The sequence below is a fragment of the Oncorhynchus gorbuscha genome, unplaced genomic scaffold, assembly GCF_021184085.1.
Source record: "Oncorhynchus gorbuscha isolate QuinsamMale2020 ecotype Even-year unplaced genomic scaffold, OgorEven_v1.0 Un_scaffold_1152, whole genome shotgun sequence".
Classification (NCBI taxonomy): domain Eukaryota; kingdom Metazoa; phylum Chordata; class Actinopteri; order Salmoniformes; family Salmonidae; genus Oncorhynchus; species Oncorhynchus gorbuscha.
In genome coordinates this window covers 1-65,000 of record NW_025746018.1, presented here as the reverse complement: position 1 = coordinate 65,000, position 65,000 = coordinate 1, and the positions used below count along the sequence as shown (strand labels likewise).

The window sequence follows — 65,000 nt, the reverse complement described above, 5'->3', positions numbered from 1 at the left end:
AGAGACAGAAGACAGTAACAGTTAGAGACAGTAACAGTTAGAGACAGAAGACAGTAACAGTTAGAGACAGTTAGAGACAGTAACAGTTAGAGACAGAAGACAGTAACAGTTAGAGACAGAAGACAGTAACAGTTAGAGACAGAAGACAGTAACAGTTAGAGACAGTAACAGTTAGAGACAGTAACAGTTAGAGACAGAAGACAGTAACAGTTAGAGACAGTAACAGTTAGAGACAGAAGACAGTAACAGTTAGAGACAGTAACAGTTAGAGACAGAAGACAGTAACAGTTAGAGACAGAAGACACAGTAACAGTTAGAGACAGTAACAGTTAGAGACAGAAGACAGTAACAGTTAGAGACAGTAACAGTTAGAGACAGAAGACAGTAACAGTTAGACAGTAACAGTTAGAGACAGACAGTAACAGTTAGAGACAGTAACAGTTAGAGACAGAAGACAGTAACAGTTAGAGAACAGTTAGAGACAGAAGACAGTAACAGTTAGAGACAGTAACAGAGACAGAAGACAGTAACAGTTAGAGACAGTAACAGTTAGAGACAGTAACAGTTAGAGACAGTTAGAAGTTAGAGACAGAAGACAGTAACAGTTAGAGACAGTAACAGTTAGAGACAGTAACAGTTAGAGACAGTAAGACAGTAACAGTTAGAGACAGTAACAGTTAGTAACAGTTAGAGACAGAAGACAGTAACAGTTAGAGACAGAAGACAGTAACAGTTAGAGACAGTAACAGTTAGAGACAGTAACAGTTAGAGACAGTAAGACAGTAACAGTTAGAGACAGAAGACAGTAACAGTTAGAGACAGAAGACAGTAACAGTTAGAGACAGAAGACAGTAACAGTTAGAGACAGTAACAGTTAGAGACAGAAGACAGTAACAGTTAGAGACAGAAGACAGTAACAGTTAGAGACAGAAGACAGTAACAGTTAGAGACAGTAACAGTTAGAGACAGAAGACAGTAACAGTTAGAGACAGTAACAGTTAGAGACAGTAACAGTTAGAGACAGAAGACAGTAACAGTTAGAGACAGAAGACAGTAACAGTTAGAGACAGTAACAGTATGTTCAACTAGACTACCTTGATCTGAACAAAGTTCTCAGGACAATACTTCTCCACCTCAGCATCAAACAGCAGGACAGGATTACAGCTGTGCCTGGGGACACACACACACACACAGTTACACACAGAGAGAGAGAGCACTATAGGAGGTGTCGTACGATGACAGAAGTCGTAAATCTCACCATTTCTGGAACTGAGCCTTGAACTCCAGACCCAACAGATGACCTGACACTGAGGTCATACACACCGTGACATTCTGTAGACACACACACACACACACACACACACACACACACACACACACACACACACACACACACACACACACACACACACACACACACACACACACACACACACACACACACACACACACACAAACACAACACACACAAAATGAGCCACCACCAAATCCCAAACACACCTGGGATAGAGCAGGAGTAGTGTTGAATGCTGCTACTTACCCTTCCAAACAGGTTGTATTCATACTCATAGAGTTTATTATAGACGGACAGCCCCTCACTCTGAAACACAGACAGTTTATTATAGACGGACAGCTCCTCCCTCTGGAACACAGACAGTTTATTATAGACAGACAGCCCCTCCCTCTGAAACACAGACAGTTTATTATAGACAGACAGCCAGAGACAATAAACAGAGACAATCACACCTGTTGATGTGAGACATTATGTCATGGGAAGACAGCTGGAAGCTGAGATAAACAGACAATCGTCCCATGTACTGATAAAAAAAAAACATTTCTCTCACACACCTAAGACCCAGACACACACACAGACCCACCCTCCAACACACACACACAGACCCAAACACACACACACACAGACCCACCCTCCAACACACACACAGACCCACACACACACACAGACCCAGACACACACACAGACCCAGACACACACACAGACCCAGACACACACACAGACCCAAACACACACACAGACCCAGACACACACACAGACCCACCCTCCAACACACACACAGACCCAGACACACACACAGACCCACCCTCCAACACACACACACAGACCCAGACACACACACAGACCCAGACCACACAACCCACACACACACACAGACCCAGACACACACACAGACCCAGACACACACACAGACCCAGACACACACACAGACCCACCCTCCAACACACACAGACCCAGACACACACACAGACCCAAACACACACACAGACCCAAACACACACACACAGACCCAAACACACACACACAGACCCACCCTCCTCGCTCTGCCGCCAGACATGATCTCCGCGATGCCTTTGGCCGCGTCATTCTTCTCCGCCACACAGAGAACCCGTTTGATCTGAGTCCTCCGGATCATGTCTCCCGGGGAGTCTGTCCTCTTCTGTCCGGTGACGCTCAACCCCCTGTGGACCTGGAGCCGTAACGTTAACGGTCGTCCGGTTGTGAACAGAGCCCGAGTCAGATGATGTATCAGCATAGCTAGCCTAGCCAGGGCGCGTTGGGAGCTACACTTGTCATAACGTTACACACACGTCGTGCCCAGCTAATATTAGTCAATATAACTCCTGAAGCGTTGTTACAAACTGTTATTTTGACTGATTGACACAACATAAAACTGTCCAGATCTCACAGGGTCAGTTAGCTTGATGGGAGTAGAAATCATGTCAAACTTCAACCCTGAAACTAAGTTTCCATGTCAACCTTTAACCTTAACAATTTTCCTGATCACTTAAACACAATTTACAATGTAACGTGCATTAGCGTGGACCCAATCTGCTAATAAATAAATCGTTTTAAAACTATTTTGCCAACTGAAAGGGTTGGTAAAAAAGGGCAGATAAATGTGATGTTATTGATTTTACAAATTCCGCGCTTGTTAACGACAGCAGTCGTAAATCGATGATGTCGTAAAAACAACTGTCGTAAAAACCCCTTCCTGTTCGTATGAATAATACTTTTTTATGCCGATGTCCTTTAATTTTACGCCAAAAATACTACGTGAAGAGTATCTATTTTCAAGATTGAAATTGTGATTCACAATCTTAAATCATGTTGAATGTGTCATATTAGGTTTGTAATTTTAGGACAGACAGCTACTTCCTTATGTGAGCTGGTCACGTGGTAACTACCAGCGGATTTTAATATGGCGACGGTCAGGATGTACACTTAACATTAAATAGTTTCACCGTATTTACTACTGGGACTTTATTATACCAGTGCATGACGGGCCACTGCCGATATTACCCGGTAACGGTGCACGATTCCCCGGACGAGCAATGTGTCATTGGTGGTGTGTCGGGATACGGTCGTGTTCCGTTACGCGTCGTCTGTTTGCCAGATAACTGTCTTGACGTCGGTACTGTACCGGGGACGGAGCCAGAGAGATAGTCCCGGTGTTAAGTGCTATTGTTTATATGCAGCGGTGACAGACAGACAGACAGACAGACAGACAGACAGACAGACAGACAGACAGACAGACAGACAGACAGACAGACAGACAGACAGACAGACAGACAGACAGACAGCCTTTGGTCAAATGTCATGTTGATGTGTGGCCTTCCTGCATCGTGTGATATCATCATGGACAGACAGGTGAAGACCACTCCCAGCTGGTAGAGGTAACGGGACGCAGACGACAGACCGACATTACAACCGTCAGTGTCGTGGACTGTTACTCCCAGCGAGTAGAGGGATACAGACAGACCGACAGTCAGACTGGCTATCAGGCAGACATCTAGCCTAGTGGATGGACTTCCTCTGACGTCAAAGCTGACCCAAGCCCGGTCCAGAGAAAGATGATCGGTGCCCCAGACGTGGTGGCGTTTACTAAGGAGGATGATTTTGGGGAGGTAGGGTACCCCAACCCCTGGGTGGTGCCAGAAGAGTTCTCTGTCCCTCTGTTCCCATCGGATAACAACGCCAACCCCTGGGCCAAGACGGCATACGCCAAGTTCACTAAGGACTTCATCCTCATATCAGAGTTCTCTGAGCAGGTCGGTACCAGGGGAAACCGGGGGAGGGGTGTGTGTGTGTAATGAGCTGACCTTGTGTTGCCCCCCCTCCAGGTGGGCCCCCAGCCTCTTCTCACCATTCCTGACGACCCAAAGGTGTTTGGGACCTTTGACCTCAACTACTTCAGTCTGAGGATCATGTCTGTTGACTACCAGGCCTCGTTCGTAGGACACCCCACCGGCAGCGGATACCCACGACTCAGGTAGCTGTCCTATTTCATTGTTTATTGTACTCTACTCTGATATCCTATTGTATTTGTACTCTACTCTAATGATGTCCTATTGTATTTGTATTGTACTCTAATGATATCCTATTGTATTTGTACTCTGCTCTAATGATATCCTATTGTATTTGTACTCTACTCTGATGTCCTATTGTATTTGTACTCTACTCTAATGATGTCCTATTGTATTTGTATTGTACTCTAATGAGATCCTATTGTATTTGTACTCTACTCTAATGATATCCTATTGTATTTGTACTCTAATGATATCCTATTGTATTTGTATTGTACTCTAATGATGTCCTATTGTATTTGTACTCTAATGATATCCTATTGTATTTGTACTCTAATGATATCCTATTGTATTTGTACTCTAATGATATCCTATTGTATTTGTACTCTACTCTAATGATATCCTATTGTATTTGTACTCTACTCTAATGATATCCTATTGTATTTGTACTCTACTCTAATGATATCCTATTGTATTTGTACTCTACTCTAATGATATCCTATTGTATTTGTATTGTACTCTAATGATATCCTATTGTATTTGTACTCTACTCTAATGATATCCTATTGTATTTGTACTCTACTCTAATGATATTGTATTTGTACTCTACTCTAATGATATTGTATTTTTACTCTACGCTAATGATATCCTATTGTATTTGTACTCTATTCTAATGATATCCTATTGTATTTGTACTCTACTCTAATGATGTCCTATTGTATTTGTACTCTAATGATATTGTATTTGTATTGTACTCTAATGATGTCCTATTGTATTTGTATTGTACTCTAATGATGTCCTATTGTATTTGTACTCTGCTCTAATGATATCCTATTTTACTGTTTTCTGTTACATTTACATTACATTACATTTACATTTAAGTAATTTAGCAGACGCTCTTATCCAGAGCGACTTACAAATTGGTGCATTCACCTTATGACATCCAGTGGAACAGCCACTTTACAATAGTGCATCTAAATCTTTTAAGGGGGGGGGGTGTGAGAAGGATTACTTTATCCTATCCTAGGTATTCCTTAGAGGTGGGGTTTCAGGTGTCTCCGGGAAGGTGGTGATTGACTCCGCTAGTTCTATTATGTTCTATTCTACTCTAGTTCTATTCTACTCTAGTTCTGTTCTATTCTACTCTAGTTCTATTCTGCTTTAGTTCTATTCTAGTTATATTCTGTTATTCTACTTATTTTCTGTTACATTATATTAATGTTCTACTCTAATTCTGTTCATTTCTGTAATTATTTTCTGTTCTATTCTTGATACATTCTATTATATTCTGTCCTCTTCTACTGTAATTATTTTCTGTTACATTCTATTACATTCTACTCTAATTCTGTTCTGTTACATTCTATTCTACTCTAATTCTGTTACATTCTACTCTAATTCTGTTACATTCTATTACATTCTACTCTAAATCTGTTCTGTTACGTTCTATTCTATTCTACTCTAATTCTGTTCTGTTACATTCTATTATATTCTACTCTAATTCTTTTCTATTATATTCTACTCTAATTCTGTTCTGTTACATTCTATTATATTCTACTCTAATTGTATTCTATTATATTCTACTCTAATTGTATCCTGTTCTCTCCTCCCCTGTAGTTTTGTGGAGGACTCTCGGGTGGTTCTGGGTAACTCTAAGGAGGGGGCGTTTGACTAGTCTGTTCTCTCCTCCCCTGTAGTTTTGTGGAGGACTCCCGGGTGGTGCTGGGTGACTCTAAGGAGGGGGCGTTTGACTAGTCTGTTCTCTCCTCCCCTGTAGTTTTGTGGAGGACTCCAGGGTGGTGCTGGGTGACTCTAAGGAGGGGGCGTTTGACTAGTCTGTTCTCTCCTCCCCTGTAGTTTTGTGGAGGACTCCCGGGTGGTGCTGGGTGACTCTAAGGAGGGGGCGTTTGACTAGTCTGTTCTCTCCTCCCCTGTAGTTTTGTGGAGGACTCCCGGGTGGTGCTGGGTGACTAAGGAGGGGGCGTTTGACTAGTCTGTTCTCTCCTCCCCTGTAGTTTTGTGGAGGACTCCCGGGTGGTGCTGGGTGACTCTAAGGAGGGTGCGTTTGACTAGTCTGTTCTCTCCCCTGTAGTTTTGTGGAGGACTCCCGGGTGGTTCTGGGTGACTCTAAGGAGGGGGCGTTTGACTAGTCTGTTCTCTCCTCCCCTGTAGTTTTGTGGAGGACTCCCGGGTGGTGCTGGGTGACTCTAAGGAGGGGGCGTTTGACTAGTCTGTTCTCTCCTCCCCTGTAGTTTTGTGGAGGACTCCAGGGTGGTGCTGGGTGACTCTAAGGAGGGGGCGTTTGACTAGTCTGTTCTCTCCTCCCCTGTAGTTTTGTGGAGGACTCCCGGGTGGTGCTGGGTGACTCTAAGGAGGGGGCGTTTGCCTACGTTCACCACCTGACGCTCTATGACCTGGAGGCCCGAGGCTTCGTCCGCCCGTTCTGTATGGCCTACGTCTCTGCCGACGAGAGGAAGATCATGCTGCAATTCCAGGAGCTGTCGCTCCTCTTCTCCCGCGCCTCCGAGTGCCTGAAGACCGGAAACCGACGGGCCTTCGCCCGCGAGCTGCAGAGGAAGCTACGGGACCTGGAGTATGAGGACACACACTGAGACACACACACACTGAGACACACACACACTGAGACACACACACACTCTGACACACACACACACTCTGACACACACACACACACTCTGACACACACACACACACTCTGACACACACACACACACTCTGACACACACACACACACTCTGACACACACACACACACTCTGACACACACACACACACACTGACACACACACACACACACTGACACACACACACACACTCTGAGACACACACCCACTCTGAGACACACACCCACTCTGAGACACACACACACTCTGACACACACACACACACACACTACACACACACACACACAGGAACACACACACACACAGGAACACACACACACACACACACACACACACACACACACTCTGACACACACACACACACTGACACACACACACACACACTCTGACACACACACACACACACACACTCTGACACACACACACACACACACACTCTGACACACACACACTCTGACACACACACACACACACACTCTGACACACACACACCCACTCTGAGACACACACCCACTCTGAGACACACACACACACACACACACACACACACACACACACACACACACACACACACACACACACACACTCTGACAGGTTCCTACCATCTGTTGTAACTTCCTGTTGTGCCCCTCCTGCCAGGTACACACGGTCTGTTCTGCAGAAAGAGGAGGGGCTTCAGCGGGAGGCAGGGCCTCAGGGGTGTTACTCCGCCCGCGCGGTGGACAAGGCCAATGAGCTTGCGGCGATGGAGAAGAGTATTTACGAGCACCGAGACCTGCTGAGGCAGATCACCTCGTACCCCCTCCGCCCCCGCCGAGACCCCCACGCCGCACACTGTCAACACTGTGTCACCGAGTCACAGAGACATAGAGACGCGCCGCCCGGCCCCGACCGTGACACGGAGGAGGAGGCGGGACAGAGGAGGCAGTCCTACACCCCGCAGCTGATCAAGGGGAAGTCGGCCAAGTGTTTCGCCAAGCGTCTGAAGAACCTGACGGAGTTGTGCGAGGAGAGGTTCTACGAGGCCACCGTGGAACTACTCAACCACACAGAGCGGTGTTTCCGGGGGGACTTGTGTTACCTGTACACCCGCCGCCTGGACCGAGCGCTACGCAGGAAGCAGAACGTCACCAACTTCCTGTTTGAGGAGGAGCTAGGGGAGGAGGAAGAGGAAGTAGCGGTGCTGGGAAGAATCTTCTGTTCTCTCAACCACACAGCGGGGACGGACTCACACATACTCACCCCTTCCATCGTGCTTTGCCCCGAGCCACCGGAGTCTGTGGAGGTGAACCCCCCCTGCCCTGATAACTCTGCCCAGCAGAGTGAGGCCCTGACCGGGGAGGAGAGGCTGGAGTCGTCACTCTCTGATCTGACCATGGAGACGCAGGACCAGGAAAGCTCTGAGGAGAATAAGGACAGCTTTAGTAGTGACAGGAGTGGAGGAGAGGAGGAGGAGGGACGTGAGGGAGGAGATCAGACCCCTGTTTTTCTGCTGGAGGCTGAGGAGGGGGGCGAGGGTGAGAGACACCGTGTGTGTGAGAGGGAGGGAGAGGCAGAAGGAGTGTCTAACAGAAAGAGGGAGACAGAGGAGGGAGGGGCTGAGACAGAGGAGGGAGGGGCTGAGACAGAGGAGGGAGGGGCTGAGACAGATGAGGGTGATGGACAGAGAGTTCCTGATCCTGAGTTACTGGTCCAGATGGACACAGCCTGCTGCATGTCTCAGGAGGGCTTCCTGTACAACTCCTCTCCCCCAGACGCGCTGCCTGCTTCTGGGCTGCAGCCCGGCTCTCTACCCCTTCCCCTGGTGGTCAACCAGGAGCCCCAGGCCCTGCTGCCGGTCCAGGGGGACTACGGGCTGGGTTCCCCCCACTGCCAGAGCCCTGGGGCTGGGCTGGACCTGCCCGTCTCCTCCTCGGGAGATACCACCTCCAGGGGTTCGGACCAGGACGGGTGGGACTGTACCATGTCAGCGTCTACGGGGTCCGAACGGGCCGGCTCACCTCTGGGGTACGGGGGGTTGGTAACGCTGAGGCAGAAGAAGAGGGCCGGGCAGGGAGCGCTCAGGTGAGTCACTCATTGGTTGATTAATACATTCTATAGTTTAGAGGACTCCTGATATCTCCAGTCTATGTGAGTGTTTTCTATACCTGCTAGAAACACAAGCATTAGATATTACTGACTGTTGGAGCTAGAAACACAAGCATTAGATATTACTGTACTGTTGGAGCTAGAAACACAAGCATTAGATACTACTGTACTGTTGGAGCTAGAAACACAAGCATTAGATATTACTGTACTGTTGGAGCTAGAAACACAAGCATTAGATACTACTGTACTGTTGGAGCTAGAAACACAAGCATTAGATATTACTGTACTGTTGGAGCTAGAAACACAAGCATTAGATACTACTGTACTGTTGGAGCTAGAAACACAAGCATTAGATATTACTGTACTGTTGGAGCTAGAAACACAAGCATTAGATATTACTGTACTGTTGGAGCTAGAAACACAATCATTAGATATTACTGTACTGTTGGAGCTAGAAACACAAGCATTAGGTATTACTGTACTGTTGGAGCTAGAAACACAAGCATTATATATTACTGTACTGTTGGAGCTAGAAACACAAGCATTTAGTTAGATACTACTGTACTGTTGGAGCTAGAAACACAAGCATTAGATATTACTGACTGTTGGAGCTAGAAACACAAGCATTATATATTACTGTACTGTTGGAGCTAGAAACACAAGCATTATATATTACTGACTGTTGGAGCTAGAAACACAAGCATTAGATATTACTGTACTGTTGGAGCTAGAAACACAAGCATTAGATATTACTGTACTGTTGGAGCTAGAAACACAAGCATTAGATATTACTGTACTGTTGGAGCTAGAAACACAAGCATTAGATATTACTGTACTGTTGGAGCTAGAAACACAAGCATTAGATATTACTGTACTGTTGGAGCTAGAAACACAAGCATTAGGTATTACTGTACTGTTGGAGCTAGAAACACAAGCATTATATATTACTGTACTGTTGGAGCTAGAAACACAAGCATTAGATATTACTGTACTGTTGGAGCTAGAAACACAAGCATTTAGTTAGATACTACTGTACTGTTGGAGCTAGAAACACAATCATTAGATATTACTGACTGTTGGAGCTAGAAACACAAGCATTTAGTTAGATACTACTGCACTGTTGGAGCTAGAAACACAAGCATTAGATACTACTGTACTGTTGGAGCTAGAAACACAAGCATTTAGTTAGATACTACTGTACTGTTGGAGCTAGAAACACAAGCATTAGATACTACTGTACTGTTGGAGCTAGAAACACAAGCATTTAGTTAGATACTACTGTACTGTTGGAGCTAGAAACACAAGCATTATATATTACTGTACTGTTGGAGCTAGAAACACAAGCATTAGGAATTACTGTACTGTTGGAGCTAGAAACACAATCATTAGATATTACTGTACTGTTGGAGCTAGAAACACAAGCATTTAGTTAGATACTACTGTACTGTTGGAGCTAGAAACACAAGCATTAGATACTACTGTACTGTTGGAGCTAGAAACACAATCATTATATATTACTGTACTGTTGGAGCTAGAAACACAAGCATTAGGAATTACTGTACTGTTGGAGCTAGAAACACAATCATTAGATATTACTGTACTGTTGGAGCTAGAAACACAAGCATTAGATATTACTGTACTGTTGGAGCTAGAAACACAAGCATTAGATACTACTGCACTGTTGGAGCTAGAAACACAAGCATTAGATACTACTGTACTGTTGGAGCTAGAAACACAAGCATTAGATATTGCTGTACTGTTGGAGCTAGAAACACAATCATTATATATTACTGTACTGTTGGAGCTAGAAACACAAGCATTAGGAATTACTGTACTGTTGGAGCTAGAAACACAAGCATTAGATATTACTGTACTGTTGGAGCTAGAAACACAAGCATTAGTTAGATATTACTGTGCTGTTGGAGCTACTGTAGAAACACAATCATTTAGTTAGATATTACTGTACTGTTGGAGCTAGAAACACAAGCATTTAGCTAGGTATTACTGTACTGTTGGAGCTAGAAACACAAGCATTAGATATTACTGTACTGTTAACTAGAAACACAAGCATTAGATATTACTGTACTGTTGGAGCTAGAAACACAAGCATTATATATTACTGTACTGTTGGAGCTAGAAACACAAGCATTTAGTTAGATATTACTGTACTGTTGGAGCTAGAAACACAAGCATTAGATATTACTGTACTGTTGGAGCTAGAAACACAAGCATTAGATATAACTGTACTGTTGGAGCTAGAAACACAAGCATTATATATTACTGACTGTTGGAGCTAGAAACACAAGCATTTAGTTAGATACTACTGCACTGTTGGAGCTAGAAACACAAGCATTAGATACTACTGTACTGTTGGAGCTAGAAACACAAGCATTAGATACTACTGTACTGTTGGAGCTAGAAACACAAGCATTTAGTTAGATATTACTGTACTGTTGGAGCTAGAAACACAAGCATTAGATACTACTGCACTGTTGGAGCTAGAAACACAAGCATTAGATACTACTGTACTGTTGGAGCTAGAAACACAAGCATTAGATACTACTGTACTGTTGGAGCTAGAAACACAAGCATTAGATACTACTGTACTGTTGGAGCTAGAAACACAAGCATTAGATACTACTGTACTGTTGGAAACACAAGCATTTAGCTAGAAACACAAGCATTTAGTTAGATATTACTGCACTGTTGGAGCTAGAAACACAAGCATTAGATACTACTGTACTGTTGGAGCTAGAAACACAAGCATTAGATACTACAGTACTGTTGGAGCTAGAAACACAAGCATTAGATATTACTGTACTGTTGGAGCTAGAAACACAAGCATTTAGTTAGATACTACTGTACTGTTGGAGCTAGAAACACAAGCATTTAGTTAGATATTACTGTACTGTTGGAGCTAGAAACACAAGCATTTAGTTAGATACTACTGTACTGTTGGAGCTAGAAACACAAGCATTATATATTACTGTACTGTTGGAGCTAGAAACACAAGCATTTAGTTAGATACTACTGTACTGTTGGAGCCAGAAACACAAGCATTTAGTTAGATACTACTGTACTGTTGGAGCTAGAAACACAAGCATTTAGTTAGATACTACTGTACTGTTGGATCTAGAAACACAAGCATTCGGTATTACTGCACTGTTGGAGCCAGAAACACCCTCAATAACATTGTTGAAAACGTGTATGTGACCAATAGCGTGATCATCTCGGTCTCGGTCTCTACCTCCAGGTTTGTTCGTCAGTATCCGTTTGCCCTGCATGCCCTGTGGTCCCTACTGAGTGGTCGAACCCTGGTTGTCCTGGGATCTGAGGAGGGGAGGGTCAGGAGGCTGGTGTCCGCTCTGGCCCTCTACGTGCCTGGACCCGGGCGCTGTGGGGAGAGGGTCCAGCCCTGGCTCTCCTGCCCCTTCAGCCTCACTGACCTACAGAGATGGAAACTCATAGGACTGCAGAGGTGAGGAGGAAGGGGCGGGGCTCTACAGCAGCAGGCTGTCACATGACATGATGCTGTTATCAGTCCTGGGGTCAGTCAGTGCATCTTTTGACCGAAACACTTCCTTTTATAACTAGCCCATATACGGTCAACTTCCTGTTATAACGAGCCCATATACGGTCAACTTCCTGTTATAGCGAGCCCATATACGGTCAACTTCCTGTTATAGCGAGCCCATATACATATACGGTGAACTTCCTGTTATAACTAGCCTATATACGGTGAACTTCCTGTTACAACTAGCCTATATACGGTGAACTTCCTGTTACAACTAGCCTATATACGGTGAACTTCCTGTTACAACTAGCCTATATACGGTGAACTTCCTGTTACAACTAGCCTATATACGGTGAACTTCCTGTTATAACTAGCCTATATACGGTGAACTTCCTGTTACAACTAGCCTATATACGGTGAACTTCCTGTTACAACTAGCCTATATACGGTGAACTTCCTGTTATAACTAGCCTATATACGGTGAACTTCCTGTTACAACTAGCCTATATACGGTGAACTTCCTGTTATAACTAGCCTATATACGGTGAACTTCCTGTTACAACTAGCCTATATACGGTGAACTTCCTTTTATAACTAGCCTATATACGGTGAACTTCCTGTTACAACTAGCCTATATACGGTGAACTTCCTGTTACAACTAGCCTATATACGGTGAACTTCCTGTTACAACTAGCCTATATACGGTGAACTTCCTGTTATAGCGAGCCCATATACGGTCAACTTCCTGTTATAGCGAGCCCATATACGGTGAACTTCCTGTTATAACTAGCCTATATACGGTGAACTTCCTGTTATAACTAGCCTATATACGGTGAACTTCCTGTTACAACTAGCCTATATACGGTGAACTTCCTGTTATAACTAGCCTATATACGGTGAACTTCCTGTTATAACTAGCCTATATACAGTAGACATTATCCTACCCTATATACAGTAGACATGCCTCCTACCCTATATACAGTAGACATGCCTCCTAGCTCCTACTCTATATACAGTAGACATGCCTCCTAGCTCCTACTCTATATACAGTAGACATGCCTCCTCCTACCCTATATACAGTAGACATGCCTCCTACCCTATAAACAGTAGACATGCCTCCTAGCTCCTACCCTATATACAGTAGACATGCCTCCTACCCTATATACAGTAGACATGCCTCATCCTACCCTATATACAGTAGACATTATCCTACCCTATATACAGTAGACATGCCTCATCCTACCCTATATACAGTAGACATGCCTCCCTACCCTATATACAGTAGACATGCCTCCTACCCTATATACAGTAGACATGCCTCCTACCCTATATACAGTAGACATGCCTCATCCTACCCTATATACAGTAGACATGCCTCCTCCTACCCTATATACAGTAGACATGCCTCCTACCCTATATACAGTAGACATGCCTCCTCCTACCCTATATACAGTAGACATGCCTCCTCCTACCCTATATATTATCCTACCCTATATACAGTAGACATGCCTCCTACCCTATATACAGTAGACATGCCTCCTCCTACCCTATATACAGTAAACATGCCTCCTACCCTATATACAGTAGACATGCCTCCTACCCTATATACAGTAGACATGCCTCCTACCCTATATACAGTAGACATGCCTCCTACCCTATATACAGTAGACATGCCTCCTACCCTATATACAGTAGACATGCCTCCTACCCTATATACAGTAGACATGCCTCCTACCCTATATACAGTAGACATGCCTCCTACCCTATATACAGTAGACATGCCTCCTAGTAGACATGCCTCCTACCCTATATACAGTAGACATGCCTCCTACCCTATATACAGTAGACATGCCTCCTACCCTATATACAGTAGACATGCCTCCTGCCCTATATACAGTAGACATGCCTCCTACCCTATATACAGTAGACATTTTCCTACCCTATATACAGTAGACATGCCTCCTCCCCTATATACAGTAGACATGCCTCCTACCCTATATACAGTAGACATGCCTCCTCCTACCCTATATACAGTAGACATGCCTCCTCCTACCCTATATACAGTAGAAATGCCTCCTACCCTAAATACAGTAGACGTGCCTCCTACCCTATATACAGTAGACATTATCCTACCCTATATACAGTAGACATTATCCTACCCTATATACAGTAGACATGCCTCCTACCCTATATACAGTAGACATTATCCTGCCCTATATACAGTAGACATGCCTCATCCTACCCTATATACAGTAGACATGCCTCCTACCCTATATACAGTAGACATGCCTCCTCCTACCCTATATACAGTAGACATGCCTCCTCCTACCCTATATACAGTAGACATGCCTCCTACCCTATATACAGTAGACATTATCCTGCCCTATATACAGTAGACATGCCTCCTACCCTATATACAGTAGACATTATCCTGCCCTATATACAGTAGACATGCCTCCTACCCTATATACAGTAAACATGCCTCCTACCCTATATACAGTAGACATGCCTCCTACCCTATATACAGTAGACATGCCTCCTGCCCTATATACAGTAGACATGCCTCCTACCCTATATACAGTAGACATTTTCCTACCCTATATACAGTAGACATGCCTCCTCCCCTATATACAGTAGACATGCCTCCTCCCCTATAAACAGTAGACATGCCTCCTACCCTATATACAGTAGACATTATCCTACCCTATATACAGTAGACATGCCTCATCCTACCCTATATACAGTAGACATGCCTCCTACCCTATATACAGTAGACATGCCTCCTCCTACCCTATATACAGTAGACATGCCTCCTCCTACCCTATATACAGTAGACATGCCTCCTACCCTATATACAGTAGACATGCCTCCTCCTACCCTATATACAGTAGACATGCCTCCTCCTACCCTATATACAGTAGACATGCCTCCTCCTACCCTATATACAGTAGACATGCCTCCTCCTACCCTATATACAGTAGACATGCCTCCTACCCTATATACAGTAGACATGCCTCCTCCTACCCTATATACAGTAGACATGCCTCCTACCCTATATACAGTAGACATGCCTCCTACCCTATATACAGTAGACATGCCTCCTACCCTATATACAGTAGACATGCCTCCTACCCTATATACAGTAAACATGCCTCCTACCCTATATACAGTAAACATGCCTCCTACCCTATATACAGTAGACATGCCTCCTACCCTATATACAGTAGACATTATCCTGCCCTATATACAGTAGACATGCCTCCTACCCTATATACAGTAGACATGCCTCCTACCCTATATACAGTAGACATGCCTCCTGCCCTATATACAGTAGACATGCCTCCTCCCTATATACAGTAGACATGCCTCCTCCTACCCTATATACAGTAGACATGCCTCCTCCTACCCTATATACAGTAGACATTATCCTACCCTATATACAGTTGACATGCCTCCTGCCCTATATACAGTAGAAATGCCTCCTACCCTATATACAGTATACATGCCTCCTACCCTATATACAGTATACATTATCCTACCCTATATACAGTATACATTATCCTACCCTATATACAGTAGACATGCCTCCTGCCCTATATACAGTAGACATGCCTCCTGCCCTATATACAGTAGACATGCCTCCTACCCTATATACAGTAGACATGCCTCCTTGCTCCTACTCATATAGACAGCCTAATTAACACCCCTTGCATAGTTCTCATTTTGCGGCCTTAAATTAAAGTATAGAAAGTGCATTTATTTGGGATCGTTTTCCCCCATTGATCAATATAAAATCTGTCTAGACTTTCAGACTGAAGTTCTCCTCCTTCTTTCCCTCCCAGGATGGCGTCTCCCGTGGGGACCAGCATGCTCTGCTCTCTGTCTCGCTACAGCCGTTACATCTCCGTCCTGGACGCCGACCGGAAGACCCTCCGTTGCCCCGGCTACCGCGGAACCCTCCTGGCCAACGTGGCGGACCACCGAACCCGTCTGCGTCGAGGTTCCACCTACTTCCTTCATCTCCAGAACGTGCTCAGTGGACTGGCTTCCCGGGCCTTCCTCCTTAGCTTTACGCATCACCTCCACCTTCCCATCAGCCACCTGGAGGAGAGACAGGAAGTGGAGGAGAGGACGAGAGGCTTCCTGAGGGATCAGCTCAGGCTTGGGGAAGACGACTGTTCCATCCTGATGTACCTGAGTCAGCTGATCACACAGCACTACCTGGACAGTACCACAGGAGGAGCTGTTACGACACAACCCCACCTGGAGAAGGAGAACACGCCTGGAACCACACAGCAGGACCTGGACAGTACCACAGGAGGAGCTGTTACGACACAACCCCACCTGGAGAAGGACAACAGGCCTGGAACCACACAGCAGGACCTGGACAGTACCTCAGGAGGAGCCGTTACGACACAACCCCACCTGGAGAAGGACAACAGGCCTGGAACCACACAGCAGGACCTGGAAGCTAACAACATACTAGACCCTACCACTGGGGGCACTATAACCCCAGCGCAGTACATAGACCCTACCACTGGGGGTGCTATAACCCCAGAGACGGGCCTAGACCCTACCACTGGGTGCACTATAACCCCAGAGCAGTACCTAGACCCTACCACTGGGGGCGCTATAACCCCAGAGACTGGCCTAGACTCTACCACTGGGGACGCTATAACCCCAGAGACTGGCCTAGACTCTACCACTGGGGGCGCTATAACGCCAGCGACGGGCCTAGACCCTACCACTGGGGGCGCTATAACCCCAGAGACTGGCATAGACCCTACCACTGGGGGCGCTATAACCCCAGCGCAGTACATAGACCCTACCACTGGGGGTGCTATAACCCCAGCGCAGTACATAGACCCTACCACTGGGGGCGCTATAACCCCAGCGCAGTACCTAGACCCTACCGTCCATCAGTCTGCTTCTAGGAGCAGAGCTCCACCCAGCTTCACCTTTAACTACACCACCAGTCTCCTATACAAGATCTGATCTGAAACACTGACTGGGGTCGAATCTCCTGAGAGCCTTCAAGTCCTCTCTACTCACCTCCTCAAAACAACACCGGAGGAGACAGATCTGCGGTAGATTCACTCTAGGTTGGAGATGGGAGGGCCTGTCTCTGTCTCCTAGGTAACCAGGAGAGACTGAGGGCCCGTCTCTGTCTCCTAGGTAATCAGGAGAGACTGAGGGCCTGTCTCTGTCTCCTAGGTAACCAGGAGAGACTGAGGGCCCGTCTCTGTCTCCTAGGTAATCAGGAGAGACTGAGGGCCTGTCTCTGTCTTCTAGGTAACCAGGAGAGACTGAGGGCCTGTCTCTGTCTCCTAGGTAACCAGGAGAGACTGAGGGCCTGTCTCTGTCTCCTAGGTAATCAGGAGAGACTGAGGGCCTGTCTCTGTCTCCTAGGTAACCAGGAGAGACTGAGGGCCTGTCTCTGTCTCCTAGGTAACCAGGAGAGACTGAGGGCCTGTCTCTGTCTCCTAGGTAACCAGGAGAGACTGAGGGCCTGTCTCTGTCTCCTAGGTAATCAGGAGAGACTGAGGGCCTGTCTCTGTCTTCTAGGTAACCAGGAGAGACTGAGGGCCTGTCTCTGTCTCCTAGGTAACCAGGAGAGACTGAGGGCCTGTCTCTGTCTCCTAGGTAATCAGGAGAGACTGAGGGCCTGTCTCTGTCTCCTAGGTAATCAGGAGAGACTGAGGGGGTTTAGTGAATGTAATGTAGCAGTGTTCACGTCAGTGACGTCACAATCATGCTGTCCATCAAGTCCTCCTTCCGATGAATGCCCTAACCTTGGGGGGCGGGGGAACCTGGACGCTGATTTTGATTGGTTGACAAGTCACTATGAACCGTCCTTCTGATCTGAGCGAGAAGTGTGTGTGTTGTATGAAACGTTAATATGTTCTGTGTGTTTGTGAAACGTTAGTGTGTGTGTGTGTGTGTGTATACACTGTGTGTGTGTGTGTGTGTGTGTGTGTGTGTGTGTGTGTGTGTGTGTGTGTGTGTGTGTGTGTGTGTGTGTGTGTGTGTGTGTGTGTGTGTGTGTGTGTGTGTGTGTGTGTGTGTGTGTGTGTGTGTGTGTGTGTGACGTTAATGAGGCATGTTCTGTGTGTGTGTGTGTGTGTGTGTGTGTGTGTGTAACGTTAATGAGGCATGTTCTGTGTGTGTGTGTGAAACGTTAATGAGGCATGTTCTGTGTGTGTGTGTGAAACGTTAATATGTTCTGTGTGTGTGTGTGAAACGTTAATATGTTCCATGTGTGTGTTCGTGCCGGTCTGTCTCCCGTGACGTTGCATGTTGTCCACGGAACCACAGTACTACTACAGTTGCTTAGGAACGTTGACGTTGTAAAAAGACCAGATTGGTGCCCATTCAACACATCTCATCTAACAACAGAGGATCAAAGACCAGATTGGTGCCCATTCAACACATCTCATCTAACAACAGAGGATCAAAGACCAGATTGGTGCCCATTCAACACATCTCATCTAACAACAGAGGATCAAAGACCAGATTGGTGCCCATTCAACACATCTCATCTAACAACAGAGGATCAAAGACCAGATTGGTGCCCATTCAACACATCTCATCTAACAACAGAGGATCAAAGACCAGATTGGTGCCCATTCAACACATCTCATCTAACAACAGAGGATCAAAGACCAGATTGGTGCCCATTCAACACATCTCATCTAACAACAGAGGATCAAAGACCAGATTGGTGCCCATTCAACACATCTCATCTAACAACAGAGGATCATTTGTCATATCTGTCACGATGTAGTTACTTAAGTCCCGATATATTGGACTGTTCTCCCTGCGTAACATGTAGAAGTTGTCCCCTTTTTCAGGTTTAGAAGAAGAGGTGACCGCTAAATGCTAACTCCCATCCGTATAAGCTGGTAGCATAGCTAGCATACAGAAATCGTTGATGGTAGTAGTCATGTCTTTAAAAAAAAAAAACGAATGCACTTGATTGGTTGTTAACGTCCACACAAGCATTATACCTCAACATCGTGTGAAATAGACAATAAATGTAGGCTAATTTAGCTTTGGGGTAGGGGGGGGACAATGAGGAAGCTTAGGGATCTTAACCCCCCCGACGCGTTTCCATGACAACGGCATAACCATTGTTTTGATTTAGCTTTGGAGTGGGGTGGGGTGGGGGACAATGAGGAAGCTTAGGAATCTTAACCCCCCGACGCGTTTCCATGGCAACGGCGTTCCCATTGTTTTTGTTCAGTTGGATTTAGCTCGTGACTGCATCTGTAACCAACGACAACGTGTATATAAACTCTGGACTGCTGATTGCTTTGTTTTGGCCAGTTAGAGGCTTTAAGCCACTGGTCGGCCATTTTGACAGTCCTCCATAGGATTGAATGGAATTCTACAGCATTTCAATTAAAGGTTTCGAGGACCAAATTACATGTATTTCAGTACTTGTTGTAGTTTGGGACAGTAACATTAGTATTTTTAAGGGGGGGGTGGGGACGTTTATTTATTTTTAGTGTAGCTCACATGTGTAAAATTATACATTTTAAGGTGTTTAATGGAATAAACGTGTCAGAAATGAATGTTGTGACATTAGTAAATGGATTTCTATATCTTCCAACATATTATTTACAATTGAGAGCCAAGATGGCTGCCGGTGGCTTCAATACAGCACCCCCCTGTCAGCCATCCAGGGTTTATACACATCATTAAGGAGAGCCAAGATGGCTGCCGGTGGGTTCAATACAGCACCCCCCTGTCAGCCATCCAGGGTTTATACACATCATTAAGGAGAGCCAAGATGGCTGCCTGGTGGCTTCAATACAGTGGCTTTTATACAATCACAGCACCCCCCCCCTGTCAGCCATCCAGGGTTTATACACATCATTAAGGAGAGCCAAGATGGCTGCCCAGTGGCTTCAATACAGCACCCCCCTGTCAGCTATCCAGGGTTTATACACATCAAGGAGAGCCAAAATGGCTGCCTGGTGGCTTCAATACAGCACCCCCCTGTCAGCCATCCAGGGTTTATACACATCATTAAGGAGAGCCAAGATGGCTGCAATACAGCACCCCCCTGTCAGCCATCCAGGGTTTATACACATTAAGGAGAGCCAAGATGGCTGCCGGTGGCTTCAATACAGCACCACCCTGTCAGCCATCCAGGGTTTATACACATTAAGGAGAGCCAAAATGGCTGCCTGGTGGCTTCAATACAGCACCCCCCTGTCAGCCATCCAGGGTTTATACACATCATTAAGGAGAGCCAAGATGGCTGCAATACAGCACCCCCCTGTCAGCCAACCAGGGTTTATACACATCATTAAGGAGAGCCAAGATGGCTGCCGGTGGGTTCAATACAGCACCCCCCTGTCAGCCATCCAGGGTTTATACACATCATTAAGGAGAGCCAAGATGGCTGCCGGTGGGTTCAATACAGCACCCCCGTCAGCCATCCAGGGTTTATACACATCATTAAGGAGAGCCAAGATGGCTGCCGGTGGCAGCCATCAGGGTTTATACAGCACCCCTTCAATACAGTCAGCCATCCAGGGTTTATAAACATCATTAAGGAGAGCCAAGATGGCTGCCGGTGGCTTCAATACAGCACCCCCTGTCAGCCATCCAGGGTTTATACACATCATTAAGGAGAGCCAAGATGGCTGCAATACAGGTGGGGTTTATACTTCAATGGCTGCCGGTGGCTTCACAGCACCCCCTGTCAGCCATCCAGGGTTTATACACATCATTAAGGAGAGCTGCAAAATGGCTGCCCATTAAGGTGGCTGCTTCAATACAGCACCCAACTGTCAGCCATCCAGGGTTTATACACATCATTAAGGAGAGCCAAGATGGCTGCCAGTGGCTTCAATACAGCGCCCCCCTGTCAGCCATCCAGGGTTTATACACATCATTAAGGAGAGCCAAGATGGCTGCCGGTGGCTTCAATACAGCACCCCCCTGTCAGCCATCCAGGGTTTATAAACATCATTAAGGAGAGCCAAGATGGCTGCCGGTGGCTTCAATACAGCGCCCCTTTGTCAGCCATCCAGGGTTTATACACATCATTGATTTATAGAGCCCCATAGTGGTGTCATAATTCCCATAAAACCTAGCGGTCAAATAGGGAAATGGTTCCAATCATTTTTCCACCATGTTAATCTCTCTCGGACAAGGTGACTTTTATCAATATATTCGGCTCCGTTTACTCTGATTTGAAAATGCTAATTAGCATCAAAGTAGACATGCACAACTACAAATCCCAGCATGCTCCTGCACGTCATCTCCAGCTGACACCTTTGCTAACAGGTATTGTGTCAATTAAAAACTTACACAAGACAGTTCGCAGAATTGTCAATTTAAATGAAATGTAGCCAATTTATTAATAACTACATTTAGCTAACATTAGATAGTTAATACAGAGATTCTTACCTTTGTCTCGATTCGTTAGTCTCTTGTCCAGATCATCATGGTATGTGTAGTTCTTTATGATAGCCACATTAGCAGCTAATTAGCATTTCTTTGTTTTTTGTGTGTGTGTGTGTGTGTGTGGGGGGGGGTAAATAACCCTAACCCTATATTTTATTTAAAGAATCACCTTGTCCAAGAGAGATTTACACAGCCCTTATTTTAAGATCCTGAACTGTATTCTGGGAAAAATTTGAACCATTTCATTGATTGGTGGAGACCCAACGCCCTATTAAAACACTATGTTGGCGTTTCCTGTACAAAGGTCAAGCTGATTAGATGTGTATTTTATTCTTCTGATTGTTACAGATTGGCTGAATGCAGACAGACAGCCACCTAACGGCAACCATTAGAGGGGTGATATATAACTGACCATAAGACTAATCTAGAATCAGCTTCCTCTCCTCCAGTCCTAACGGCCACCATTAGAAGGGTGATCTAGAATTAGCTTCCTCTCCTCCAGTCCTAACAGCCACCATTAGAGGGGTGATATATAACTGACCATAAGACTGATCTAGAATCAGCTTCCTCTCCTCCAGTCCTAACGGCCACCATTAGAGGGGTGATATATAACTGACAATAAGACTGATCTAGAATCAGCTTCCTCTCCTCCAGTCCTAACGGCCACCATTAGAGGGGTGATATAAGACTGATCTAGTATCAGCTTCCTCTCCTCCAGTCCTAACGGCCACCATTAGAGGGGTGATATAAGACTGATCTAGAATCAGCTTCCTCTCCTCCAGTCCTAACAGCCACCATTAGAGGGGTGATATATAACTGACCATAAGACTGATCTAGAATCAGCTTCCTCTCCTCCAGTCCTAACGGCCACCATTAGAGGGGTGATATAAGACTGATCTAGAATCAGCTTCCTCTCCTCCAGTCCTAACGGCCACCATTAGAGGGGTGATATAAGACTGATCTAGAATCAGCTTCCTCTCCTCCAGTCCTAACAGCCACCATTAGAGGGGTGATATATAACTGACAATAAGACTGATCTAGAATCAGCTTCCTCTCCTCCAGTCCTAAAGGCCACCATTAGAGGGGTGATATAAGACTGATCTAGAATCAGCTTCCTCTCCTCCAGTCCTAACGGCCACCATTAGAGGGGTGATATAAGACTGATCTAGAATCAGCTTCCTCTCCTCCAGTCCTAACAGCCACCATTAGAGGGGTGATATAAGACTGATCTAGAATCAGCTTCCTCTCCTCCAGTCCTAACGGCCACCATTAGAGGGGTGATATATAACTGACCATAAGACTGATCTAGAATCAGCTTCCTCTCCTCCAGTCCTAACGGCCACCATTAGAGGGGTGATATACAACTGACCATAAGACTGATCTAGAATCAGCTTCCTCTCCTCCAGTCCTAACGGCCACCATTAGAGGGGTGATATAAGACTGATCTAGAATCAGCTTCCTCTCCTCCAGTCCTAACGGCCACCATTAGAGGGGTGATATATAACTGACCATAAGACTGATCTAGAATCAGCTTCCTCTCCTCCAGTCCTAACGGCCACCATTAGAGGGGTGATATACAACTGACCATAAGACTGATCTAGGACCAGTGTTAAACAGAGCTGAATGTCTGGTTCACACCATTAGAGGGGTGATTGATATAAGACTGATCTAGGACCAGTGTTGTTATTATAATTACATTAAATTGTTGAATGTTTCTGTCAAAGTTCTTCTCCAGTCAGATAAAACACAGCCGGTTCCTCTACAGCCGGTTCCTCTCCAGCCGGTTCCTCTCCAGCCGGTTCCTCTCCAGCCGGTTCCTCTCCAGCCGGTTCCTCTCCAGTCAGATAAAACACAGCCGGTTCCTCTCCAGTCAGATAAAACACAGCCGGTTCCTCTACAGTCAGATAAAACACAGCCGGTTCCTCTCCAGCCGGTTCCTCTCCAGTCAGATAAAACACAGCCTGTTCCTCTCCAGCCGGTTCCTCTCCAGTCAGATAAAACACAGCCTGTTCCTCTACAGCCGGTTCCTCTCCAGTCAGATAAAACACAGCTGGTTCCTCTACAGCCGGTTCCTCTCCAGCCGGTTCCTCTCCAGCCAGATAAAACACAGCCGGTTCCTCTAGTCAGATAAAACACAGCCGGTTCCTCTACAGCCGGTTCCTCTCCAGTCGGTTCCTCTCCAGTCAGATAAAACACAGCCGGTTCCTCTAGTCAGATAAAACACAGCCGGTTCCTCTACAGCCGGTTCCTCTCCAGTCGGTTCCTCTCCAGTCGGTTCCTCTCCAGCCGGTTCCTCTCCAGTCAGATAAAACACAGCCGGTTCCTCTCCAGCCGGTTCCTCTCCAGTCAGATAAAACACAGCCTGTTCCTCTCCAGCCTGTTCCTCTCCAGCCGGTTCCTCTCCAGTCAGATAAAACACAGCCTGTTCCTCTCCAGCCGGTTCCTCTCCAGTCAGATAAAACACAGCCGGTTCCTCTCCAGCCGGTTCCTCTCCAGTCAGATAAAACACAGCTGGTTCCTCTCCAGCCGGTTCCTCTACAGCCGGTTCCTCTCCAGTCAGATAAAACACAGCCGGTTCCTCTACAGCCGGTTCCTCTCCAGTCGGTTCCTCTCCAGTCGGTTCCTCTCCAGCCGGTTCCTCTCCAGTCAAATAAAACACAGCCGGTTCCTCTCCAGCCGGTTCCTCTCCAGTCAGATAAAACACAGCCTGTTCCTCTCCAGCCTGTTCCTCTCCAGCCGGTTCCTCTCCAGTCAGATAAAACACAGCCTGTTCCTCTCCAGCCGGTTCCTCTCCAGTCAGATAAAACACAGCCGGTTCCTCTCCAGCCGGTTCCTCTCCAGTCAGATAAAACACAGCTGGTTCCTCTCCAGCCGGTTCCTCTACAGCCGGTTCCTCTCCAGTCAGATAAAACACAGCCTGTTCCTCTCCAGCTGGTTCCTCTACAGCCGGTTCCTCTCCAGTCGGTTCCTCTCCAGTCTGATAAAACACAGCCGGTTCCTCTACAGCCGGTTCCTCTCCAGTCGGTTCCTCTCCAGTCGGTTCCTCTCCAGTCAGATAAAACACAGCCGGTTCCTCTCCATCCGGTTCCTCTCCAGTCAGATAAAACACAGCCGGTTCCTCTCCAGCCGGTTCCTCTCCAGTCAGATAAAACACAGCCGGTTCCTCTACAGCCGGTTCCTCTCCAGTCGGTTCCTCTCCAGTCGGTTCCTCTCCAGTCGGTTCCTCTCCAGTCGGTTCCTCTCCAGTCGGTTCCTCTCCAGTCAGATAAAACACAGCCGGTTCCTCTCCATCCGGTTCCTCTCCAGTCAGATAAAACACAGCCGGTTCCTCTCCAGCCGGTTCCTCTCCAGTCAGATAAAACACAGCCTGTTCCTCTCCATCCGGTTCCTCTCCAGTCAGATAAAACACAGCCGGTTCCTCTCCATCCGGTTCCTCTCCAGTCAGATAAAACACAGCCTGTTCCTCTCCATCCGGTTCCTCTCCAGTCAGATAAAACACAGCCGGTTCCTCTCCAGTCAGATAAAACACAGCCGGTTCCTCTCCAGTCAGATAAAACACAGCCTGTTCCTCTACAGCCGGTTCCTCTCCAGTCAGATAAAACACAGCCGGTTCCTCTCCAGCCGGTTCCTCTCCAGTCAGATAAAACACAGCCGGTTCCTCTCCAGCCGGTTCCTCTACAGTCGGTTCCTCTCCAGTCGGTTCCTCTCCAGCCGGTTCCTCTCCAGTCAGATAAAACACAGCTGGTTCCTCTCCAGCCGGTTCCTCTCCAGTCAGATAAAACACAGCTGGTTCCTCTACAGCCGGTTCCTCTCCAGCCGGTTCCTCTCCAGTCGGTTCCTCTCCAGTCGGTTCCTCTCCAGCCGGTTCCTCTCCAGTCAGATAAAACACAGCTGGTTCCTCTCCAGCCGGTTCCTCTCCAGTCAGATAAAACACAGCTGGTTCCTCTACAGCCGGTTCCTCTACAGCCGGTTCCTCTCCAGTCAGATAAAACACAGCCGGTTCCTCTAGTCAGATAAAACACAGCTGGTTCCTCTACAGCCGGTTCCTCTCCAGACGGTTCCTCTCCAGACGGTTCCTCTCCAGACGGTTCCTCCAGTCAGATAAAACACAGCCTGTTCCTCTCCAGCCGGTTCCTCTCCAGTCGGTTCCTCTCCAGACGGTTCCTCTCCAGACGGTTCCTCTCCAGTCAGATAAAACACAGCCGGTTCCTCTACAGCCGGTTCCTCTACAGTCATCTATCTCTCTCTCAATGGAAACATGATAAATGTGTGTATCTGGAACCAAATCCCAATGGCCGATGGGCTCTATATCTACCCACAATGCACGCTCTAATCACATCCATTGACCCACACATGCTATCTACAGTTCATCTCTAATCACATCCATTGATCCACACATGCTATCTACAGTTCATCTCTAATCACATCCATTGACCCACACATGCTATCTACAGTTCATCTCTAATCACATCCATTGATCCACACATGCTATCTACAGTTCATCTCTAATCACATCCATTGACCCACACATGCTATCTACAGTTCATCTCTAATCACATCCATTGATCCACACATGCTATCTACAGTTCATCTCTAATCACATCCATTGATCCACACATGCTATCTACAGTTCATCTCTAATCACATCCATTGACCCACACATGCTATCTACAGTTCATCTCTAATCACATCCATTGATCCACACATGCTATCTACAGTTCATCTCTAATCACATCCATTGATCCACACATGCTATCTACAGTTCATCTCCTGAAGAAAGAGCCGGTAGAGACCGAGGTGTGGTCCACATCTGTGAGTTTTATTGGGTTTCATTACATTAAACCGTTCAGGCAGGGGACAAACCAGTCAGTCAAACCAGTCAGTCAAACCAGTCAGACAAACCGTTAAGGCAGGGGACAAACCAGTCAGTCAAACTGTTAAGGCAGGGGACAAACCAGTCAGTCAAACCGTTCAGGCAGGGGACAAACCAGTCAGTCAAACCGTTCAGGCAGGGGACAAACCAGTCAGTCAAACCGTTCAGGCAGGGGACAAACCAGTCAGTCAAACCAGTCAGACAAACCGTTAAGGCAGGGGACAAACCAGTCAGTCAAACTGTTAAGGCAGGGGACAAACCAGTCAGTCAAACTGTTAAGGCAGGGGACAAACCAGTCAGTCAAACCGTTCAGGCAGGGGACAAACCAGTCAGTCAAACCGTTCAGGCAGAGAAGGAAACAGTCAGTCAAACCAGTCAGTCAAACCGTTCAGGCAGGGGACAAACCAGTCAGTCAAACCAGTCAGACAAACCGTTAAGGCAGGGGACAAACCAGTCAGTCAAACTGTTAAGGCAGGGGACAAACCAGTCAGTCAAACTGTTAAGGCAGGGGACAAACCAGTCAGTCAAACTGTTAAGGCAGAGGACAGCAGAGAAGGAAACAGTCAGTCAAACTGTTAAGGCAGGGGACAAACCAGTCAGTCAAACTGTTAAGGCAGGGGACAAACCAGTCAGTCAAACCGTTCAGGCAGGGGACAGCAGAGAAGGAAACAGTCAGTCAAACCGTTAAGGCAGAGGACAAACCAGTCAGTCAAACCGTTAAGGCAGGGGACAAACCAGTCAGTCAAACCGTTTAGGCAGAGGACAGCAGAGAAGGAAAGTCAGTCAGTCAAACCGTTAAGGCAGGGGACAAACCAGTCAGTCAAACCGTTGAGACAGAGGACAAACCAGTCAGTCAAATCGTTGAGACAGAGGACAAACCAGTCAGTCAAACCGTTGAGACAGAGGACAAACCAGTCAGTCAAACCGTTAAGGCAGGGGACAAACCAGTCAGTCAAACCGTTTAGGCAGAGGACAGCAGAGAAGGAAAGTCAGTCAGTCAAACCGTTAAGGCAGGGGACAAACCAGTCAGTCAAACCGTTGAGACAGAGGACAAACCAGTCAGTCAAATCGTTGAGACAGAGGACAAACCAGTCAGTCAAACCGTTGAGACAGAGGACAAACCAGTCAGTCAAACCGTTAAGGCAGGGGACAAACCAGTCAGTCAAACCGTTTAGGCAGAGGACAGCAGAGAAGGAAACAGTCAGTGAAACCGTTAAGGCAGAGGACAAACCAGTCAGTCAAACCGTTAAGGCAGGGGACAAACCAGTCAGTCAAACCGTTTAGGCAGAGGACAGCAGAGAAGGAAAGTCAGTCAGTCAAACCGTTAAGGCAGGGGACAAACCAGTTAGTCAAACCGTTTAGGCAGAGGACAGCAGAGAAGGAAACAGTCAGTCAAACCGTTAAGGCAGGGGACAAACCAGTTAGTCAAACCGTTTAGGCAGAGGACAGCAGAGAAGGAAACAGTCAGTCAAACCGTTTAGGCAGGGGACAAACCAGTTAGTCAAACCGTTTAGGCAGAGGACAGCAGAGAAGGAAACAGTCAGTCAAACCGTTTAGGCAGAGGACAAACCAGTCAGTCAAACCGGTAAGACAGAGGACAGCAGAGGTATGATGATGTGGCAGGTGACAGAAAACAACTTGAAAACAGGTCTTTAAAGTTCCTCCAGACCAGGCATGGGGAACCCCCCAGCGAAAGCCTCCACCTCCCCCCTCAGCTCTGCTACCCTCTCCTGGTGCTTCCCCTCCCCTGCCAGGGCCTCCTTAAACTCCTTCAGGGTCGCCTTGGGCTGCAGAGAGGCCTGGATGTCCAGGGTCATCTGGATACCTGTAAGGAGAACGAGGGGTGAGAGGTCAAGGGGTTAGAGGTGGCCTTGGTCTGCTAGCTGGACATCTAGGGTCAGCACTATGTCTATAGACACAGAGGTCAGGGGTTAGAGGTGGCCTTGGTCTGCTAGCTGGACATCTGGGGTCAGCACTATGTCTATAGACACAGAGGTCAGGGGTTAGGGGTGGCCTTGGTCTGCTAGCTGGACATCTAGGGTCAGCACTATGTCTATAGACACAGAGGTCAGGGGTTAGAGGTGGCCTTGGTCTGCTAGCTGGACATCTAGGGTCAGCACTATGTCTATAGACACAGAGGTCAGGGGTTAGGGGTGGCCTTGGTCTGCTAGCTGGACATCTAGGGTCAGCACTATGTCTATAGACACAGAGGTCAGGGGTTAGAGGTGGCCTTGGTCTGCTAGCTGGACATCTAGGGTCAGTACTATGTCTATAGACACAGAGGTCAGGGGTTAGGGGTGGCCTTGGTCTGCTAGCTGGACATCTAGGGTCAGTACTATGTCTATAGACACAGAGGTCAGGGGTTAGGGGTGGCCTTGGTCTGCTAGCTGGACATCTGGGGTCAGCACTATGTCTATAGACACAGAGGTCAGGGGTTAGAGGTGGCCTTGGTCTGCTAGCTGGACATCTAGGGTCAGCACTATGTCTATAGACACAGAGGTCAGGGGTTAGAGGTGGCCTTGGTCTGCTAGCTGGACATCTAGGGTCAGTACTATGTCTATAGACACAGAGGTCAGGGGTTAGGGGTTAGGGGTGGCCTTGGTCTGCTAGCTGGACATCAAGGGTCAGCACTATGTCTATAGACACAGAGGTCAGGGGTTAGGGGTTAGAGGTGGCCTTGGTCTGCTAGCTGGACATCTAGGGTCAGCACTATGTCTATAGACACAGAGGTCAGGGGTTAGGGGTGGCCTTGGTCTGCTAGCTGGACATCTAGGGTCAGCACTATGTCTATAGACACAGAGGTCAGGGGTTAGAGGTGGCCTTGGTCTGCTAGCTGGACATCTAGGGTCAGTACTATGTCTATAGACACAGAGGTCAGGGGTTAGGGGTGGCCTTGGTCTGCTAGCTGGACATCTAGGGTCAGTACTATGTCTATAGACACAGAGGTCAGGGGTTAGGGGTGGCCTTGGTCTGCTAGCTGGACATCTGGGGTCAGCACTATGTCTATAGACACAGAGGTCAGGGGTTAGAGGTGGCCTTGGTCTGCTAGCTGGACATCTAGGGTCAGCACCATGTCTATAGACACAGAGGTCAGGGGTTAGAGGTGGCCTTGGTCTGCTAGCTGGACATCTAGGGTCAGTACTATGTCTATAGACACAGAGGTCAGGGGTTAGGGGTTAGGGGTGGCCTTGGTCTGCTAGCTGGACATCTAGGGTCAGCACTATGTCTATAGACACAGAGGTCAGGGGTTAGGGGTTAGGGGTGGCCATGGTCTGCTAGCTGGACATCTAGGGTCAGCACTATGTCTATAGACACAGAGGTCAGGGGTTAGGGGTGGCCTTGGTCTACTAGCTGGACATCTAGGGTCAGCACTATGTCTATAGACAAAGAGGTCAGGGGTTAGGGGTTAGAGGTGGCCTTCGTCTGCTAGCTGGATATCTAGGGTCAGCACTATGTCTATAGACACAGAGGTCAGGGGTCACCTCTGTGGATGAACTCTGCGACCTTCCTGAAGTCGTCTTCAACCATTCCTCTGGAGGTCAGAGCAGGAGAGCCGAACCTCAGACCGCTGGGACGCAACGCACTCTTATCACCTACACACACACACACACACACACACATTATGTATATACACACACACACACACACACACACACATTATGTATATACACACACACACACACATTATGTATATACACACACACACACACACACACACACACACACACACACACACACACACACACACACACACACACACACACACACAGACACACACATATACAGACAACTGGGACACGGAGCACTCTCACCACCTACAGAGGACTGTGTCTGTTACTTACCTGGACAGGTGTTCTTGTTGCAGGCGATGGCAGCAGCTTCTAGAACCTTCTCAGCTCGTCCACCGTCCGTCCCGTTGGGCCTCAGGTCCAGTAAGATCAGATGGTTATCAGAACCCCCTGGAGAACATTAACACAACCATACAGCAACATTAACACAACCCTACAGCAACATTAACACAACCCTACAGCAACCTACAGCAACATTAACACAACCCTACAGCAACATTAACACAACCCTACAGCAACATTAACAACATTAACACAACCCTACAGCAACATTAACACAACCCTACAGCAACATTAACACAACCCTACAGCAACATTAACACAACCCTACAGCAACATTAACACAACCCTACAGCAACATTAACACAACCCTACAGCAACATTAACACAACCCTACAGCAACATTAACACAACCCTACAGCAACATTAACACAACCCTACAGCAACATTAACACAACCCTACAGCAACATTAACACAACCCTACAGCAACATTAACACAACCCTACAGCAACATTAACACAACCCTACAGCAACATTAACACAACCCTACAGCAACATTAACACAACCCTACAGCAAACATTAACACAACCCTACAGCAACATTAACACAACCCTACAGCAACATTAACACAACCCTACAGCAACATTAACACAACCCTACAGCAACATTAACACAACCCTACAGCAACATTAACACAACCCTACAGCAACATTAACACAACCCTACAGCAACATTAACACAACATTAACACAACCCTACAACAACATTAACACAACCCTACAGCAACATTAACACAACCCTACAGCGACATTAACACAACCCTACAGCGACATTAACACAACCCTACAGCGACATTAACACAACCCTACAGCGACATTAACACAACCCTACAGCGACATTAACACAACCCTACAGCAACATTAACACAACCCTACAGCAACATTAACACAACCCTACAGCAACATTAACACAACCCTACAGCAACCTACAGCAACATTAACACAACCCTACAGCAACATTAACACAACCCTACAGCAACATTAACACAACCCTACAGCAACATTAACACAACCCTACAGCAACATTAACACAACCCTACAGCAACATTAACACAACCCTACAGCAACATTAACACAACCCTACAGCAACCTACAGCAACATTAACACAACCCTACAGCAACATTAACACAACCCTACAGCAACATTAACACAACCCTACAGCAACATTAACACAACCCTACAGCAACATTAACACAACCCTACAGCAACATTAACACAACCCTACAGCAACATTAACACAACCCTACAGCAACATTAACACAACCCTACAGCAACATTAACACAACCCTACAGCAACATTAACACAACCCTACAGCAACATTAACACAACCCTACAACAACATTAACACAACCCTACAGCAACATTAACACAACCCTACAGCAACATTAACACAACATTAACACAACCCTACAACAACATTAACACAACCCTACAGCAACATTAACACAACCCTACAGCAACATTAACACAACCCTACAGCAACATTAACACAACCCTACAGCAACATTAACACAACCATACAGCAACATTAACACAACCATACAGCAACATTAACACAACCCTACAGCAACATTAACACAACCCTACAGCAACCTACAGCAACATTAACACAACCCTACAGCAACATTAACACAACCCTACAGCAACATTAACAACATTAACACAACCCTACAGCAACATTAACACAACCCTACAGCAACATTAACACAACCCTACAGCAACATTAACAACCCTACAGCAACATTAACACAACCCTACAGCAACATTAACACAACCCTATAGCAACATTAACACAACCCTACAACAACATACATCAACATTAACACAGGTTACAGTCTGTTAACCACAACCATGACATTATTGTCTCACCGGTGACGATCTTGTACCCGTGGTTGATGAGGGCGTTGGCCATAGCTCTGCAGTTAGAGAGTACCTGGTACTGATACGCCTTAAACTCTGGGGTAAGAGCCTGCTTCAGGGCCACCGCCACACCTAGAGAAACATTCACACACATTAACACACTAACCCTTAAACTCTGGGGTCAGAGCCTGCTTCAGGGCCACCACCACACCTAGAGAAACATTCACACACATTAACACACTAACCCTTAAACTCTGGGGTCAGAGCCTGCTTCAGGGCCACCGCCACACCTAGAGAAACATTAACTCTTAAACTCTGGGGTCAGAGCCTGCTTCAGGGCCACCACCTAGAGAAACATTAACCCTTAAACTCTGGGGTCAGAGCCTGCTTCAGGGCCACCACCACACCTAGAGAAACATTAACCCTTAAACTCTGGGGTCAGAGCCTGCTTCAGGGCCACCGCCTAGAGAAACATTAACCCTTAAACTCTGGGGTCAGAGTCTGCTCCACCTGGAGAAACACTAACCCTTAAACTCTGGGGTCAGAGCCTGCTCCACCTGGAGAAACATTAACGCTTAAACTCTGGGGTCAGAGCCTGCTCCACCTAGAGAAACATTAACCCTTAAACTCTGGGGTTAGAGCCTGCTCCACCTGGAGAAACATTAACCCTTAAACTCTGGGGTCAGAGTCTGCTCCACCTGGAGAAACACTAAACTCTGGGGTCAAACTTAACTGGGGGTCAGAGCCTGCTCCACCTGGAGAAACATTAACGCTTAAACTCTGGGGTCAGAGCCTGCTCCACCTAGAGAAACATTAACCCTTAAACTCTGGGGTTAGAGCCTGCTCCACCTGGAGAAACATTAACCCTTAAACTCTGGGGTAAGAGCCTGCTCCACCTGGAGAAACATTAACCCTTAAACTCTGGGGTCAGAGCCTGCTCCACCTGGAGAAACATTAACCCTTAAACTCTGGGGTCAGAGCCTGCTCCACCTGGAGAAACATTAACCCTTAAACTCTGGGGTCAGAGCCTGCTCCACCTGGAGAAACATCAACCCTTAAACTCTGGGGTCAGAGCCTGCTCCACCTGGAGAAACATTAACCCTTAAACTCTGGGGTCAGAGCCTGCTCCACCTGGAGAAACATTAACCCTTAAACTCTGGGGTCAGAGCCTGCTCCACCTGGAGAAACATTAACCCTTAAACTCTGGGGTCAGAGCCTGCTCCACCTGGAGAAACATTAACCCTTAAACTCTGGGGTCAGAGCCTGCTTCAGGGCCACCACCTGGAGAAACATTCATATTACCTGTCATAGTGAGGTGTCCTGGCTACTGTACCTGTCATAGTGAGGTGTCCTGGCTACTGTACCTGTCATAGTGAGGTGTCCTGGCTACTGTACCTGTCATAGTGAGGTGTCCTGGCTACTGTACCTGTCATAGTGAGGTGTCCTGGCTACTGTACCTGTCATAGTGAGGTGTCCTGGCTACTGTACCTGTCATAGTGAGGTGTCCTGGCTACTGTACCTGTCATAGTGAGGTGTCCTGGCTACTGTACCTGTCATAGTGAGGTGTCCTGGCTACTGTACCTGTCATAGTGAGGTGTCCTGGCTACTGTACCTGTCATAGTGAGGTGTCCTGGCTACTGTACCTGTCATAGTGAGGTGTCCTGTCTACTTTACCTGTCATAGTGAGGTGTCCTGTCTACTTTACCTGTCATAGTGAGGTGTCCTAGCTACTTTACCTGTGTTAGTGCGGTTGTGAGGTTTCCTTGTTAATATCCACCTTAGAGATGTCTGTGTAGGTGCCTGTATATAAAGCCAATATAGGTGTCCAGAGAAGTGCCTGTACCTGCGATGGCGTGGTTGTGGGGTCCTCCCTGTAGTCCTGGGAACACTGCCTGGTTGATGAGAGACTCCAGATTATACAGAGTCTCCTTTCCCTTAGGGTCCACACTACGTATTCCTGGAGGACAGGGACACAGAGAGAGACCAGCATGACACACACACTAAACCCCACAGAGAGAGAGACCAGCATGACACACACACTAAACCCCACAGAGAGAGAGACCAGCATGATACACACACTAAACCCCACAGAGAGAGACCAGCATGATACACACACTAAACCCCACAGAGAGAGACCAGCATGATACACACACTAAACCCCACAGAGAGAGAGACCAGCATGATACACACACTAAACCCCACAGAGAGAGAGAGACCAGCATGATACACACACTAAACCCCACACAGAGAGAGAACAGCATGACACACACACTAAACCCCACAGAGAGAGACCAGCATGATACACACACTAAACCCCACAGAGAGAGAGACCAGCATGACACACACACTAAACCCCACAGAGAGAGACCAGCATGACACACACACTAAACCCCACAGAGAGAGACCAGCATGACACACACACTAAACCCCACAGAGAGAGACCAGCATGATACACACACTAAACCCCACAGAGAGAGACCAGCATGATACACACACTAAACCCCACACAGAGAGAGAGACCAGCATGATACACACACTAAACCCCACAGAGAGAGAGACCAGCATGACACACACACTAAACCCCACAGAGAGAGAGACCAGCATGACACACACTAAACCCCAGAGAGAGAGAGACCAGCATGACACACACACTAAACCCCACAGAGAGAGAGACCACCATGATACACACACTAAACCCCACAGAGAGAGAGACCAGCATGACACACACACTAAACCCCACAGAGAGAGACCAGCATGGTACACACACTAAACCCCAGAGTGAGAGAGACCAGCATGATACACACACTAAACCCCACAGAGAGAGAGACCAGCATGACACACACACTAAACCCCACAGAGAGAGACCAGCATGACACACACACTAAACCCCACAGAGAGAGAGACCAGCATGATACACACGCTAAACCCCAGAGAGAGAGAGACCAGCATGATACACACACTAAACCCCACAGAGAGAGAGTCCAGCATGATACACACACTAAACCCCACACAGAGAGAGAGACCAGCATGATACACACACTAAACCCCACAGAGAGAGAGACCAGCATGACACACACACTAAACCCCACAGAGAGAGAGACCAGCATGATATACACGCTAAACCCCAGAGAGAGACCAGCATGATACACACACTAAACCCCACAGAGAGAGATCAACATGATACACACACTAAACCCCACACAGAGAGAGAGACCAGCATGATACACACACTAAACCCCACAGAGAGAGATCAACATGATACACACATTAAACCCCAGAGAGAGAGAGAGAGACCAGCATGATACACACACCTAAACCCCACAGAGAGAGAGAGACCAGCATGATACACACACTAAACCCCACAGAGAGAGACCAGCATGATACACACACTAAACCCCACAGAGAGAGAGACCAGCATGATACACACACTAAACCCCACAGAGAGAGACCAGCATGATACACACACTAAACCCCACAGAGAGAGAGACCAGCATGATACATACACTAAACCCCAGAGAGAGAGAGACCAGCATGATACACACACTAAACCCCACAGAGAGAGAGACCAGCATGATACACACACTAAACCCCACAGAGAGAGAGAGACCAGCATGATACACACACTAAACCCCACAGAGAGAGAGACCAGCATGATACACACACTAAACCCCACAGAGAGAGAGACCAGCATGATACACACACTAAACCCCACAGAGATAGAGACCAGCATGATACACACACTAAACCTCACACAGAGAGAGACCAGCATTATACACACACTAACCCCCACAGAGAGACCAGCATGATACACACACTACACCCCACAGAGAGAGAGAGAGACCAGCATGGTACACACACTAAACCCCACAGAGAGAGAGACCAGCATGATACACACACTAAACCCCACAGAGAGAGAGACCAGTATGATACACACACTAAACCCCACAGAGAGAAAGACCAGCATGATACACACACTAAACCCCAGAGAGAGAGAGACCAGCATGATACACACACTAAACCCCACAGAGAGAGAGACCAGCATGATACACACACTAAACCCCATAGAGAGAGAGACCAGCATGATACACACACAAAACCCCACAGAGAGAGAGAGACCAGCATGATACACACACTAAACCCCACAGAGAGAGAGACCAGCATGACACACACACTAAACCCCACAGAGAGAGAGACCAGCATGACACACACTAAACCCCAGAGAGAGAGAGACCAGCATGACACACACACTAAACCCCACAGAGAGAGAGACCACCATGATACACACACTAAACCCCACAGAGAGAGAGACCAGCATGACACACACACTAAACCCCACAGAGAGAGACCAGCATGGTACACACACTAAACCCCAGAGTGAGAGAGACCAGCATGATACACACACTAAACCCCACAGAGAGAGAGACCAGCATGACACACACTAAACCCCACAGAGAGAGAGAGACCAGCATGATACACACACTAAACCCCACAGAGAGAGAGTCCAGCATGATACACACACTAAACCCCACACAGAGAGAGAGACCAGCATGATACACACACTAAACCCCACAGAGAGAGAGAGACCAGCATGACACACACACTAAACCCCACAGAGAGAGAGACCAGCATGATATACACGCTAAACCCCAGAGAGAGAGACCAGCATGATACACACACTAAACCCCACAGAGAGAGATCAACATGATACACACACTAAACCCCACAGAGAGAGAGACCAGCATGATACACACACTAAACCCCACACAGAGAGAGAGACCAGCATGATACACACACTAAACCCCACACAGAGAGAGAGACCAGCATGATACACACACTAAACCCCACAGAGAGAGATCAACATGATACACACATTAAACCCCAGAGAGAGAGAGAGACCAGCATGATACACACACCTAAACCCCACAGAGAGAGAGAGACCAGCATGATACACACACTAAACCCCACAGAGAGAGACCAGCATGATACACACACTAAACCCCACAGAGAGAGAGACCAGCATGATACACACACTAAACCCCACAGAGAGAGACCAGCATGATACACACACTAAACCCCACAGAGAGAGAGACCAGCATGATACATACACTAAACCCCAGAGAGAGAGAGACCAGCATGATACACACACTAAACCCCACAGAGAGAGAGACCAGCATGATACACACACTAAACCCCACAGAGAGAGAGAGACCAGCATGATACACACACTAAACCCCACAGAGAGAGAGAGACCAGCATGATACACACACTAAACCCCACAGAGAGAGAGACCAGCATGATACACACACTAAACCCCACAGAGATAGAGACCAGCATGATACACACACTAAACCTCACACAGAGAGAGACCAGCATTATACACACACTAACCCCCACAGAGAGAGACCAGCATGATACACACACTACACCCCACAGAGAGAGAGAGACCAGCATGGTACACACACTAAACCCCACAGAGAGAGAGACCAGCATGATACACACACTAAACCCCACAGAGAGAGAGACCAGTATGATACACACACTAAACCCCACAGAGAGAAAGACCAGCATGATACACACACTAAACCCCAGAGAGAGAGAGACCAGCATGATACACACACTAAACCCCACAGAGAGAGAGACCAGCATGATACACACACTAAACCCCATAGAGAGAGAGACCAGCATGATACACACACAAAACCCCACAGAGAGAGACCAGCATTATACCCCCCCTCCTCTCCGTACCCTTTCTGTAGAAGATGACCCCAGAGCGACAGCCCCGCAGCGTCTTGTGGGTCGTCGTGGAGACCACGTCACAGTACTCGAACGGAGACGGGACGACCCCGGCCGCCACCAGTCCGCTGATGTGTGCCATGTCGGCCAATAGGAAAGCTCCGTTCTCATCGGCGATACGACGCAGCCGAGCGTAGTCGAGGTTACGGGAATAACAGCTGGTACCTGCAGAGAAGACAGGAACGATTAACAGGAAACGGTCTCAGTTTTTTCAACCTCATCCTCAGCACCATTCCCAACATCAACTGTGAAAATTACAGATTTCAATGTTTTGTAGTTAAAAAGATGCACCAAACGATGGCAAAAGTTTTTTTTTTTTTTTTTTTACAGATAATGACATTGGAAAGTCCTGGACAAGATATTTCAACAGGAGATTCTGTGTCTGAGAAACCAGGCCCAAATGATACAACAGGAGATTCTGTGTCTGGGAAACCAGGCCCAAATGATACAACAGGAGATTCTGTGTCTGGGAAACCAGGCCCAAATGATACACCAGGAGATTCTGTGTCTGGGAAACCAGGCCCAAATGATACACCAGGAGATTCTGTGTCTGGGAAACCAGGCCCAAATGATACACCAGGAGATTCTGTGTCTGGGAAACCAGGCCCAAATGATACAAGGCAAATGATACAACAGGAGATTCTGTGTCTGGGAAACCAGGCCCAAATGATACAACAGGAGATTCTGTGTCTGGGAAACCAGGCCCAAATGATACAACAGGAGATTCTGTGTCTGGGAAACCAGGCCCAAATGATACAACAGGAGATTCTGTGTCTGGGAAACCAGGCCCAAATGATACAACAGGAGATTCTGTGTCTGGGAAACCAGGCCCAAATGATACAACAGGAGATTCTGTGTCTGGGAAACCAGGCCCAAATGATACAACAGGAGATTCTGTGTCTGGGAAACCAGGCCCAAATGATACAACAGGAGATTCTGTGTCTGAGAAACCAGGCCCAAATGATACAACAGGAGATTCTGTGTCTGGGAAACCAGGCCCAAATGATACAATGTCAACAGGAAATTCTGTGTCTGAGAAACCAGGCCCAAATGATACAACAGGAGATTCTGTGTCTGGGAAACCAGGCCCAAATGATACACCATGAGATTCTGTGTCTGGGAAACCAGGCCCAAATGATACACCAGGAGATTCTGTGTCTGGGAAACCAGGCCCAAATGATACACCATGAGATTCTGTGTCTGGGAAACCAGGCCCAAATGATACACCAGGAGATTCTGTGTCTGGGAAACCAGGCCCAAATGATACAACAGGAGATTCTGTGTCTGGGAAACCAGGCCCAAATGATACAACAGGAGATTCTGTGTCTGGGAAACCAGGCCCAAATGATACAATGTCAACAGGAGATTCTGTGTCTGGGAAACCAGGCCCAAATGATACAACAGGAGATTCTGTGTCTGGGAAACCAGGCCCAAATGATACAACAGGAGATTCTGTGTCTGGGAAACCAGGCCCAAATGATACAATGTCAAACAGGAGATTCTGTGTCTGGGAAACCAGGCCCAAATGATACAACAGGAGATTCTGTGTCTGGGAAACCAGGCCCAAATGATACAGGAGATTCTGGAGAAACCAGGCCCAAATGATACACAAGATTCTGTGTCTGGGAAACCAGGCCCAAATGATACAATGTCAGGAGATTCTGTGTCTGGGAAACCAGGCCCAAATGATACAACAGGAGATTCTGTGTCTGGGAAACCAGGCCCAAATGATACAACAGGAGATTCTGTGTCTGGGAAACCAGGCCCAAATGATACAACAGGAGATTCTGTGTCTGGGAAACCAGGCCCAAATGATACAACAGGAGATTCTGTGTCTGGGAAACCAGGCCCAAATGATACAACAGGAGATTCTGTGTCTGGGAAACCAGGCCCAAATGATACAATGTCAACAGGAGATTCTGTGTCTGGGAAACCAGGCCCAAATGATACAACAGGAGATTCTGTGTCTGGGAAACCAGGCCCAAATGATACAACAGGAGATTCTGTGTCTGGGAAACCAGGCCCAAATGATACAAGGAGATTCTGTGTCAAACAGGAGATTCTGTGTCTGAGAAACCAGGCCCAAATGATACAACAGGAGATTCTGTGTCTGGGAAACCAGGCCCAAATGATACAACAGGAGATTCTGTGTCTGGGAAACCAGGCCCAAATGATACAACAGGAGATTCTGTGTCTGGATACAACAGGAGATTCTGAAACCAGGCCTGTGTCAAAAATGATACAACAGGAGATTCTGTGTCTGGGAAACCAGGCCCAAATGATACAACAGGAGATTCTGTGTCTGGGAAACCAGGCCCAAATGATACAATGTCAACAGGAGATTCTGTGTCTGGGAAACCAGGCCCAAATGATACAACAGGAGATTCTGTGTCTGGGAAACCAGGCCCAAATGATACAACAGGAGATTCTGTGTCAAACCAGGAGATTCTGTGTCTGGGAAACCAGGCCCAAATGATACAATGTCAACAGGAGATTCTGTGTCTGAGAAACCAGGCCCAAATGATACAACAGGAGATTCTGTGTCTGGGAAACCAGGCCCAAATGATACAACAGGAGATTCTGTGTCTGGGAAACCAGGCCCAAATGATACAACAGGAGATTCTGTGTCTGGGAAACCAGGCCCAAATGATACAACAGGAGATTCTGTGTCTGGGAAACCAGGCCCAAATGATACAACAGGAGATTCTGTGTCTGGGAAACCAGGCCCAAATGATACAACAGGAGATTCTGTGTCTGGGAAACCAGGCCCAAATGATACAATGTCAACAGGAGATTCTGTGTCTGGGAAACCAGGCCCAAATGATACAACAGGAGATTCTGTGTCTGGGAAACCAGGCCCAAATGATACAACAGGAGATTCTGTGTCTGGGAAACCAGGCCCAAATGATACAATGTCAACAGGAGATTCTGTGTCTGGGAAACCAGGCCCAAATGATACAACAACAGGAGATTCTGTGTCTGGGAAACCAGGCCCAAATGATACAATGTCAACAGGAGATTCTGTGTCTGGGAAACCAGGCCCAAATGATACAACAGGAGATTCTGTGTCTGAGAAACCAGGCCCAAATGATACAACAGGAGATTCTGTGTCTGGGAAACCAGGCCCAAATGATACAACAGGAGATTCTGTGTCTGGGAAACCAGGCCCAAATGATACAATTCTGTCAAACCAGGAAATGATTCTGTGTCTGGGAAACCAGGCCCAAATGATACAACAGGAGATTCTGTGTCTGGGAAACCAGGCCCAAATGATACAACAGGAGATTCTGTGTCTGGGAAACCAGGCCCAAATGATACAACAGGAGATTCTGTGTCTGAGAAACCAGGCCCAAATGATACAACAGGAGATTCTGTGTCTGGGAAACCAGGCCCAAATGATACAACAGGAGATTCTGTGTCTGGGAAACCAGGCCCAAATGATACAATGTCAACAGGAGATTCTGTGTCTGGGAAACCAGGCCCAAATGATACAACAGGAGATTCTGTGTCTGGGAAACCAGGCCCAAATGATACAATGTCAACAGGAGATTCTGTGTCTGGGAAACCAGGCCCAAATGATACAACAGGAGATTCTGTGTCTGAGAAACCAGGCCCAAATGATACAACAGGAGATTCTGTGTCTGGGAAACCAGGCCCAAATGATACAATGTCAACAGGAGATTCTGTGTCTGAGAAACCAGGCCCAAATGATACAACAGGAGATTCTGTGTCTGGGAAACCAGGCCCAAATGATACAACAGGAGATTCTGTGTCTGGGAAACCAGGCCCAAATGATACAATGTCAACAGGAGATTCTGTGTCTGGGAAACCAGGCCCAAATGATACAATGTCAACAGGAGATTCTGTGTCTGGGAAACCAGGCCCAAATGATACAATGTCAACAGGAGATTCTGTGTCTGGGAAACCAGGCCCAAATGATACAACAGGAGATTCTGTGTCTGGGAAACCAGGCCCAAATGATACAACAGGAGATTCTGTGTCTGGGAAACCAGGCCCAAATGATACAACAGGAGATTCTGTGTCTGGGAAACCAGGCCCAAATGATACAATGTCAACAGGAGATTCTGTGTCTGAGAAACCAGGCCCAAATGATACAACAGGAGATTCTGTGTCTGGGAAACCAGGCCCAAATGACACAACAGGAGATTCTGTGTCTGAGAAACCAGGCCCAAATGACACAACAGAATCTCTAGTCTGATCTATAGTCTGATTGGACACAATGTGATACAGCTGGCGACAGGACCTGCTGGTGGTGTGTGTGTGTGTGTGTGTATATGATGATGATGATGGTGGTGGTGTGTGTTACCTGCGATGATCAGTCTAGGGTGGAACAGCCGGGCGTTCTCCTCCAGTCGGTCGTAGTTGATGAGACCAGTGTCTGGATCTACCTGATACAACACAGATTAACGTCACTAGGATCTACCTGATACAACACAGGTTAACGTCACTAGGATCTACCTGATACAACACAGATTAACGTCACTAGGATCTACCTGATACAACACAGATTAACGTCACTAGGATCTACCTGATACAACACAGATTAACGTCACTAGTCGTAGTTGATGAGACCAGTGTCTGGATCCACCTGATACAACACAGATTAACGAGCGTCACTTTGTTAATCTGGGGGAACCCCTTCGGCACCTTGTCGAGTCCATGACTTTATACATCTGTCAGCAACGGCTGAAACATAATCCACTCATTTGAAAAGGGTTGTCCACATACATTTGTCTACAAAGAAAGAAAATTGCCCCCAATTCAGAAATGGAGAAAGAGGAGAGAAAGCTCTAGAAATGTTTAGAAAGCTCTAGAAAGCTACCGTTATCTGCTGCCTCTTCAACAAGAAGCCACATTGATCCTACGATCCAGAAATACACTTCCCTCCCACACCCCTCCCACATCCCTCCCCTCCCCACCCCCTCCCCCTCCCACACCCCTCCCACATCCCTCCCCTCCCCACCCTCCCCTCCCACATCCCCTCCCACATCCCCCTCCCACATCCCCCTCCCACAGACCAAAAAAAAAAATCACCCTCCAAAAAAAGCATGGCCCCTTCTCCGGAATGCCACCCGATCCCAGTGGCCGAAGCATCGCATTTCTGTTTAGGCAGCACTGTATAGAAAACAACCCCCGAGAGCCACAGAACGACCGAATTAGCACCACGCACAGCCACCACAAACGCCTTGAAAATGTCTCTTTCCCATAGGCTGGTACTATCTACGTCATCATCAGCAGTTAAATACCATCATGGTAGACGCGTTTACAGCTGGTTGGCTTTGATCACGTGATCTCTGAAATTCAAACCGATTTGGAGAAAGAAAAAAAATCAAGCCCAACTTTTAGAATAACTTTATAAGAATTGATTTAAGAATTTGTAAATTTGGGAATGTTTTCTTAGGGGTGCTCCAAGTTACTATTCTATGTGTTTCTGCCATTGAGAAATCAAAGGACTCAAAGGAGGAACACTCCGGGACTCGGAGGAGGAACACTCCGGGGCTCGGAGGAGAACACCCGGGGCTCGGAGGAGGAACACTCCGGGGCTCGGAGGAGGAACACTCCGGGGCTCGGAGGAGGAACACTCCGGGGCTCGGAGGAGGAACACTCCGGGGCTCGGAGGAGGAACACTCCGGGGCTCGGAGGAGGAACACTCCGGGGCTCGGAGGAGGAACACTCCGGGGCTCGGAGGAGGAACACTCCGGGACTCGGAGGAGGAACACTCCGGGACTCGGAGGAGGAACACTCCGGGACTCGGAGGAGGAACACTCCGGGACTCGGAGGAGGAACACTCCGGGACTCGGAGGAGGAACACTTTATAAGACTCAGAGGAGGAACACTGGGACTCAGAGGAGGAACACTCCGGGACTCAGAGGAGGAACACTCTATGGACTCAGAGGAGGAACACTCCGGGACTCAGAGGAGGAACACTCCGGGACTCAGAGGAGGAACACTCCGGGACTCAGAGGAGGAACACTCCGGGACTCAGAGGAGGAACACTCCGGGACTCAGAGGAGGAACACTCCGGGACTCAGAGGAGGAACACTCAGAGGAGGAACACTCAGAGGAGGAACACTCAGAGGAGGAACACTCAGAGGAGGAACACTCAGAGGAGGAACACTCAGAGGAGGAACACTCAGAGGAGGAACACTCAGAGGAGGAACACTCAGAGGAGGAACACTCAGAGGAGGAACACTCAGAGGAGGAACACTCAGAGGAGGAACACTCAGAGGAGGAACACTCAGAGGAGGAACACTCAGAGGAGGAACACTCAGAGGAGGAACACTCAGAGGAGGAACACTCAGAGGAGGAACACTCAGAGGAGGAACACTCAGAGGAGGAACACTCAGAGGAGGAACACTCAGAGGAGGAACACTCCGAGGAGGAACACTCCGAGGAGGAACACTCCGAGGAGGAACACTCCGGGAACGGAACACTCCGGGAACGGAACACTCCGGGAACGGAACACTCCGGGAACGGAACACTCCGGGTACTTTAAGGAACACTCCGGGTACTTTAAGGAACACTCCGGGTACTTTAAGGAACACTCCGGGTACTTTAAGGAACACTCCGGGTACTTTAAGGAACACTCCGGGTACTTTAAGGAACACTCCGGGTACTTTAAGGAACACTCCGGGTACTTTAAGGAACACTCCGGGTACTTTAAGGAACACTCCGGGTACTTTAAGGAACACTCCGGGTACTTTAAGGAACACTCCGGGTACTTTAAGGAACACTCCGGGTACTTTAAGTCTTTAGTGATTTGAACACCAAGGAAGTTCGCGACCCGGAAACCTGACCAATAAAATGAGGCCCGATCCAGAACGACTGCAGACGATCTTAGATCTTTGGTCTACAGTATGGAAAGCCTTCGAAAGGTCAATAAAGAGGGCTGCACAGTACCTCCGTCCTATCCAGTCCCTTTACCACATCATTTAAATCAGCCAATCAGGTGTTGAGGATGGGTAAAGGTCAGTGAGACAACTCCGTGTGGTCAAGGCCTTTGCACAGCAACAATGTTGCAACATAAAGACAACACTGACACAACCAACTAACCGTGTCAAGGTCCATCTTTGGTGTGATGACATAACGGTGCATCAGACAGTCTGTTCTCGCCGTGGTTACCTTGGCTGGACAGGCAGGCAGAAGGACGTTGATCTCAAATAAACTGTGTGGTGTGTCTCTGCTCCTCTCCTCTCTCTCTGCTCCTCTCTCTATGCTCTTGCTCCTCTCTCTCTGCTCCTCTCTCTCTGCTCCTCTCTCTCTCTGCTCCTCTCTCTCTCTGCTCCTCTCTCTCTCTGGCTCCTCTCTCTATGCCCCTCTCTCTATGCTCCTCTCTCTATGCTCTGGCTCCTCTCTCTCTGCTCCTTTCTCTCTGCTCCTCTCTCTCTGCTCCTTTCTCTCTGCTCCTTTCTCTCTGCTCCTCTCTCTATGCTCCTCTCTCTATGCTCCTCTCTCTCTGCCCCTCTCTCTATGCTCCTCTCTCTATGCTCCTCTCTCGCTGCTCCTCTCTCTATGCTCCTCTCTCTCTCTATGCTCCTCTCTCTCTCTATGCTCCTCTCTCTCTCTATGCTCCTCTCTCTCTATGCTCCTCTCTCTCTATGCTCCTCTCTCTCTATGCTCCTCTCTCTCTATGCCCCTCTCTCTATGCTCCTCGCTATGTGTTGTTGTTGTTTACCTTGTAGGGCATGGACTCAAAGAAGACGGATGTGTTGTTGTTTACCTTGTAGGGCATGGACTCAAAGAAGATGGATGTGTTGTTGTTTACCTTGTAGGGCATGGACTCAAAGAAGACGGATGTGTTGTTGTTTACCTTGTAGGGCATGGACTCAAAGAAGATGGATGTGTTGTTGTTTACCTTGTAGGGCATGGACTCAAAGAAGACGGATGTGTTGTTGTTTACCTTGTAGGGCATGGACTCAAAGAAGATGGATGTGTTGTTGTTGTTGTTTACCTTGTAGGGCATGGACTCAAAGAAGACGGATGTGTTGTTGTTTACCTTGTAGGGCATGGACTCAAAGAAGATGGATGTGTTGTTGTTGTTGTTGTTTACCTTGTAGGGCATGGACTCAAAGAAGACGGGTGTGTTGTTGTGTCTCAGTGTGTGTTGTTGTTGTTGTTGTTTACCTTGTAGGGCATGGACTCAAAGAAGATGGATGTGGCAGAGATCTTCTTCTTGTCCGTCATGAAGCCGTGCGTCAGGTGACCTCCGTCGGGGAGGTCCAGACCCATGATCCTCCCATGAGGCTCCACGATCGCCGTGTACACAGCAAAGTTAGCAGGGGAGCCTACAAACACATCGTCTAGTTAGACCCTACAGAGCTGTACTGGGATGGCCTGGTTACACCTAGTTAGACCCTACAGAGCTGTACTGGGATGGCCTGGTTACACCTAGTTAGACCCTACAGAGCTGTACTGGGATGGCCTGGTTACACCTCCACCTAGTTAGACCCTACAGAGCTGTACTGGGATGGCCTGGTTACACCTCCACCTAGTTAGACCCTACAGAGCTGTACTGGGATGGTCTGGTTACACCTCCACCTAGTTAGACCCTACAGAGCTGTACTGGGATGGCCTGGTTACACCTAGTTAGACCCTACAGAGCTGTACTGGGATGGCCTGGTTACACCTAGTTAGACCCTACAGAGCTGTACTGGGATGGCCTGGTTACACCTCCACCTAGTTAGACCCTACAGAGCTGTACTGGGATGGCCTGGTTACACCTAGTTAGACCCTACAGAGCTGTACTGGGATGGTCTGGTTACACCTCCACCTAGTTAGACCCTACAGAGCTGTACTGGGATGGCCTGGTTACACCTAGTTAGACCCTACAGAGCTGTACTGGGATGGCCTGGTTACACCTAGTTAGACCCTACAGAGCTGTACTGGGATGGCCTGGTTACACCTAGTTAGACCCTACAGAGCTGTACTGGGATGGCCTGGTTACACCTAGTTAGACCCTACAGAGCTGTACTGGGATGGCCTGGTTACACCTAGTTAGACCCTACAGAGCTGTACTGGGATGGCCTGGTTACACCTCCACCTAGTTAGACCCTACAGAGCTGTACTGGGACGGCCTGGTTACACCTAGTTAGACCCTACAGAGCTGTACTGGGATGGCCTGGTTACACCTCCACCTAGTTAGACCCTACAGAGCTGTACTGGGATGGCCTGGTTACACCTAGTTAGACCCTACAGAGCTGTACTGGGATGGCCTGGTTACACCTAGTTAGACCCTACAGAGCTGTACTGGGATGGCCTGGTTACACCTCCACCTAGTTAGACCCTACAGAGCTGTACTGGGACGGCCTGGTTACACCTAGTTAGACCCTACAGAGCTGTACTGGGATGGCCTGGTAACACCTAGTTAGACCCTACAGAGCTGTACTGGGACGGCCTGGTAACACCTAGTTAGACCCTACAGAGCTGTACTGGGATGGCCTGGTTACACCTAGTTAGACCCTACAGAGCTGTACTGGGACGGCCTGGTAACACCTAGTTAGACCCTACAGAGCTGTACTGGGATGGCCTGGTTACACCTAGTTAGACCCTACAGAGCTGTACTGGGATGGCCTGGTTACAGCTAGTTAGACCCTACAGAGCTGTACTGGGATGGCCTGGCTACACCTCCACCTAGTTAGACCCTACAGAGCTGTACTGGGATGGCCTGGTTTCACCTCCACCTAGTTAGACCCTACAGAGCTGTACTGGGATGGCCTGGTTACACCTAGTTAGACCCTACAGAGCTGTACTGGGATGGCCTGGTTACACCTAGTTAGACCCTACAGAGCTGTACTGGGATGGCCTGGTTACACCTAGTTAGACCCTACAGAGCTGTACTGGGATGGCCTGGTTACACCACCTAGTTAGACCCTACAGAGCTGTACTGGGATGGCCTGGTTACACCTCCACCTAGTTAGACCCTACAGAGCTGTACTGGGATGGCCTGGTTACACCTCCACCTAGTTAGACCCTACAGAGCTGTACTGGGATGGCCTGGTTACACCTAGTTAGACCCTACAGAGCTGTACTGGGATGGCCTGGTTACACCTAGTTAGACCCTACAGAGCTGTACTGGGATGGCCTGGTTGTACAGCTGGCCTCCACCTAGTTAGACCCTACAGAGCTGTACTGGGATGGCCTGGTTACACCTAGTTAGACCCTACAGAGCTGTACTGGGATGGCCTGGTTACACCTAGTTAGACCCTACAGAGCTGTACTGGGATGGCCTGGTTACACCTAGTTAGACCCTACAGAGCTGTACTGGGATGGCCTGGTTACACCTAGTTAGACCCTACAGAGCTGTACTGGGATGGCCTGGTTACACCTAGTTAGACCCTACAGAGCTGTACTGGGATGGCCTGGTTACACCTACAGTTAGACCCTACAGAGCTGTACTGGGATGGCCTGGTTACACCTAGTTAGACCCTACAGAGCTGTACTGGGATGGCCTGGTTACACCTCCACCTAGTTAGACCCTACAGAGCTGTACTGGGATGGCCTGGTTACACCTAGTTAGACCCTACAGAGCTGTACTGGGATGGCCTGGTTACACCTCCACCTAGTTAGACCCTACAGAGCTGTACTGGGATGGCCTGGTTACACCTAGTTAGACCCTACAGAGCTGTACTGGGATGGCCTGGTTACACCTAGTTAGACCCTACAGAGCTGTACTGGGATGGCCTGGTTACACCTAGTTAGACTCCACCTGGTTACAGTTAGACCCTACAGAGCTGTACTGGGATGGCCTGGTTACACCTAGTTAGACCCTACAGAGCTGTACTGGGATGGCCTGGTTACACCTAGTTAGACCCTACAGAGCTGTACTGGGATGGCCTGGTTACACCTCCACCTAGTTAGACCCTACAGAGCTGTACTGGGATGGCCTGGTTACACCTAGTTAGACCCTACAGAGCTGTACTGGGATGGCCTGGTTACACCTAGTTAGACCCTACAGAGCTGTACTGGGATGGCCTGGTTACACCTCCACCTAGTTAGACCCTACAGAGCTGTACTGGGATGGCCTGGTTACACCTAGTTAGACCCTACAGAGCTGTACTGGGATGGCCTGGTTACACCTACCCTACAGAGCTGTAGGGACCCTACAGAGCTGTACTGGGATGGCCTGGTTACACCTCCACCTAGTTAGACCCTACAGAGCTGTACAGAGCTGGGGGATGGCCTGGTTACACCTCCACCTAGTTAGACCCTACAGAGCTGTACTGGGATGGCCTGGTTACACCTAGTTAGACCCTACAGAGCTGTACTGGGATGGCCTGGTTACACCTAGTTAGACCCTACAGAGCTGTACTGGGATGGCCTGGTTACACCTAGTTAGACCCTACAGAGCTGTACTGGGATGGCCTGTTAGACCCTTACACCTCCACCTAGTTAGACCCTACAGAGCTGTACTGGGATGGCCTGGTTACACCTAGTTAGACCCTACAGAGCTGTACTGGGATGGCCTGGTTACACCTCCACCTAGTTAGACCCTACAGAGCTGTACTGGGATGGCCTGGTTACACCTAGTTAGACCCTACAGAGCTGTACTGGGATGGCCTGGTTACACCTAGTTAGACCCTACAGAGCTGTACTGGGATGGCCTGGTTACACCTAGTTAGACCCTACAGAGCTGTACTGGGATGGCCTGGTTACACCTAGTTAGACCCTACAGAGCTGTACTGGGATGGCCTGGTTACACCTAGTTAGACCCTACAGAGCTGTACTGGGATGGCCTGGTTACACCTAGTTAGACCCTACAGAGCTGTACTGGGATGGCCTGGTTACACCTAGTTAGACCCTACAGAGCTGTACTGGGATGGCCTGGTTACACCTAGTTAGACCCTACAGAGCTGTACTGGGATGGCCTGGTTACACCTCCACCTAGTTAGACCCTACAGAGCTGTACTGGGATGGCCTGGGATTACACCTAGTTAGACCCTACAGAGCTGTACTGGGATGGCCTGGTTACACCTAGTTAGACCCTACAGAGCTGTACTGGGATGGCCTGGTTACACCTAGTTAGACCCTACAGAGCTGTACTGGGATGGCCTGGTTACACCTAGTTAGACCCTACAGAGCTGTACTGGGATGGCCTGGTTACACCTAGTTAGACCCTACAGAGCTGTACTGGGATGGCCTGGTTACACCTCCACCTAGTTAGACCCTACAGAGCTGTACTGGGATGGCCTGGTTACACCTAGTTAGACCCTACAGAGCTGTACTGGGATGGCCTGGTTACACCTAGTTAGACCCTCAGAGCTGTACTGGGACCTGGTTAGTTAGACCCTACAGAGCTGTACTGGGATGGCCTGGTTACAGACCCTCAGAGCTGTACTGGGATGGCCTGGTTACACCTAGTTAGACCCTACAGAGCTGTACTGGGATGGCCTGGTTACACCTAGTTAGACCCTACAGAGCTGTACTGGGATGGCCTGGTTACACCTCCACCTAGTTAGACCCTACAGAGCTGTACTGGGATGGCCTGGTTAGACCCTCACTGTACTGGGATGGCCTGGTTACCTAGTTAGACCCTACAGAGCTGTACTGGGATGGCCTGGTTACACCTCCACCTAGTTAGACCCTACAGAGCTGTACTGGGATGGCCTGGTTACACCTAGTTAGACCCTACAGAGCTGTACTGGGATGGCCTGGTTACACCTAGTTAGACCCTACAGAGCTGTACTGGGATGGCCTGGTTACACCTAGTTAGTTAGACCCTACAGAGCTGTACTGGGATGGCCTGGCTGTACTGGGACCTGGTTACACCTAGTTAGACCCTACAGAGCTGTACTGGGATGGCCTGGTTACACCTAGTTAGACCCTACAGAGCTGTACTGGGATGGCCTGGTTACACCTAGTTAGACCCTACAGAGCTGTACTGGGATGGCCTGGTTACACCTAGTTAGACCCTACAGAGCTGTACTGGGATGGCCTGGTTACACCTAGTTAGACCCTACAGAGCTGTACTGGGATGGCCTGGTTACACCTAGTTAGACCCTACAGAGCTGTACTGGGATGGCCTGGTTACACCCCTCCACCTAGTTAGACCCTACAGAGCTGTACTGGGATGGCCTGGTTACACCTAGTTAGACCCTACAGAGCTGTACTGGGATGGCCTGGTTACACCTAGTTAGACCCTACAGAGCTGTACTGGGATGGCCTGGTTACACCTCCACCTAGTTAGACCCTACAGAGCTGTACTGGGATGGCCTGGTTACACCTAGTTAGACCCTACAGAGCTGTACTGGGATGGCCTGGTTACACCCCACAGAGCTGTAGTGGCCTAGACCCTACAGAGCTGTACTGGGATGGCCTGGTTACACCTAGTTAGACCCTACAGAGCTGTACTGGGATGGCCTGGTTACACCTAGTTAGACCCTACAGAGCTGTACTGGGATGGCCTGGTTACACCTAGTTAGACCCTACAGAGCTGTACTGGGATGGCCTGGTTACACCTCCACCTAGTTAGACCCTACAGAGCTGTACTGGGATGGCCTGGTTACACCTAGTTAGACCCTACAGAGCTGTACTGGGATGGCCTGGTTACACCTAGTTAGACCCTACAGAGCTGTACTGGGATGGCCTGGTTACACCTAGTTAGACCCTACAGAGCTGTACTGGGATGGCCTGGTTACACCTCCACCTAGTTAGACCCTACAGAGCTGTACTGGGATGGCCTGGTTACACCTCCACCTAGTTAGACCCTACAGAGCTGTACTGGGATGGCCTGGTTACACCTCCACCTAGTTAGACCCTACAGAGCTGTACTGGGATGGCCTGGTTACACCTAGTTAGACCCTACAGAGCTGTACTGGGATGGCCTGGTTACACCTAGTTAGACCCTACAGGGCTGTACTGGGATGGCCTGGTTACACCTAGTTAGACCCTACAGAGCTGTACTGGGATGGCCTGGTTACACCTAGTTAGACCCTACAGAGCTGTACTGGGATGGCCTGGTTACACCTAGTTAGACCCTACAGAGCTGTACTGGGATGGCCTGGTTACACCTAGTTAGACCCTACAGAGCTGTACTGGGATGGCCTGGTTACACCTAGTTAGACCCTACAGAGCTGTACTGGGATGGCCTGGTTACACCTCCACCTAGTTAGACCCTACAGAGCTGTACTGGGATGGCCTGGTTACACCTAGTTAGACCCTTAGACCCTGGTTACACCTAGTTAGACTGAGCTGTACTGGGATGGCCTGGTTACACCTAGTTAGACCCTACAGAGCTGTACTGGGATGGCCTGGTTACAACTAGTTAGACCCTACAGAGCTGTACTGGGATGGCCTGGTTACACCTCCACCTAGTTAGACCCTAGTTAGACCCTACAGAGCTGTACTGGGATGGCCTGGTTACACCTAGTTAGACCCTACAGAGCTGTACTGGGATGGCCTGGTTACACCTAGTTAGACCCTACAGAGCTGTACTGGGATGGCCTGGTTACACCTAGTTAGACCCTACAGAGCTGTACTGGGATGGCCTGGTTACACCTCCACCTAGTTAGACCCTACAGAGCTGTACTGGGATGGCCTGGTTACACCTAGTTAGACCCTACAGAGCTGTACTGGGATGGCCTGGTTACACCTCCACCTAGTTAGACCCTACAGAGCTGTACTGGGATGGCCTGGTTACACCTAGTTAGACCCTACAGAGCTGTACTGGGACGGCCTGGTTACACCTAGTTAGACCCTACAGAGCTGTACTGGGATGGCCTGGTTACACCTAGTTAGACCCTACAGAGCTGTACTGGGATGGCCTGGTTACACCTAGTTAGACCCTACAGAGCTGTACTGGGATGGCCTGGTTACAGCTAGTTAGACCCTACAGAGCTGTACTGGGAGGGCCTGGTTACACCTCCACCTAGTTAGACCCTACTACCTGAGTATGTGTCTCTGTAGTGGGGGGTACTACCTGAGTATGTGTCTCTGTGTAGTGGGGGGTACTACCTGAGTATGTGTCTCTGTGTAGTGGGGGGGGTACTACCTGAGTATGTGTCTCTGTGTAGTGGGGGGTACTACCTGAGTATGTGTCTCTGTGTAGTGGGGGGTACTACCTGAGTATGTGTCTCTGTGTAGTGGGGGGGTACTACCTGAGTATGTGTCTCTGTGTAGTGGGGGGTACTACCTGAGTATGTGTCTCTGTGTAGTGGGGGGTACTACCTGAGTATGTGTCTCTGTGTAGTGGGGGGGTACTACCTGAGTATGGCTGTACGTAGTGGGGGGAGGTCCCCACTTGTCAGCGTCCAGTCCGTAGGCCTCCAGAGTGGGGGTTACTACCTGAGTATGTGTCTCTGTGTAGTGGGGGGTACTACCTGAGTATGTGTCTCTGTGTAGTGGGGGGTACTACCTGAGTATGTGTCTCTGTGTAGTGGGGGGGGGGGGGGGGGTACTACCTGAGTATGTGTCTCTGTGTAGTGGGGGGGGGGGTACTACCTGAGTATGTGTCTCTGTGTAGTGGGGGGGGGTAATACCTGAGTATGTGTCTCTGTGTAGTGGGGGGTAATACCTGAGTATGTGTCTCTGTGTAGTGGGGGGTACTACCTGAGTATGTGTCTCTATGTAGGGGGGTACTACCTGAGTATGGCTGTAGTGTTAACTCCCACTTGTCAGCGTCCAGTCCGTAGGCCTCCAGAGTGGGGGGGTACTACCTGAGTAGGGCTGTAGTGGTTAACTCCCCACTTGTCAGCGTCCAGTCCGTAGGCCTCCAGAGTGGGGGGTACTACCTGAGTATGGCTGTGTACGTTAACTCCCCACTTGTCAGCGTCCAGTCCGTAGGCCTCCAGAGTGGGGGGTACTACCTGAGTATGGCTGTACGTTAACTCCCCACTTGTCAGCGTCCAGTCCGTAGGCCTCCAGAGTGGGGGTACTACCTGAGTATGGCTGTACGTTAACTCCCCACTTGTCAGCGTCCAGTCCGTAGGCCTCCAGAGTGGGGGGTACTACCTGAGTATGGCTGTACGTTAACTCCCCACTTGTCAGCGTCCAGTCCGTAGGCCTCCAGAGTGGGGGGGGTACTACCTGAGTAGGGCTGTGTATGCTAACTCCCACTTGTCAGCGTCCAGTCCGTAGGCCTCCAGAGTGGGGGTACTACCTGTGTAGGGCTGTACGTTAACTCCCCACTTGTCAGCGTCCAGTCCGTAGGCCTCCAGAGTGGGGGGGGTACTACCTGAGTAGGGCTGTACGTTAACTCCCCACTTGTCAGCGTCCAGTCCGTAGGCCTCCAGAGTGGGGGGGTACTACCTGAGTAGGGCTGTACGTTAACTCCCCACTTGTCAGCGTCCAGTCCGTAGGCCTCCAGAGTGGGGGGGGGGTACTACCTGAGTAGGGCTGTACGTTAACTCCCCACTTGTCAGCGTCCAGTCCGTAGTCCTCCAGAGTGGGGGGGTACTACCTGTGTAGGGCTGTACGTTAACTCCCCACTTGTCAGCGTCCAGTCCGTAGGCCTCCAGAGTGGGGGGGTACTACCTGAGTATGGCTGTACGTTAACTCCCCACTTGTCAGCGTCCAGTCCGTAGGCCTCCAGAGTGGGGGGTACTACCTGAGTATGGCTGTACGTTAACTCCCCACTTGTCAGCGTCCAGTCCGTAGGCCTCCAGAGTGGGGGGGTACTACCTGAGTATGGCTGTACGTTAACTCCCCACTTGTCAGCGTCCAGTCCGTAGGCCTCCAGAGTGGGGGGGTACTACCTGAGTATGGCTGTACGTTAACTCCCCACTTGTCAGCGTCCAGTCCGTAGGCCTCCAGAGTGAGGGGGTACTACCTGAGTATGGCTATACGTTAACTCCCCACTTGTCAGCGTCCAGTCCGTAGGCCTCCAGAGTGGGGGGCTACTACCTGAGTATGGCTGTACGTTAACTCCCCACTTGTCAGCGTCCAGTCCGTAGGCCTCCAGAGTGAGGGGGTACTACCTGAGTATGGCTGTACGTTAACTCCCCACTTGTCAGCGTCCAGTCCGTAGGCCTCCAGAGTGGGGGGGTACTACCTGAGTATGGCTGTACGTTAACTCCCCACTTGTCAGCGTCCAGTCCGTAGGCCTCCAGAGTGGGGGTACTACCTGAGTATGGCTGTACGTTAACTCCCCACTTGTCAGCGTCCAGTCCGTAGGCCTCCAGAGTGGGGGGGTACTACCTGAGTAGGGCTGTACGTTAACTCCCCACTTGTCAGCGTCCAGTCCGTAGGCCTCCAGAGTGGGGGGGTACTACCTGAGTATGGCTGTACGTTAACTCCCCACTTGTCAGCGTCCAGTCCGTAGGCCTCCAGAGTGGGGGGGGTACTACCTGAGTAGGGCTGTACGTTAACTCCCCACTTGTCAGCGTCCAGTCCGTAGGCCTCCAGAGTGGGGGGGTACTACCTGAGTATGGCTGTACGTTAACTCCCCACTTGTCAGCGTCCAGTCCGTAGGCCTCCAGAGTGGGGGTACTACCTGAGTATGGCTGTACGTTAACTCCCCACTTGTCAGCGTCCAGTCCGTAGGCCTCCAGAGTGGGGGGGTACTACCTGAGTAGGGCTGTACGTTAACTCCCCACTTGTCAGCGTCCAGTCCGTAGGCCTCCAGAGTGGGGGGTACTACCTGAGTATGGCTGTACGTTAACTCCCCACTTGTCAGCGTCCAGTCCGTAGGCCTCCAGAGTGGGGGGTACTACCTGAGTAGGGCTGTACGTTAACTCCCCACTTGTCAGCGTCCAGTCCGTAGGCCTCCAGAGTGGGGGGGTACTACCTGAGTATGGCTGTACGTTAACTCCCCACTTGTCAGCGTCCAGTCCGTAGGCCTCCAGAGTGGGGGGGGTACTACCTGAGTATGGCTGTACGTTAACACCCCACTTGTCAGCGTCCAGTCCGTAGGCCTCCAGAGTGGGGGGGTACTACCTGAGTATGGCTGTACGTTAACTCCCCACTTGTCAGCGTCCAGTCCGTAGGCCTCCAGAGTGGGGGGGTACTACCTGAGTATGGCTGTACGTTAACTCCCCACTTGTCAGCGTCCAGTCCGTAGGCCTCCAGAGCTCTCCTCTGACAAAGGCGCTCCAACTCATCAACATGTTCTGTACCGCCGTAGTACCTACACACACACACACACACACACACACACACACACACACACACACACACACACACACACACACACACACACACACACACACACACACACACACACACACACACACACACACAACATATTGTTGAGATCTCTGGTCTCCATAACTGATAGAGGAATTCTAAATTCCTTTGTTTTAATTGCCAAAACCAATTAGCACTCATTTCTAATTCATTAATGAATTGTAAGTTCATTAATTATGCATGAAGTAGATCGAGACCAGTCTTAAAAGCCAGGTTAAAGAGCGTTTAATTCCAGAGAGTACTAACCACATACACAGATTTCCACAGGTTATAAACTCAAAATGACATCATCAGTTTCCCACGATAGCCCCGTTGTTTTTTTGTTTAGGTCCGGAGATGCTTTCTACTCCCCTCATAAAGCAGACATTACAACCTGTCTAGAAGATATACTTTTCTCTCACCAATGGAACAAAACCCAAACATTCTTATCTTGACCTTCCCAAGAGGCACAGACAATCAAATTAGTTCTGCTTACATTTTCAGTAACAGCTTAACCAATAACTTTTACTTTTCATATCATAACATAATAGTATTAGAATAAATGGTTCTAATCAATAATGTATACATAATTAACCATCTTAACTACAATTTCCTCTAACAATAACCAAACCCATTAGATAACCCTGGAGATAATAATAATAATGGTCTCCATAACCAAACCCATTAGATAACCCTGGAGATCTCTCTGGTCTCCATAACCAAACCCATTAGATAACCCTGGAGATCTCTCTGGTCTCCATAACCAAATCCATTAGATAACCCTGGAGATCTCTCTGGTCTCCATAACCAAACCCATTAGATAACCCTGGAGATCTCTCTGGTCTCCATAACCAAACCCATTAGATAACCCTGGAGATCTCTCTGGTCTCCATAACCAAACCCATTAGATAACCCTGGAGATCTCTCTGGTCTCCATAACCAAACCCATTAGATAACCCTGGAGATCTCTCTGGTCTCCATAACCAAGCCCATTAGATAACCCTGGAGATCTCTCTGGTCTCCATAACCAAACCCATTAGATAACCCTGGAGATCTCTCTGGTCTCCATAACCAAACCCATTAGATAACCCTGGAGATCTCTCTGGTCTCCATAACCAAGCCCATTAGATAACCCTGGAGATCTCTCTGGTCTCCATAACCAAACCCATTAGATAACCCTGGAGATCTCTGGTCTCCATAACCAAACCCAATAGATAACCCTGGAGATCTCTCTGGTCTCCATAACCAAACCCATTAGATAACCCTGGAGATCTCTCTGGTCTCCATAACCAAACCCATTAGATAACCCTGGAGATCTCTCTGGTCTCCATAACCAAACCCATTCTCTCAGGGATAGATAGCCCTGGAGATCTCTCTGGTCTCCATAACCAAACCCATTAGATAACCCTGGAGATCTCTCTGGTCTCCATAACCAAACCCATTAGATAACCCTGGAGATCTCTCTGGTCTCCATAACCAAACCCATTAGATAACCCTGGAGATCTCTCTGGTCTCCATAACCAAACCCATTCTCTCAGGGATAGATAACCCTGGAGATCTCTCTGGTCTCCATAACCAAACCCATTAGATAACCCTGGAGATCTCTCTGGTCTCCATAACCAAACCCATTCTCTCAGGGATAGATAGCCCTGGAGATCTCTCTGGTCTCCATAACCAAACCCATTAGATAACCCTGGAGATCTCTCTGGTCTCCACAACCAAACCCATTAGATAACCCTGGAGATCTCTCTGGTCTCCATAACCAAACCTATTAGATAACCCTAGAGATCTCTCTGGTCTCCATAACCAAACCTATTAGATAACCCTGGAGATCTCTGGTCTCCACAACCAAACCCATTAGATAACCCTGGAGATCTCTCTGGTCTCCATAACCAAACCCATTCTCTCAGGGATAGATAACCCCAGAGATCGCTCTGGTCTCCACAACCAAACCCATTAGATGACCCTGGAGATCTCTGGTCTCCATAACCAAACCCATTAGATAACCCTGGAGATCTCTGGTCTCCACAACCAAACCCATTAGATAACCCTGGAGATCTCTGGTCTCCACAACCAAACCCATTAGATAACCCTGGAGATCTCTGGTCTCCATAACCAAACCCATTAGATAACCCTGGAGATCTCTGGTCTCCACAACCAAACCCATTAGATAACCCTGGAGATCTCTGGTCTCCATAACCAAACCCATTAGATAACCCTGGAGATCTCTCTGGTCTCCATAACCAAACCCATTAGATAACCCTGGAGATCTCTCTGGTCTCCATAACCAAACCCATTAGATAACCCTGGAGATCTCTCTGGTCTCCATAACCAAACCCATTCTCTCAGGGATAGATAACCCCAGAGATCTCTCTGGTCTCCATAACCAAACCCATTAGATAACCCTGGAGATCTCTCTGGTCTCCACAACCAAACCCATTAGATAACCCTGGAGATCTCTGGTTTCCACATAAATTGGGGAAAATTTGCTTTTAGTTTTTTTTGTCCCTTATGTGTAGAACATTATTCAGAATTCCTTCTAGTTAGATATTCTGGTGTCTATACTCTAACCGCCTGAAGCCATATAGTCTATACTCTAACCACCTAAAGCCATATAGTCTATACTCTAACCACTTAAAGCCATATAGTCTATACTCTAACCACCTAAAGCCATATAGTCTATACTCTAACCACCTGACTAAAGCCATATAGTCTATACTCTAACCACCTAAAGCCATATAGTCTATACTCTAACCACCTAAAGCAATATAGTCTATACTCTGACAACCTGACTAAAGCCATATAGTCTATACTCTGACCACCTGACTAAAGCCATATAGTCTATACTCTGACCACCTGACTAAAGCCATATAGTCTATACTCTAACCACCTGACTAAAGCCATATAGTCTATACTCTAACCATCTAAAGCCATATAGTCTATACTCTAACCACCTAAAGCCATATAGTCTATACTCTAACCACCTGACTAAAGCCATATAGTCTATACTCTAACCACCTAAAGCCATATAGTCTATACTCTAACCACCTAAAGCCATATAGTCTATACTCTAACCACCTAATGCCATATAGTCTATACTCTAACCACCTGACTAAAGCCATATAGTCTATACTCTAACCATCTAAAGCCATATAGTCTATACTCTAACCACCTAAAGCCATATAGTCTATACTCTAACCACCTGACTAAAGCCATATAGTCTATACTCTAACCACCTAAAGCCATATAGTCTATACTCTAACCACCTGACTAAAGCCATATAGTCTATACTCTAACCACCTAAAGCCATATAGTCTATACTCTAACCACCTAAAGCCATATAGTCTATACTCTAACCACCTGACTAAAGCCATATAGTCTATACTCTAACCACCTGACTAAAGCCATATAGTCTATACTCTAACCACCTGACTAAAGCCATATAGTCTATACTCTAACCATCTAAAGCCATATAGTCTATACTCTAACCACCTAAAGCCATATAGTCTATACTCTAACCACCTGACTAAAGCCATATAGTCTATACTCTAACCACCTAAAGCCATATAGTCTATACTCTAACCACCTGACTAAAGCCATATAGTCTATACTCTAACCATCTAAAGCCATATAGTCTATACTCTAACCACCTAAAGCCATATAGTCTATACTCTAACCACCTAAAGCCATATAGTCTATACTCTAACCACCTGACTAAAGCCATATAGTCTATACTCTAACCACCTGACTAAAGCCATATAGTCTATACTCTAACCACCTAAAGCCATATAGTCTATACTCTAACCACCTAAAGCCATATAGTCTATACTCTAACCACCTAAAGCCATATAGTCTATACTCTAACCACCTGACTAAAGCCATATAGTCTATACTCTAACCACCTGACTAAAGCCATATAGTCTATACTCTAACCACCTGACTAAAGCCATATAGTCTATACTCTAACCACCTGACTAAAGCCATATAGTCTATACTCTAACCACCTGACTAAAGCCATATAGTCTATACTCTAACCACCTGACTAAAGCCATATAGTCTATACTCTAACCACCTGACTAAAGCCATATAGTCTATACTCTAACCACCTGATGCCATATAGTCTATACTCTAACCACCTAAAGCCATATAGTCTATACTCTAACCACCTGACTAAAGCCATATAGTCTATACTCTAACCACCTGACTAAAGCCATATAGTCTATACTCTAACCACCTAAAGCCATATAGTCTATACTCTAACCACCTAAAGCCATATAGTCTATACTCTAACCACCTGACTAAAGCCATATAGTCTATACTCTAACCACCTAAAGCCATATAGTCTATACTCTAACCACCTGACTAAAGGCATATAGTCTATACTCTAACCACCTGACTAAAGCCATATAGTCTATACTCTAACCACCTAAAGCCATATAGTCTATACTCTAACCACCTGACTAAAGCCATATAGTATATACTCTAACCACCTGATGCCATATAGTCTATACTCTAACCACCTAAAGCCATATAGTCTATACTCTAACCACCTGACTAAAGCCATATAGTCTATACTCTAACCACCTGACTAAAGCCATATAGTCTATACTCTAACCACCTAAAGCCATATAGTCTATACTCTAACCACCTGACTAAAGCCATATAGTCTATACTCTAACCACCTAAAGCCATATAGTCTATACTCTAACCACCTGACTAAAGCCATATAGTCTATACTCTAACCACCTGACTAAAGGCATATAGTCTATACTCTAACCACCTGACTAAAGCCATATAGTCTATACTCTAACCACCTGACTAAAGCCATATAGTCTATACTCTAACCACCTAAAGCCATATAGTCTATACTCTAACCACCTGACTAAAGCCATATAGTATATACTCTAACCACCTGATGCCATATAGTCTATACTCTAACCACCTAAAGCCATATAGTCTATACTCTAACCACCTGACTAAAGCCATATAGTCTATACTCTAACCACCTGACTAAAGCCATATAGTCTATACTCTAACCACCTGACTAAAGCCATATAGTCTATACTCTAACCACCTGACTAAAGCCATATAGTCTATACTCTAACCACCTGACTAAAGCCATATAGTCTATACTCTAACCACCTGACTAAAGCCATATAGTCTATACTCTAACCACCTGACTAAAGCCATATAGTCTATACTCTAACCACCTGACTAAAGCCATATAGTCTATACTCTAACCACCTGATGCCATATAGTCTATACTCTAACCACCTAAAGCCATATAGTCTATACTCTAACCACCTGACTAAAGCCATATAGTCTATACTCTAACCACCTGACTAAAGCCATATAGTCTATACTCTAACCACCTGATGCCATATAGTCTATACTCTAACCACCTAAAGCCATATAGTCTATACTCTAACCACCTGACTAAAGCCATATAGTCTATACTCTAACCACCTGACTAAAGCCATATAGTCTATACTCTAACCACCTAAAGCCATATAGTCTATACTCTAACCACCTAAAGCCATATAGTCTATACTCTAACCACCTGACTAAAGCCATATAGTCTATACTCTAACCACCTAAAGCCATATAGTCTATACTCTAACCACCTGACTAAAGGCATATAGTCTATACTCTAACCACCTGACTAAAGCCATATAGTATATACTCTAACCACCTGATGCCATATAGTCTATACTCTAACCACCTGATGCCATATAGTCTATACTCTAACCACCTAAAGCCATATAGTCTATACTCTAACCACCTGACTAAAGCCATATAGTCTATACTCTAACCACCTGACTAAAGCCATATAGTCTATACTCTAACCACCTAAAGCCATATAGTCTATACTCTAACCACCTAAAGCCATATAGTCTATACTCTAACCACCTGACTAAAGCCATATAGTCTATACTCTAACCACCTAAAGCCATATAGTCTATACTCTAACCACCTGACTAAAGGCATATAGTCTATACTCTAACCACCTGACTAAAGCCATATAGTATATACTCTAACCACCTGATGCCATATAGTCTATACTCTAACCACCTAAAGCCATATAGTCTATACTCTAACCACCTGACTAAAGCCATATAGTCTATACTCTAACCACCTGACTAAAGCCATATAGTCTATACTCTAACCACCTAAAGCCATATAGTCTATACTCTAACCACCTGACTAAAGCCATATAGTCTATACTCTAACCACCTAAAGCCATATAGTCTATACTCTAACCACCTGACTAAAGCCATATAGTCTATACTCTAACCACCTAATGCCATATAGTCTACCATCTAAAGCCATATAGTCTATACTCTAACCACCTGACTAAAGCCATATAGTCTAAACTCTAACCATCTAAAGCCATATAGTCTATACTCTAACCACCTAAAGCCATATAGTCTATACTCTAACCACCTGACTAAAGCCATATAGTCTAAACTCTAACCACCTAAAGCCATATAGTCTATACTCTAACCATCTAAAGCCATATAGTCTATACTCTAACCATCTAAAGCCATATAGTCTATACTCTAACCACCTAAAGCCATATAGTCTATACTCTAACCACCTAAAGCCATATAGTCTATACTCTGACCACCTGACTAAAGCCATATAGTCTATACTCTAACCACCTGACTAAAGCCATATAGTCTACACTCTAACCACCTAAAGCCATATAGTCTATACTCTAACCACCTAAAGCCATATAGTCTATACTCTAACCACCTGACTAAAGCCATATAGTCTAAACTCTAACCATCTAAAGCCATATAGTCTATACTCTAACCACCTGACTAAAGCCATATAGTCTATACTCTAACCACCTAAAGCCATATAGTCTATACTCCAACCACCTGACTAAAGCCATATAGTCTATACTCTAACCACCTAAAGCCATATAGTCTATACTCTAACCACCTGACTAAAGCCATATAGTCTATACTCTAACCATCTAAAGCCATATAGTCTCTTCCCAGTTAGATATTCTGGTGCCTTCCTGGTATGTCTTATTATTGATTGAAGAGTTTTGCTACAGAATGCGATTGCTTTTCTTACCTCTGTCCAGGATACCCCTCTGAGTACTTGTTGTTCATACAGGAGCCCAGGGCTTCTAGAACAGCTCTGGAGGTGAAGTTCTCTGATGCGATCAGCTCCAGGCCGAAGGTCTGACGGTGCTTCTCTCTCTTGATGATGGAGAACACCTAGACAATACACCGATTCATTACAATACACCTTGATAATACACCGATTCATTATAATACACCTAGACAATACACCGATGCATTACAATACACCTAGATAATACACCGATTCATTATAATACACCTAACACAATACACCGATTCATTATAATACACCTAGACAATACACCGATTCATTATAATACACCTAGACAATACACCGATTCATTATAATACACCTAGACAATACACCGATTCATTATAATACACACCTAACACAATACACCGATAAATTATAATACACACCTAACACAATACACAGTTTCATTATAATACACACCTAAAACAATACACCATTTCATTATAATACACCTAGACAATACACCGATTCATTATAATACACCTAGACAATACACCGATTCATTATAATACACCTAGACAATACACCGTTCCATTATAATACACCTAGACAATACACCGATTCATTATAATACACCTAGACAATACACCGATTCATTATAATACACCTAGACAATACACAGATTCATTATAATACACCTAGACAATATTATAATACACCGACAATTCATTATAATACACACAATACACAGATTCATTATAATACACCTAGACAATACACTGATTCATTATAATACACCGATTCATTATAATACACCTAGACAATACACCGATTCATTATAATACAGATTCATTATAATACACCTAGACAATACACCGATTCATTATAATACACAGATTCATTATAATACACCTAGACAATACACCGATTCATTATAATACACAGATTCATTATAATACACCTAGACAATACACCGATTCATTATAATACACCTAGACAATACACCGATTCATTATAATACACCTAGACAATACACCGATTCATTCATAATATAATACACAGATTCATTATAATACACCTAGACAATACACCGATTCATTATAATACACCTAGACAATAATACACCTAGACAATACATAGATTCATTATAATACACCTAGACAATACACATTATAATACACCGATTCATTATAATACACCTAGACAATACACCGATTCATTATAATACAGATTCATTATAATACACCTAGACAATACACCGATTCATTATAATACACAGATTCATTATAATACACCTAGACAATACACCGATTCATTATAATACACAGATTCATTATAATATACAATACACCGATTCATTATAATACACCTAGACAATACACTGATTCATTA

The 65,000-nt window shown here is 47.2% G+C and overlaps 2 protein-coding genes and 1 pseudogene across 3 annotated transcripts; 1 reads left to right on the top strand and 2 right to left on the bottom strand.

The window, feature by feature from the left end:
- LOC124021629 overlaps window positions 1-3,457 on the bottom strand; it is a 44,902-nt pseudogene extending 41,445 nt beyond the window's left edge.
- LOC124021631 (guanine nucleotide exchange protein smcr8a-like) lies at window positions 3,134-17,802 on the top strand. Of its 2 annotated transcripts, XM_046336769.1 has the most exons (7): window positions 3,134-4,065; window positions 4,138-4,286; window positions 6,650-6,910; window positions 7,601-9,025; window positions 12,303-12,527; window positions 16,406-16,862; window positions 17,025-17,802. In XM_046336769.1, exons 1-7 carry the CDS (start codon window positions 3,868-3,870, stop codon window positions 17,556-17,558), a joined length of 3,249 nt encoding a protein of 1,082 aa, XP_046192725.1. In that variant the 5' UTR covers window positions 3,134-3,867; the 3' UTR covers window positions 17,559-17,802. The 2 variants fall into 2 exon arrangements, with proteins under 2 accessions (XP_046192725.1, XP_046192724.1); XM_046336768.1 differs by having other exon boundaries at window positions 16,406-17,802.
- Window positions 17,803-26,781: 8,979 nt separating this feature from the next.
- Window positions 26,782-54,295, bottom strand: LOC124021632 (serine hydroxymethyltransferase, cytosolic-like). Its single transcript, XM_046336770.1, has 9 exons — window positions 54,242-54,295; window positions 46,566-46,726; window positions 42,748-42,829; window positions 38,373-38,585; window positions 34,471-34,584; window positions 32,637-32,759; window positions 30,699-30,815; window positions 30,339-30,449; window positions 26,782-28,681 (listed from the first exon to the last, which is right to left on the bottom strand). Exons 2-9 carry the CDS (start codon window positions 46,668-46,670, stop codon window positions 28,509-28,511), a joined length of 1,038 nt encoding a protein of 345 aa, XP_046192726.1. The 5' UTR covers window positions 46,671-46,726; window positions 54,242-54,295; the 3' UTR covers window positions 26,782-28,508.
- Window positions 54,296-65,000: the final 10,705 nt, after the last annotated feature.

Bases quoted from the DNA above. Each gene is read 5' to 3' on its own strand.
- LOC124021631 (XM_046336768.1), top strand. From the start codon at position 3,868: ATGATCGGTGCCCCAGACGTGGTGGCGTTTACTAAGGAGGATGATTTT. The intron at 4,066-4,137 runs GTCGGTACCAGG...CCCCCCCTCCAG, and splicing joins TATCAGAGTTCTCTGAGCAG to GTGGGCCCCCAGCCTCTTCT. The intron at 6,911-7,600 runs GTATGAGGACAC...CCCTCCTGCCAG, and splicing joins AGGAAGCTACGGGACCTGGA to GTACACACGGTCTGTTCTGC.
- LOC124021632 (XM_046336770.1), bottom strand. From the start codon at position 46,670: ATGGGTCTGGACCTCCCCGACGGAGGTCACCTGACGCACGGCTTCATG. The intron at 42,830-46,565 runs GTAAACAACAAC...GTGTTGTATCAG, and splicing joins TTGAGTCCATGCCCTACAAG to GTAGATCCAGACACTGGTCT. The intron at 38,586-42,747 runs GTAACACACACC...TCTTCTCTGCAG, and splicing joins CCCTAGACTGATCATCGCAG to GTACCAGCTGTTATTCCCGT.